Genomic DNA, 60,948 nt, shown 5'->3' with positions numbered 1-60,948 from the left:
ACACACAAATCAGATAGCAATGAAAAGATAAAGTTATTAAAAATTAAAACCCAATATATTACATATCCGTTGAGAGCTAATAATTAGTACACAAGAAAATTTATACAACCATACTAAGTTTAACAAATATTTTCAGGGATATCTAAACTCATTTTAAGGGTGGGATAAGAAATATATAATATTTTATAGATAGACATATTTGAATGGCAATTAGATAAGATATTTAATTCTCTCATTTACAATATATACAAAAAGAAAAAAAAGTTAAACTGTTAATATAATCAAAGCATTATAATAAGTCATATATTAATTTGATAAAAATAAATAATCTCTACATAACTATAACCTTAGATCACAGACAAAAACTTATATTACAAAACCTTAAGTAAAATATGTTTTGTTTACATTACTACTTTATTCTTTACAGTTTGAATACATTTCGATATACTTATACAGCATAAAAAGGGTAGTTCAAATATTACGCACAAATGTCTTAGGAATTTTTAACAGCCTTTCCATGTCTTCAAATCACTCATTCAAGCTTTCTGAGGGAGAAATAATTATGATGAATTTTTTCCTGTCAGCTTAAGTAAGTCAAAGTAACATGATTTGCAGTGGCTTTGAAACTTTAAATTCAATGTCCGTGAAATTTTGCAGAGCTTTTTTATTCTGGTTGACACAGCTTTGTTCTGTATTTCTTGTGCAGAAACAAGTGAGATTCACTAATTAAACAAATGTACAATTTATTTCAATTAATGATGGGTACAACACTAGATGATTCCCTTTGGGTCAATCCTCAATTAAAAAAAAAAAAATCAATCCTCAATACCAAAAATTTGAACTAGTTGTTTAGGAGAATAGTATATTTTACCAATAAAATTTTTCCTTAGTAGACAATTGCTTTATATGCTTTCCGACACACTTGAAGTATCCACAGCTAACAATGTCTGTTTTGTTAAAGTCACCTAACCCTTCTAGAACCTTGGGACATTAAAAGAGGAACGGAAAGTTGGATGCACAAGCAGACAACTGATTAAAGAGAGATAAGGGCAAGATTTTTTTTAAAAATTATTTAACCTGTTTCTTAAGTTCATAAAAAATTTAGTTTTCAAAAGTTGGCTACAGTCAAGTTGTTAAGATAAAGTATTTTTAACATTGAAGGCACAAGAAGTTCGTAGTTCAACTCTTTTTCCTTGTAAAACATATAAAAAAATTCGAAGATTACAGTGAGGTGTAATTCATAAAGGTGAAGTACATATAACAGTATATTTATGGTAAGGTATATAACAGTATATTGATCTATATTTTCGTTCATTAGTCAAACTTGATCAAAGTGTTGTTGATTTAACTTAAATTTGATAGTGTAATAATTCATTTAATAGTGTAATAATTAATTTTAAAAATAAAATGTTAAAAACTTACCCTTTTATTTTTAATTTAAATCATACATAACTATACAACCCCACAAACTTTTCCCCTACGTAATATTTGAACAGCCCACAAAGGAAAATTTTTTAATTCGAATTAAATGACGCAAAGCTTTAACCTTTTGACTTTGTAGTAAAAATAGATTTGTTTTTCAATGATTTTAGAACGCTAAATGCAGAGGTAAAGGAATTTCTAAGTCCTTTTAATTGCAACATTGTGAATTTAAGTTTTTTTTTACAGGGGAAAAAAATTCTGCATTTTAGTATTTTAAATGTTTCTAATTATTTCAGTTTGAAAATCTAGGCCTAGTTCTTCAATGGCAGAAAAAAAGAAAAATGCTTAAAAATAGATTTAAATGGTTTGAGCAGAAATGCACATTTAAAGCATTTCAAAACAATTTTGACAACTAATGATGAATGATCAATGAATAAACATGTTAAATATACACATGAAAAAATATTTTTATTTTTGGTATAATTTTTAAACATGAACTTTGACTATCACGGAAGAAAAATTTGGCTAAATCAAGTTTAAGAATCATTCATCATAATTTTGTACTTTCACAATTTTTAAAAACAAAATATATACAAGGAGCAACCCACACTGGAACCACTAATTCCTGGTAACAAAATAAATTGTGGATCTCAGTATGATTGATCTAATAATATACAATATAATTATTTCTCTGTGGAAGACATTACAGATCATTTCTACGATATTTTTTAACACGCTTCCATTCACCAGTACTATAGTTCATTTGGAAGTGCGTTTCAACGATCATTGTTTGTATGGAACCATCAGGTTGTTGAACTTTTTCTTCATTTTCACTCAACATAATAGTTACAATCTGTCCAAGATGTGGACATGGATTATCTAAAAAAAGAAAAAAAAAATAGTATTAAAAAAGTTTAATTTTGCAATTCCAGTTTTTAATAAGCATTGCAACAAGATTAACAGCTAGATGCACTTGGTACTGAATCTTTTTTGTAAGAGGGCCATAAAAAGTTTTGATTTTCCGGAGGTCATAATGAACAAAATTTTGATTTGATGCACACAATTTATCTAAATCAAAGTTTCTTAAACTGTGGGTCCCGAATGTTGGGGAATCTGCAGCAGGGGCTGCCAAAAATTATAGAAATTTTGATATTTCTATAACTTAGAATTACAATTATACACAATGTATGTGAGTTAAAACAATAGAGACAAAAAAAAAAGTTTATATTTCTTAAAATTAAAACTGCATACAGAACAAGTAAAAAGTATACAGAACAAGTAAAGAAAGTAACAGTTTCACTCATGCCTATGTTGTGTTTGCATAAAGCTTATTTCTTAAGGTTTCATAAAGAAAGCAAAGTTTCACTCATGCCTGTGTTGTATTTGCACAAAGCTTATTACTTGGGGTTTCATAAAACTTTCGTAAATATTATGAGGTATACACTTCAAAAAATTTAAGAAACCATGGTTTAAATTGTAAATTCCAGGGATGTGATTGACAAAAACACAAAAAAGAGGAAGTTTATAACTGTAGCATTAAACGTGCAAAAGAAAAAATTATATGAATTCAATAGCCAATCTGATAATGATTACATTATTATCTATTCAAATAAATATAAATAAATGGTAATTATGTTCTTAAATAAAATCTTGATTAAAATAATTTTTTTTTAATAATTTAGATAACTTTGAGTAATTATGCATAAGCACGATTTTATGTATCACATCATTTTAAAAAAAATTTCTTTAATAGTCAAAGGACCTTTATGGACTTTCTCATCAGTTCTTTGTTTTTTCGATGGTCTTTTATTAACATGACTGATCTGTAGACTGCGTTTTGCAGACTTTTGATCATCAGTGTTGATAGGACAAGAAAGTTCATTTCTCACACAATTTTTGGAGGCCTTAGATTAAGAATCGCGATGTTGGATTTCAAAATCGCGTGAATAAGAATCCCGATGCCGGATTTTAAAATCGCGTGAATAAGGCGATATCGGATTTGAAAATCGCGATGTTGGATTTTAAGATTGCGTGAATAAGAATCGCGATGTTCGATTTTAAAATAGGGTGAATAAGAATCGCGATGATCGATTTTAGGAGTGCGTGAATAAGAATCGCGATGTTGGATTTTAAAATCGCTTGAATAAGAATCGCGATGTTCAATATTAAAATAGCGTGAATAAGAATCACGATATTGAATTTTAAAATCACGTGAATAAGAATCACGATATTGGATTTTAAAAGCACGAAAATACAAATCGCGGTATTAAATTTTTAAATCGCGTAAAAAAGAATCATGATGCATAATTTTTAGAGTCCGTGAATACTTATCGCAACGAGTAATGCTTAAACCGCGGATAAATACGAAAATCGATGTTTGATATTACAACCGCGTGATAACGAATCGCGACATTGGATTTTTAACTAGCGGAAATATGAATCGCGATATTGGGTTTTAAAAACGTTTAAATACAAATCGCGATATTGAATTTTTAAATTGCGTGAATGGGAATTGCGAGTAATGATTTTTAAATCATGTAAAAACGAATCTCAACAAGTAACTTTTAAATCAGTTAAATACGAAAATCGATTATTTACATAAAAATCATCTGAATAAGAATCGCAATTTTAGCAGATTCTGGCCCAGTTCCTAATATTTAAAATTCTGTAAATCAGCCAATCAAAAGAAATCAAATATCAGCGGCCGAAACGATACTGCTTAGGACTTTTTTTCTTTTTTTCCAATCTATAGTGGAAGTCGGAGTTGTCAAGGCAACAGCGTACATGTCGAAATTCTACCCATTTTCTTCTGAAGATCATTTTATCAGGAGGCTACTGCAGGGGGGGGGGGGGGGGGAGTTCGTCGCAAGTCCGACTCCCCAAAAGTTTTTGGAACATAGTCCGAAATTTTAAAAAGTCTTTCATCCCTGAAAAGATAAGAGAGTAGTGGAGTAGGAGACGGCATTGTTTTACCAAGGTCAACCACTTTTACCCCAGCCAGCAGATTGACATGTGAAGAAAGGTTTATTGGGGGCTTCAATACTTTCGCTCTGCGGAAGAAAAAAATTTTCAACAAAATATTATTTACTGCATAAAAATTTTTTCAGAACGGAAATTTATGAAAAATGAGCGGAAGATATGGAAAAATCTGAAAAAAGCGGAAATCAGCAGATCTGCGGAAGAATCACATCCCTGAAATTCCTAAACCCTTTTTTAGCTAAACAACCACTATAAAGGTCAAAATTTTTTCCACACCAACCTATATAAAAGTTTTTTAATAAAAGTCTATTAAACAATTTTTATATTTTTGTTATACTCTTTAATCAATTATTTCATTGAAAATTCCTATTGATCAATGAATTTATATTATAACTTCCCCATAGCGAAATTCTTATTAAGTGTTTTAACTGGTGTTTGAATGGAATTTAATTCCCTTTATCACCTTTGATTTTAAATTAAAATATCAACTAAATATTATAGCTCATAAATTGTATTAACTAAACGTAATTTATAAGCTAACAGTAAAATGTTCGAAGTGTAGGAAAAAATAAAAAAAAAGAATGAAGGAAGTTAAAATACCTTAAATCTCTTTAAAATATATTTTTGAAAAAAAAAAAAAAAAATCTTAGAAAATAACAGCTGTGAGGTAAAAAAAAAAAAAATCTAAGAAAATAACAGCTGTAGGTGAAATTGTACCCATGCTTATATGGAAGTTTAATAGAAATAATTTTAATTACAAATGAATTTTACAAGACCAGGGTTCCTACTCAATTAACAAAGCAAAAATTAAGCACTATTAAGGACTTTAAAAATAAATCCATAAATAAAAAACAATTTTATTATAATGTAAGCACTGATATAATTGTATTAATTAACCGGACTCACCAAGAAAGTACCAGGCAATTTTTGCAAACCCGGATCTGTTTTTTTCAAATTGTTAAAGGTTAATGTTATCAATGAAACTTATCCGTATTCCATTTTTAACAATTTCCAAATTTTTCATTTTTTCAAAAATTAGCAATTTTTTCATGCATATTTAAAAAAAAAAAAAAAAAAAAAAAGAGTAAATAAAAAAAATTTGGCAAAAACAATGAAACAATTATTACAAGTTTTTATATTTCGCTACTGACTTGCAACACACATTCAGTCGTGGGCTGATCTCTCTAAATATTCAGTTAAGCCAAAAAAAATTCTTTCTTTTCTACTAATAAAATGTTTTATTTATAAGGGTATATTTTAAGAATTAATGGTAAAAAGTTGAATTAAAGTTACACATGAGAATAGTTTTCTTAACTGTGCCATGATAAATTAAGTCTTATTTTGAGTAAAGACAGGCCATACTAATATCTAAGCAACTTAAATCATTCCACTTTCTTTCTCATTAGGCTTAATTTTTTAAAAAAAATTTATTGCAATAAATATTTTTATGAAAATTTTTATGGAATAAAAATACAATTATGCTTGAGAAGATTTATAATTTCAATAACCAATGTTTTTTGTTAGTTCTTGGTAAAACATAAACAAAAGGGTTTGAAACGATTTTTCAAAGGTTTAAACACATTTCTATGGCCAGGAAATTGATAAGGTTCCTTAATTAACTAATACTGATAAGTTATTTATTGTTTAATTATTTATAGATATTTACTAGTAATATTAAGTTACCACTTTTATTCTTAACAATTATATACTAACACAGTTTTTGATTTTTTTCAAAAAATACTCAGAGAATAATTTTATAAATTTAGAAGTGTTTATGTAGTGCGATTTCTTATACTTATCAATGAAATTTAAAGCCTTAAGAGGTTTGCGGGATTGACAACAAATTACCTACAGAATTTTTTTTTTTTGATTACCCTATGCCAAAAAATGTAGCAATGTAGCTATGCCAAAAAATATGCAATATTTGCACACATTTTTGTAAGCCTAGCTTAAATATTTATGGAGATATTAATATAAAAAAATATTTTTTTGTCTTACATTTTTGTTTTAACTTTAAAAATATTTAATAAAATTAAACAAAATCATTGATTCAAAATTTGAGTAATTAAAGCAGTTCTTTCATACGACATATGCATAGGAAAGATTTAACTTTTTTCTTAATTTTGTAATGAATAACATTTTGCAACTAATAAAAAAAGTCAGATTTGAAAATCTTAAAGTAATTTTTTAAGTAGTTTTCATACTTTTTAAAAGAAAGCCAAAAATGATGAGGGGTTTGTTGGGGATTATCTCCATTAAAGATATTTTTTCATACGCATATTTTCTTTCCTTATATAATCATATTTCTGTGTATGAACATTTATTGTGAGGTATTATCATTTGTTATTTAATTTTGTTTTATGCAGGGATGAGAGTAGTCAGAAAGTAAAAAAGAGGAAATCCAAGAATGAATATATTTATATATCCAAACATTTGACGAAAAAGTGAGATTTTTAAACTTGTAAACCATGTGATTATAAATCTCGATGTATTTTAAAATTGTATGAATATATGAATATGAAATTCTACATCAAATTTAAAAAATTCTAAAATACAAATCATGACGCGTAATTTTTAGATCACGTTAATACGAATCACGATGCATAAATTTTAAATCGCGCGAATACGAATCCCAATGCCTAATTTTTAAAGCACGTATAAATACAAAAATCAATGTTATAATAACTGCAAAAACGAATAAAAACATTGGATTTTAAGATCGCGTGAATACGAATTGATACATAGGGTTTTAAAAGCGCGTAAATACAAATAATGGATTTTTAAATCTCGTAAATAGGACACGCAATGTATGATATTTAAATCGCCTGAATAAGAATCACAATGTTCAACTTTTAAATCAAGTAAATATGAAAATCGTATTTACTTGAATCGTTTGAAAACAAAATCTCGATTTTAAAAATGTATAAATACAAAACGCGATATTGGATGTTAAATCTCATAAATAAGAATCATAATGTACGATGTTTAAATAGCGTAAATACGAATCACAATACGCAACTTTTAAATTCCTACCCTTTTTTTTCTCCGTTTACTTTCAAGTCAGAAAACAGGAAGCAGTGATGCCTGAATTACGAAAATACAAATTATCCGGCGGAAGGATAAAAATACGGAAAATCTTATTTTCTGTGCTACAAAATAGTAGAAAATAGCTAAAATAAGTAAAAATGCACAAGGATTAGCAGCTAGTAGGACGCAGTTTGAATTTTCTCTTTATCTTTGAAAATCGTAAATAAATATAATTATTTCAGTTCAACAACTAAATTTTAAAAAAAGCGGGATATTTATTTAAAAAAATCAAAACTTTTTAGAGAATCAGAGTTTTTGATAAAAAGGCTGAAATTCGAGAGACAAAAGAGAAAAACTGCTAAAAAGCAGAAAAATCTCATCCCTGTGTAAAGGTCAACCAATTTTATCCCAAGGAAATGATTTTTAGAGAAACTTCAGAGGGAGGAATGAGGACTTCAATACTTTCGCTCCGTGAAAAATTAAATTCCTCATAATTTGTGAAAAAAAAAAATTTCGGCAGAAATTAGTGGGGAAAAAAAGCGGAAATCCGCAAAAGAATCCCTGTTTACGATACAAAATAATATTAAACCCATTAGAAAAATACCAAGAGCTACTAAATTTGTTGTCAAATTCGATTCACTACAAAATTGTGGGAAAAAAAAGCCAAATTTTTTCAGCACATGCCCAGCATAAAAGAACTATTTTAATTGTTTATATATTGCACAGTATAAAAGAACTAATTTAATGGTTTATATATTGCACAGTTTTCAATGATTCCTTTTTCAAATTTTAAAGGTAAAATTTTGTTTATACTTTTAAAATTAGAGCACAAAATTAGCTTTTTCTTTAAAAAAAAATGTTCATATTGCCATAAATATTTAAGCTAGGTTAACAAAGTTTTGTACAATTATTGCATATAATAACCCACGTAATTGTTACAAGTTATAAATTTAATGATACATTTTTTGACATGGGGTGCTCAAAAACACTATTTTTCATTTGTAACTAATTGCAAGTCCTTCAAACCTCTAAAAGTAGCTGTTTAAATTTCATAGTTACATATTGCTCAAAAGACTTAAATTCAGATATCTTTTAAAAATTAAAACTAAGTTGTTAAAGTAAGATTTTAAAATCAACCACATGATTATTAATCAGAGGACTTTTTGCAGTGAAATTTCCTAACATATAAATAATAATCAAAAGTTTAAGAGGTAAGAAGTTTATTTAATGAAAAATTAAGAGGAAAGAATTTTTTTTGTTAGGGTTTTTAAACATAAATTTAGATACCTTCATGTAAAGTAAAAAAATATTATATGCATTTTAAAGTAGATAAAATAGAAATAAGTTTTGATTCCCAAACAATTATATTAATATTTAAAAAAATTTTTTTCAGAGGTATTAAAAATTGTTACTATTTGTTCAAAAGAACAAATTCAAAAACTTATTAGTTTAGTACAAAATCTGATTTCACCTTTTTTGTTTACCCATTCAGACTGTATTTAAATTTAAGTAGAATCATTACATTTATATATCATTTTTCTGATACATACCTCTTGAACCAGCAATGAATCCCAATATTAAAGCCTTTTCAGGCCTTGTAACCTTATTTGATTTATTAAACATGTCTTGGGCTTCTTGCATTTGTTCTTTCTACAAAGACAATGGAAAGAATGAGAAAATTATTTATGTGTTTAATTTAAATGTAAAACATGTTTTATAAACAAACTTTTCAAACATTTAATTTGGCTACACGAAAACAAATTCAATAAAAGAGCTTCCAGTGAAATGATAAATAAAACACTATTTTCCTGAGTATAGTCTAAACTCATCCAATATTTTTAATCTTAAACAAAATGGTAAATTTTGCATTTAATGGGTATATAAGTTGACCACTGTATTTAAAATTGTTGGAAAAAACTTAAAAACTGCTAATCTAAAAATAATGACATAAAAATATTTTTTAATAACAAAACTGCAACGAGTCTGAAACTGAATTAGAACAGGATTTCAGAATTCCCAAATCAATAGTATCAGCTCAAAGGTTATAAAAGATGTTAATATGTATTATAAAGGCTTAAGTGAACTCCCAAATTTTATTGCAATTTAGGAGACTAATGCACCATAAAAAAAGAGAAACTATTACTGCATTTCCATGAAATAAATTAGAACTAGTAGCAAACATTTATATAGATTAATCTGGGTGCTGATGTATCCAGATTAAAATAGGGAATTTTCTCAGCTAAATAAAAAATCCTTAAACTTTATTTTACTAGGGATAATTTCTAGATCTCAAAGCACATTATGATAAGATTATTCAATTATTTGTAAAAATACTCAAAATTCAGAAAACAGAATCAGAGAAATATATTCTAGCAAAATAAAAGCAATTAAACAACAAACCGTAAGAGACAGTCCTTTCTTTGCAGGTGGAGGAGGTTGCACTATAGTGTGCATTTGAACTTGTTGCTGTGGTTGTATTGCAGGCGGTTGTTGTATAACCTGTGTCTGGATCTGTTGTTGTGGTTGCACGGTCATGTGTTGAAGCTGCAATGACGCACTTCCTATTGCAGCAAGATTTCCAATTGTTGCAGTGTGAATAACTTGAGGTTTAGGAGTTTCAGGATTAGTTGCCTGAACATTATTTATGACTTGAGTAGGAGCCTGAACTTGATTCTGAGGCTGCTCAGCAGCTGGAAGAATAGGAGTGAAGTTTTCTCTGGGTTTGATAGTTTGCTGAGCAGGAGTAGTAATGACTGAAATGGGAAAAAAAAGTTAAAAGCTGATTGATATATATATATACATAAAAAGAAAATAAAAAGCAGCAGCTCACTAATCTGCAACTGAAGTTTACGAAATCTGGGAAATTTTAGCTAGTAAATTTTAATTAAATTAAATTTCTGTAATACTTTTTAAATCTATTTTTACATTTTTAGCAAGACGGTCGAAATCCTTATTTTTCTAGATTGCAAAAAGGTGTAAAATCATCTCTCAAGTTAGATAGCTTCTTTAAAATGAAAACTTGAAAATTTCTCAATTTCTTCTAATTGTAAATTAGAAAATGTAAATTATTTGTTTCTATTACCTACTATAATTTTTGAAGCATCTAAAAATTTTTTATGTAAAATATTGGCAGATGGGAAATTGTTAAATGTCTAAAGTCTTTTAACATGTTGACTGCTATGTATGTTTGTAATTAATGTTGCCCACCAGAGATGCTAGAATATTAAAGCGTGAGTTGCTAGCTCATTCCAATATATAAGGCAAACTGTTGTATAGATTATTCAGAACAACTGTTACGAAAAACACAGTACCTAATTTTACCGAAAATAGTCGCAAATGCTTTGATGCTTTATAAACGTGTGATAAAAAATGTAAATACAAAATGATTCAAAGAATAGATAGGGCAAATTTTTAAGACTTCCTTATGTTAGACAAAGTCAGTATAACAATGCTGTTCACATAAATTATTCCGGGAAGAGCATTAGTCAAGCATGGAAACAATGTTATTCAGATTAAAGGTGTGAAATGATCAAACGTATAAGAAAATATCAACCTTTTGTCTAAAGTGTCCTGATCAACCTCAGTTTTGTTCAGAATGTTTTAGACCCTCAATAAATTTTTTTAATAAACCATTTTCATAATGATTAGATAGTTTTATTACATTCTGCTGAACAATTGTTCAACATTTTTTAGGATCATTAGTAAATAGTAACATGACATATTGGCCAATACCAGCAGTTTTCTTAAAACATAGACAAAATTGAAAACTAAAGAAAGTTTTTTTTAAAAAGTAGAGCTTTATAGCTACTGCAAATATTGAATCAGTAAATTGAACTGCCGTAAAGATCTTTAAGCAATTTGATTGAAATAGATATAAACTAGTGAATTGATCTACCCTTTATGAAAAATTTCCTGCAATTCCTTTTCAGCTCCCTAGTTAAATAATTACGTCTAACATAATCAACCTTGAAATTCAGCATTTATTTATTTACTAAAACTTAATTACTATGTTTTAATTATTCTAACAAACATTTTATTGTTTTAATGGATTTGAGCAGCATACTGTTTCAAAGAAATAGCATAAGCATTAATAAAAAATATTAATTAGTAAAAATAAAATGTTTTTTTATTTGCTATTGAGTCAAAAAGGAAAGGACGGGAATTTCTCCTTCTAAAATATAAAATGAAAGTGAGAAAAAAATATAAAAGCTTTACAAAAAATTTAAGATGTGACTTGGCATTCAATTTTGAAAAGTAGTTTTCTTCCGATTCGTTCATGCCTTTGACCAGTCTATTTCACATCTTTAACCTTATCATAGATATTAATAAAATATTTTATAGCTAATAAAAGTTATTAAATAGGTCACTTAGTGGGAAGTAAAATTTATTTTTATTAAAATTTTTTAAATTTTATTTTTAATTAAAATTTTTTAAATTCTATTTTTAATTAAAATTTTTTAAATTCTATTTTTAATTAAAAGAAAAAAAAGAGTATGACTATATTATAATGAGACAAGCTTAATTTAGAGTTCCTAAAATTATAATTTATTTTTACTGCCTACAAATATTTAGTAGGAACTATTTATTCTTAGAAATATAACCAGACAGATTTTCACCAAGAAAATTAGAAATAATGATAACTTGAGCAATAAGCTAAGGCTTACAAAAGATTACTTTAAAATATTTATATGCATATATACAAGAACATTTCTCCAGTAACTAAACAATGGCAGATGGGAGTTAAACTGCTGTGCCTTTTAATTACAAACATACAATTATAGAGAAAGCCAGTTTGGTAATTAATAAATCAAGCAAATACTTTTTTGATTTGCTTAAACCTCAATTCACACATCTAATTACAGAATTTAAATAACTATGTTTTTTAAGCAATTAAAGAAACTTAAAAAACACTGATTTATAATAGCAGTAACATTTATTTGGTTTCTAAATATTGTTTCAAGTTACAAAAGAGCAATTACCTCCATTTATAAAAAAAAATATATACATTTCAATGAGGCATGCAGGCAAATCAAAATAAAACATCCAATATTCTTTATAAAATTTTCCTTACCATTGGAACTTGAAAAAAAGGATGAATTATAACTGTTTATAAGTCTCGCTAATTCTTAATTCTTACATTTTGTGGAAAAAATCTGTTTTAATAGATTAAAAAATCTGGCAATAATGGATTATAATATGTATTGACATGAAAAATAAAAGTTTTTATGATATTAAAATTTTATCTCATTAAATTACATTGATATTAAAATTTTATCTAATATTTGCAAAAGTGAGCTGAGTAAATATTAAAAATTTAAATTGAATTTATATTTGATAAAAAGCTATTCTATGTATATCAAATACACACACAAAAAAAAAAATTATAAGGAAATAGGGTAACACTGTAGGCTTAATAATAGATTCCTATTATCAAAAATGTTTTTTTTTTTTGTTTTTTGAAAAGAGGAATTAAGGAGGCCTATCATTACAGGAAAAATGAACTAGGTATTTCATTTCAAAGATAAATTAAAAAAAAAAAAATGCTTTATTGAATCTGAGAATAATTTACAGATATTAAGAATAAACTTTATACCAAAATCATATTAATCAAAAATGTCAGAAGCCAAAACACAACAAGCGTAAGCAATGTAAATTTAGTGGTTATATGGTTATGGTTAAAGCAAGACAAGTTAATACAGCAAACAAAAAATCTTAAACATAATGCTAGAGAAGTGAATAACAACAGGTAAAGAATTTGTACCTTTCTTACTTCCCGAGTGGGTCAGTAAAGGCGTTAATGATTAGAGTTAAAATAATATTACCCGATGGATTAGCTTTCAGAATTATTTTAGTTACTACTGCTTTACCAGGTAAAGTTGGAGTAGTGTTTGCTGAAGTTGGCAATGCATTTGTGGATGCAGGTGGCACATATGTTGGAGTAGCTGAACCAGGAGCAATAACTGCTATACTCGGCCCAGAAATCTGAAAACAAAATTTTAACTTTTTAGATATTTACTATAGGTAGAGCTTGCTATAAATTTGCTCTTCTTTTCCTCAAAGTAAGTTCATGAAATATGACCAATCCTGTTAACTTGTAGCCATTGTCCCCTCTTATTCAAACTTGGAAAAGTGCATCAGTTTACTTTAGAATTAGGCTTTTAATATATTTTTCTATATCAAATTTTTATGTTTTACAATCACATTCTTAATAGCGATATAGCAATTTAACTATTTATTCAACAAAGGTAACATTTTACATATTAGAGGAATAATTTGTCACAGCAAGCAAAATGCTTTTTTTTTCAGTATCACAATTTAATCGATCTGTAGATATATGAATGGGTCCGCCCTATAAACGGGTGTGTGGAAGACATTTTAACTTTGATTGCATTTCTTTTGTAAACATATTTCACATTGCCATTACATATAACTTTTCAAGCTCAATTTCACAATTTTGCCTGTCTGTTACTCTTTGTGAAAACTTTACTATAGCTGAAATTGTAACACTAGATATTTTTCATACGAATTCTTCAATTCGAGATAACATTAAAAATATCCACGAGCCATGCACAAAGATGTCAGTTTCCTATCTGTTTATTCAGGAACTGACTCATCAAAAACATACAAGCATGTTCGAACCTTTGAGATATTTCAAAATCAATAACGATTCTAAAGTCAAATATTTAAATTTAACTAAGAATAAACAAAACTTACAATACAGCTCAGAATATCACTATCATATCTTATCACAAAATAGCTTAACTAGAATGCTAACAAGGGATTTTAAGTACTGGCAGGTTGTACTGCTGCCATTTAGTTGTTTATGTATAAAAGGAAATAATTTCAAGATGTATCCTTAAAATGAGGGAGAATTTAGCATATTTAGCTTCTTGAGACAAATCTTGCATACATTTAGAATTTTCACTATTGTTGAGTTACCTTGAAAAATTGTTTAAATGTGCTAATATTTTGCATGAACTATTTCTTCATATAAAAGAGCAAAATGAGAAAATAATAACTTCACAATCCTATAAAAAACAACTCTTTTAATCACTTTAAAATGAATCGTAATGTGTGATTTGTAGATCACTTTTATACAAATCATGTCTATTTTATGAATTGGTTTAATATGATTTTACTGTTTTCATTAAGGGCATCAAGAAATTCCTGCTGTTGTATACACGACAAATCGGAACTTCCTTAGGAAAAAGCTAAATTTATAATTCTTTTTAAAAACACTGGAATTTTGGTATTTTAAAGAAATACAACCACCCCTGTATATTGAAAAAGAAAATGCCCCCGAAATGTAAAATGTATAATTTCAGCTTAGATGTATAATTCCAGCGGATTTATACATCTTAGCAGGATGTATACCACACAGAGCGTGTGTCTATATTATAATGTTTTTTCGAATGAAGGGAAATTTTAATATAATTACATTTTTAAATTAATAATTCAGTCACACACAATCATGTATGGTTCAATATAACCATTTCATGCCGATCTAAAATACTGTCGTTTTTCACATTTTCTGGACAAAATATTTTTCGACAGATAAGCTATGTCAATCACAACCTCTATATAAAAATGAACATGATTTGCAACTAATAAAAACTCTATGTTTTTTGTTATTATCAGTAAGCTACCTGAGGTGTTGTGAGAAGTCCAGCAGCATAATCTGGAGTAGAAGGTGAAGATGTAATAGGAGGAGTTGCACCTTCTTTCTCTTTCTTTAAATCAGGAGTTTCAACTTCTGCAATTTAAGGTGGAAATAAGAATGCAGTAAAAAATATACAAAATTGAACATAGGGAATTTGAATTAAATACCTGAAATAAACATGCAACACACAATAAATGTGCAATTACAAAAACCAAGAGGATAAAATTTTTTAGTGTAACACATTGTTACAAAATAGTTCCTTATTTAGTTACAAGAAAATCAGTTATATATAATGAAATAAGTTATATGTAACAAGTTGTATATGTATATTTATTGAAAGAAAAAAGTAGTATATACCTGGCAATTTCTTCCTGCGTTTAGCATCTCTGCCATAACCCATTGGTTGTTCATCTATTTCAAGCAGCTAAAAACACAGTATGTATATTAAAATTTTGCCAACATTTCAATAGAACAGGAGAGATTTTTATGTTTGAAAATAACGTGACAAAAAAAATTATGTAGAAGAAAAGTTTCTTTTAAATGCAAACACTCTTTCAGAGCACACTATAATTACCAAACACTAGAAACATTTAATTAAATGATTAAAATAAATTTTGTCAGTAGAAGAAAATTCTTCGTGCCCAATATTTCCAGAGAGCAGTTTTATGGTTTGAAATTTCCCTCAGATTATAAGTTCTTTTTTTCAAATTTACTGTTTTCAAAAAATATACTTTTCTTTTTTGCAAAAAAAAAAAATATTTAGCTTTTTAAAAATATTTTTAGAAAGTTTCCATATTGTTACAAATTTTTTTTTTTAATGAAATAATAATAATAAAAAAAAAAATTGTGATTTTACACAATTCTTGAAAAAAACAAACAAACTAGAATGTGTTAAAAATATGAATTCAAAATATGTTAAAATAAATATCCATAAAACTGAAATGAAGAAATAATCAACTTGTATCTTATGTCTTAATATATACGAAACAATCTATTGGTATATATTGACAAATATGTTAGTACCAAGAGTATAGAACATGAACAAAAGTATATAACAAGAGTATGGAACAAATTATATATGAAAAATGTAATAGGTATATTACTTTTATACTCACAATTTTGAAAGCAAGTTTAGAACTGTATACATAAAAACCTGAGCTTAAAAAGTACACATGCAAACCAAATTATAGAATATTTCAAACAGAGCACTAACAGTTGGGAAAAATGAAAAAGTACTTAAATAAACTTTTTTTAATAATAATAATATTTTAGAAATGGTCTTAAAAATAGTAAATGAGAAGTTTACTTTTATTCCACCATCTTTTCTGCCAGCTGGTGTTCTGGCAGGTGCTCTACTGGGTGGAGTTGAATTTAGACGGCCCAAGGGGCTGTTATTGGCTTTGAAGCCTCCAGGCATTACTCTACTAGGTATACCACGTAATGGTGCTGTTTCAGGGGATGAGGATAAAAAATACTATTAATAAACAACTATATAATGAAATACAAAAATATAATAAAAACTAGAGAACTGAACACTAATAAATATTTTTTGAAATTGAACAATTATAATCAATGACTAATTTATACTTCTTTATTGAAAGTTATAACGTAATGAAACGACAATTAAATGATGAATAGATTTGATGAAATTAGTGTCCATGTCCAGTATTGTCATAGAAGTTTTGGAAAAAAGGTATTTAAAAAAAAAAATATTAGGCTAAATTATTATAAACTGTTAATTTTTATAATCGGTCTTTAGACACATTAGTTTTAATTGGTATGTTACACTGACATGTTTCATCCTCTTATTAGTATTAAAATAACATTGAATTAAAAACTACAATTATCTTTATGTAATTTGAAAAAAAGCTTTTATGCTACTTTCTATTCCTGCTGCTATTATACAACTTTCTATTCAAGCTGTTTCGAAAAATTGGTCAAGCCATGGATACTAGAAATTTTAAACTTTTGTAAGCCTCTGACATGAGATTATTACATAAACATTAAGTTTCACTTTTTTCTCCTAATTTCACTATTAAAATTCACATTTTCAAAATAAAGTAAAAATAAGCCGCAAAACACTGCCTTTTTATTTGTATTCCATTTAAAATATTAATTCACTGCTTAAATAATAATTACAGACTGGTAAAATTATCTGTGTTTATAGGTTTAGTTCTGATTGTTATTACAAATATTTATAGTATTATATTAAACTAATATTAAACATTACCATTCTCTCTCTCATATATATATGTATAAACATATAAGGTCTTCAGGAACTTTCTGAATTTCAGAAAATTTTCATAAGTGTGTAAAAATCCAGGAGGATTTCATATCAAATCTGGGCAGAATAATACAGTATAATTTTACAGAGATACACTGTAGCATTTATAATTTAAAACCTTAAAAGGATGCTTAGAGTTTCAGAGGATGAGGGGAAAAAATGCTAAATAAAAAACCATATAATGAAATACAATGCAAACTAGAGAGCTGTAGACTCATAAACAGTTTTTTTAATTTACAATCTAAATAAATGACTAATTCAAATTTCTTTATTGAAAGTGATAATGCAATGCAACAAATTAAACATTATGAAATGATGAATACATGTGATACAATTAGCTTCAATGTAATGAATTCTATTGAAAAATGAAAATTTCCATTTATTCTTTAAAAAAGATAATTAGGGTTTTTAGGTGTTTATAATTTGATTTGTACAAATTTTAAAATTGATGATAAGAAAAAGGATCGCTTTTGTTAGCGATTGTTTTGTGTAGTAGTATTTCGCACAAAACAGGATTTATTTTATTCTTCTTCAGCACAACAGCCCCTTACAGGCCTTGGCTGCCTCAACCACACGTAGCCTCCTATCCATGGTGACTTTTTCCCAGTTGTTAATCTTTATTACTTTGAGATCTTTGGCCCAAGATCCAGAAGGATTCTTAAAGGTGGCGATTTGTACTGCATTGTTTTCTGGATCTCTCCAGATAAGGCCAAGTATTAATATTTTGTTTGAATGATTGTATGGATTTTTAACTTTTTAATTATTTGATTCAGGGTTGGCATGTTTTTGACATGTGACAGTTTTTGACAGTTTAAACCATGGTTTAAACCGTCACGTCAAAAACCTCACTGTCAAAAATGTCAAAAACCTATATTCATATGTGAAATTTAATTAATACATAAAATTTATATATTTTTTAAAGGATAGTGTTTCTAAATATGTTCCAGAAAAAATAAATTTAACATTTTGAAGAAACACTTATATTTTGAATAGTAACCAAAATCTTGTACTTTTGAAAACTCACATCTTTTGTAATATTATGTATTCATTTTCATGCGTTATTGAAAATCTGCAGTGATATTATTAAGAAATTTATTTATAACCAAATTTAGTGTATAGTATAGATCAGTGGTGCGCAAATTAGGTCGCGACTCCTGTGGGGGTCGCCAGCAGTTTTTTGGGGGTCGCCAAATTTTTATGAAATGCATTATCCCTGCATGATGCATACAATACAGTGTACATATAAAGAGTGAAGCGCCATCACTCACTGTTTAATTGTAATTGGATTTCCGAAATGTCACGAAATATCGAGTCAGAAGTCATAAAACGCATACAAAATTCATCTGTATTTGCTTTACAACTGGACGAGACTACCAATATTACTAAAATGTCACAACTAATTATTTACGTTAGGTTTATTTTTAATGAAGATATAACAGAAACGTTTTTATGTTGCAAAAATTTGGAAGGAAAAACAACTGGAGAAAAAATATTCGAAGTAATAAATGAATATTTTGAAACAAAGTCCCTTACCTGGGCAAACTGTGTTGTGGTTTGTACAGATGGTGCTGCAGCATTAACAGGTTCAAATAAAGGGCTCAGAGGCTTAATTCAGAAGGTGGCACCTCATATGATATTTAATCACTGTATGATTCATCGGCAAGCTCTTGTTGCAAAAGATATGGATGAAGAGTTGCACAACGTATTACAAGACGCTGTTAGTTCAATTAACTACATTAAATGCAACAGCCGTCTCTTTTCAATACTTTGCAATGAGATGGGCTCAACGTATGAGAAATTACTGTTACACACCGAAGTCAGATGGCTTTCACGTGGGAAAATACTACGACGGATATTTGATTTGAGAAATGAAGTGTACATGTTCTAAATCGAAAAGAAACATAGATTGGCAAGCTGAGCTATTTAGTTGATATTTTCGAAAAACTTAACGACTTAAATTTGAGCTTGCAGAGTGAGAATTAAACTATCATAACTACAGCCAGTAAAATTCAAGCTTTTAAGAATAAGTTTAGTCTCTGGCAAACTGAACTGAATAAAAACACCAACATGTTCCCTTGCTTTAACGATTTTATCAAGGAAAATAATATAGATATATTTAGATTTAAAAACATCATTTCCAATCACATTGAAAAGTTAAAGAAAAAATTTTCGAGAAGATTCGAGGATTTTCCTGAAAACGATCTTGGTTGGATTCGTGATCCATTTTCCTTTGACATATGCAGTTCAACGCTTCAAATTAGTGAGAAAGAGCAATTGATAGATCTGATTAATGATTATACTCTTCGAAATCAATTTAAGACTCAGCCTTGCCAAACATTTTGGCTATACGTGGAAAAACAATATCCCGTTTTATGCAAGAATGCCATCAGAGTGTTAATACAATTTGCATCAACGTATTTATGTGAAACTGGATTTAGCAAACTAGTTTCAATAAAAACTAAATACCACTCGTGTTTAAAACCTGAAGATGATATGCGAATTGCAATTAGCAACATACATCCAAACATCGATGAGACAATTAGAAACTTGCAGCCACATACATCTCATTAAAGGGCAATTTACTGATTTTTGTGTTATACAAAAAGTATTTTCTTAAAATTATAAATAAAATTAATATGAGTCAAATATGATGATGTTTTTATTCGATGAAACGAAAGAAATGCTCGACATATACATTATATTTGTGAACATTTATCTCTAGGGGTCGCCAAAAATTTTCTCTCTACAAAAGGGGTCGCAGTCGAAAAAAGTTTGCGCACCACTGGTATAGATTATACTAAAAATTAGACATTTTTAAAGATAAACATTAGCAGTTTTGTACATTAGACATCTTCTTTTAAAGAAAAATCTTTTTAATATTTTTTTAAATCTTCTTAATAATCTTTTTAACATAAGACAATACAAATTTAAGTGCTTTCTGTTAAATACACAGAGTAGTTAGTGTCGATTTACAGTATATTCAGCCTATTCATTTACTATGCTGAAAATTTAGTTTATCCAAATACTTGTGAATTTCATTTTTCTGAATATGATATAGTTTTGTTGAATATCTAAATATTCAGCTGTTGAATAATTACTTCTTGCCTTCAAGATATGCATTATTTGTATTCTTAATACGAGTGGAGAAAAAAAAATTAAGAGATAAAAATTGTTTTAAAATGATAAGTGTAATAATTATAAATAAATATAATAAACAATATGAATTACATTTATCATTATTCATAAATATAACTACTTTTAAATTAAAATTAACATACTGGATAATAAAGATATTCGGTATAACATTAAAAATTTTTTTTTATACACTTGTATCTTGTATCAAGTTTGTATTTATACAACATAACTTGTAAGTTCCTTATAAATATTAGTTATATGTTCCTTATATGTCAAAAATACATAGTAATAAACTTTTAATTTTCTTAAGTATCAAAAAGAAAAAAAAAATTTTTTTAATATAAATATTTAAACAATTTTTGTGCAAAATTTTTCTGCACATGCATTTGAATATAAATTTCTGAGATTTTAAATCTGTTATTTTACCTTAATTTTAATTAAAAAATATTTTAAAACCTGCTGATTACCTATAGTATAATTAAATTTCAATATAATGCATGGCAACTGTTGGTAGTTTTGAAGTTTATATATTTTCTTGGCAAACTTCAGTTTTTGACATTTTTGACGGTTTAAACCAGTATTATACCCTTGTCATGTCAAAAACCACTTTTTGACGTCAAAAACCCAACCCTGATTTGATTTAATAATATTTAAATATTTCAAATCAGATTGCAATTAAGACATGATGCTATTGCAATTGTTCTATATGGTACAATTTTGGGCTAAGTTTGAATTGCTCTTTTTATTAATTTTTAATAACTTATTTTAATGTCTAATCTCTTGATTTACATAAAATTGCGATATTTTAAATTAGAACCTATTTATTGATGCAATACATCTGAACTTCGTTCAATTGCATGCGGCATAATTTTGAAAAGTTATTGAAAAAATTATTGAAATGTATAATTTCCAAATAAAAGGAAGATCATAACAGATGTGTTAAAACTGTGGTTGTTCACATGGTAAAATTTTGTACTAAGTATCAGATGGTGGGGGGCTTTCTTTTAAAAAACCTTTTCGTTTAACAGAATTTTGCGGGTGCGGTGTATATTCCAGGACAATGCAATTACAGCAGTACGAAATTTATAATTTACTGTAATAATTTTTATTATTATTCAAATTCACAGAAATAGAATAACAAAATTTTCTGTTTTGATAAGTCATTTCTTCAGTCCTTTGGGTGTAGTTACGCTTTGATTAAATTGTAGTATGAAAATCTTAAAAGTTTATATAAATACTTGGAATGAAATACATTCAGCTATATTAAAATAGAAGATAAGACATTTCTTTTAAATTATCAACACTAAAAATGCCTTAGGTTCCAGTTTTTTAAATCAACATTTTTTAAAATTAATTTAAGGCGAAAATCTTCATGTTAGTTTTCATAAATTTTATTTACATCAGTATAAAATAGAACTGAACAGTATGATAAAACGTAAGTTATTATGACAGAATTAACCATTCCATGAATGAATTACAAATTTGTATATTGTTCCATTTATAGTTTTATAATACAAAATTTTAAGATAATTATAATTAGAAAGGGACGACTCAACCCTATATATTCAAATAGAAAACATAACATCTTCAAACTTAAGAAAAAATTTATCTCATCAACATTATTAATAATACAACAAAATTGCAAGATTACATTAATTTTTGAGAAAATAAAAAAATGAATGAATTCTAAAGTTTCAATTACGAAAAACAAAAACATCTTACTAGCATCATTCAGTGGTTTGATAAGGCCTCGACATCGTATTGGGACAGATGGAGCTGTAGAATTCTTCTTTGAATTATTTGCAGCATCAAGAGCTAAAAAAAAAGTATTTCACATAAAAAGGGGACATTTGAATAACATTTTCAAACAAAGAATCTAAAGCTTTTATGTGTAGCATCACTTACATTTCTGCAGTAATTCAGCACGGAGAGTGGCAGATTTAGGTTTTTGTTTTAATGCAAAATGTTTAACAGGTTGAGGTAGTTGACCAACGACAGAAGCTAAAGCAGTTCTATTTAAATACAAACATTCTAGTGGCAGCATTACTTGGTCACTATGCTTACGCACTGAAAAATAGAAATATGGTAAAAGGCAAATACTCAACTAAATACACTACGAATAAAAGATTTACACTGCAGTGTATTCATTGCAGAAAAAAAATGGGAGAAAATTTCTCACCCTTTCTCAAAAACAGGGTGAGATTTCAAAAAGTTAAGTGAGATTTCTAAAAATTAAAAAAACACGAATAGACTTGGAAAAAAATAATTTCTTTAATTATAATACATTTTTCACATCTTTTAATTGAATATTTTTGCTTGCATCATCATATTGAAAATGTTCTATATCTACTTTTTCATCGGCTATTATATTTATTTGGCTGAAAAATATTCGTATTTGTTTCGTTTTGACCGTTTCTATCGACATTTGTTTCATTTTCATTTGTCCGTTACGGAGTAGAAGATGTCGCCTTAACAAGGTATTTGTCCATCTTACATTCATGCACAAAAAATGCAAACGTCTTACATGAAGAAACCTTACCTACGGTGAACATGTGGTTGCAGAGAAATGTGTTCTGAAAGGGATTCTGTGGTTCGGGGGGGGGGGTGTTCTGCCGTTTCCACCGGTTCTGAACAATACTGATAAATAGGGAAGCTAGATAACAAGGTCCGATGTTCAAAATAATGAAAGATCAAGGAAGAAAAGTGAAACGGATTTTATACAAAATGGCAAAAGATGAAATTTTTTCCAAAATTCATGCATTTTGAAATTGATTAATAGAGTGCGCGAACTTCTCGCGTTAATAATTTTTTATTGCGAGAAAAGAAAAAATATGCGAGATTCTCGCGCTGTAGTGAAAACACTGCACTGGAAACAATGTGTTTCTAGACACAATACAATAATCAAAAGTGCAACAGTGCATTCTATATCTAAGACACCTTGATAAAGAATAAAGCTCTTTATAAAAATATATATATCTATAAGCCTAAAAGCAATAAGGGACAACCAATAGCAAGCAGAGGAGCAAGGGAATATCCAATTAACAGCTGTAGAATAATCTCTACTTACATTTACATAGAAAATAACTAAGAATATGGATTTAGATTATTATAATTCTTATGTTAATGATTATCATAAATCTAATTTCTTTCTTTTTAAAAACTCAATAGGATATTTTGTTCTTCCCAATCATTAGACTATACACCTCTGATGATAAAAACATTAAAATATACCAGAAGGATATGAGGTTAAAAAAAAGTCAAAAAATTATAAAGAGCTCATCCATATATGGATATAACTATTCAGATTTTAAACCAGCTCATTGCAGACATTGCTTAAAGTCAAATATTAAATACTACTTTTCTAATCCAGTTCAATGGATGCTAAAAATAAAATATCTTGAAAAAAATCTTGTATTACATAAATAACTTAGAATATTGAACACACAATGCTAACAAAACATCTGCAACTATAGTTAAGTTATTTAAAGCAAGAATCAGTGTTTTCACTATAGCGCGAGAATCTCGCATATTTTTTTCTTTTCTCGCATTAAAAAATGATTACCGAGAGAAATTCTGGCATTCTATAAATTAATTTCAAAATTCGCGAATTTCTCGCATTTTGGAAAAAGCTTCGAATTACGTCATTTAGAATAAAATCCGTTTCACCTTTCTTCCTGGATCTTCATTATTTTCAACACTTGCCCCGTTATCTAGCTTCCCTATTTACTAGCATTGTTCAGAACCTTTTCTAACAACAGAGCACAACCCCTCCGAACCACGGAACCACTTTCAGAACACATTTTTCTGCAACCACGTGTTTACTGTAGGTATGGTTTTTTCATGTAAGACGTTCAAATTTTTTTATGCACTAATGTAAGATGGACAAATACCTAGTAAAGGCAAAATTTTCTATGATGATGCAGCAAAAATATTCAATGCTTTAAAAAATAGAAGGCGTTAAAAATGTATTATAATAAAAGAAATTTTTTTTTTTCAAGTCTATTTGTATTTTTTCAGTTTTTAGAAATCTCACTTAACTTTCTGAAATCTCACCCTGTTTTTGAGAAAGGGTGAGAAATTCTCACCCATTTTTTTTCTATGATGAAAACACTGAGAATGGCAAGTATTTTTAACAGGGGGAAAAATTATTGAAATAAATAAATAAATAAATAAAACCAAGCAGAGAAGAATAGGTTTTTCAAACTCAAATGGAAACTTTTTTTAAATTCATTTTATGATTTTAACCAAGTTAAAATAAGTGAAAACTAATAGGCAATAATTGAAAAAAAAAATTTACTGAGTTTCTTAAGAAAATAAAATAACGAACGTTCTTCATATTTTGTAAAGTTAGTTAAGCAATATATTGTATAAATTATTACCTTATTTTATAAATACGTACATAAAGAGCTGTTAAAATAACTTGATCAAATTTTATTAATTAATACTAAATTAACAAATTAATACTAAACATATATACTACTACAAACCATATATTCAATTTGCAATTTCAAATATATTGATTACTATAATCAAGTACTGTTAAGTATGAGCTCTCTAACAGATTCTTAAACAGTTTGATATATATGTAGATTTTAAAATTCTGTATAAAACTAATTCAAAAATATTTTTCTTTGAGTTCTCAAAGAAAAGTAGGAATTAAAAATGGAACTTTTTACTACATTAAATTCACTTAGTTTAAATTTAAGCTATTCTTATAACATTTATTTTTAAACAATTGTACTGTCCTCTTTTAATTTCTTCCAGACAAAATGCCAATCTTGCTTTAAAGACTATATTCTAATACATAAAAAAATGAAATAAAAAAAAATTTAAACTATCATCTATGACATCTAGTGTATAATCCAGAAAAGATTAAAAAATATTGTGAACAAGCATAAATTTATTACTGTTTTTTTATGAATATCAATATAAATTTATGAATGAAAAACTGCTTTAAAAATAATTAAAATCTCTAAAGTCTTTGGTTCAAACTATGCTGGCCTTTGATAGTCTACGATATTTACGGATATTTTTAAGAAAATTTTAATCCACAGTGCAAATTTAAAAATTAACCCTTAATTAAACAAACAATTTCAATGTATCATGTACCTAATTTCTTCAAGTCATTGACAACATCAGTAAATACAGATGCATTTTCCTCAATCTGGAAATTTAAAAGTCCAGTACTGGGATAAGACTTTAAGAGCTCGGCAAGCATAGACACCCATTGATCACTATCAACAAGAGCAACTTCAAGAATTTCTTCTAGTTCAATTTTCCACTGAAAGTTAAAGATTATAAACAATTTTGATTGATTATAATTTTTTTGATTATTATTTTGACACCATCTTTTCACATAAACAAATGAGCTTTGCATCTTAATATAGCATTCAGAAAACTTAAATACAAATTGGGTGAAAAAAAAAATTTGTTACTATAGCAATGTTAATAATCTAATTAATAAAATAAAAATTATCACTCTCCAAAAGCATAATAACATAACTAATCTGTAATAAAAATTCTGCAAAAAATTTAGATCATTTGAGTTCAATAAATGTTAGTATCTGATGCAATTTTTTTACTGTTCAAGTATAACCATAAACAAGGCATATTTAGTATAAAGAAAAATTTAAGTTTTTTTTTTATCATTAATGATACTTTAAATTAATTTGCAGCAGCATGTTTCAATTGTTCAATGCCAATTTTAGTCGGATCCTAATAGTTGATACATGCAGGATTTCAAGATTTATTTTTTTAAGAAGCATAGCACAGTGATTCTCAACCTTTTATTTGCTGCGGCACACTTTTAACGACTTCGAAATTTGACGGCACACAATGAAAAACATTAGATTAAAAGCTGTTTACTTACCTATTATACACTGTGTCAAATAGTTTGGGATAATAATTTTGAATGTGAAATAAAATAATGTACTACAAAAGCACGTTTATTAAGGGATTAATTATTTCTTTCGACTAATTTTTGATTAGTTAGTAACAGTTATTTATTTTTCTGCTAGTTATTAATTGTTAGCTTGTTTTCTATAGTTATTAACTGTTAGTTTTTTGTGTGATTTCTTGTTAACAATTAATAATTAGCAAAAAAACCTAGTTAGCTTATTTTTTGCTAGTTATCCTTTAATTTGTTTTTTATATATTTGTTTTTTTAGTTACCCATTGTTAATTTGTTTATTAATTTCATAGCTTACTTTTATGATGAGCTTTTATTTCCCTTTGAAAGCATATATATATATAAGTATAAGCATATATATATATATACACTTTTCTTTAATTTAAACTCTACTAATAATAAAAAAAAAGCATTATAATTTTTATTGAATCGTTTCTAATATTTGGTGGCACAGTGGTTGAGAATCACTGGTATAGCACATAGGCTTGTATTAAGCAAGATAATTCTGTCAATAATAATAAATGTTGTAGGTAATTAAAACTTTTATAAATTTACAGACAACTGTCATAGGTTTGTTAACATTCTTTGAAGTAAAAAAATTGTTGCTTGTTATTTTTATTGATTATTAGTATTTTGATACTGTATTGAACTTTTTTATTAGACATATAAGTACAAAAATTTTTTTTTACATGAATATTTACTTGAGACCCATAATGAAAATATTTTTCACTTAATCCTTAGCAAAAATTCAAAAAGCATGTTGAAAGATATTACGGAACACCAGGAAAGTTTGAATAAAAAAAATTGCTTACATTTTACAGAAATTAAAATGAAAAAATAGCTTATGGTGTTTTAAAAATAAAACACCAGAAATGTCAAAATTATTTTAGTTTTGCTCTGAAGTCCCAGAATATGTGATTAGAGTTGAAAACCCCTCAAAGAGTTAATGGAAAAATTTTACTTCCACTGAATCCTTTGCAGAAACATTGAATTTGGCAGTTACATAAACCTATTTATTCTTGCAAACTTACTTTAATTTTATGTAAAAAATTTATTTCTGTATGTGATAACATTTACATTTAAGGAGCATTAAAGTCTTTTTAAGTGCTAAGGGCCTCTGAGGTTTTTAATCCAGCCATGGAGCAAGCTTATATACATTTTACCTTAATTTATTGCAAATTAAACTGAAAAATTTCCTTTGATGCATTGGAAATTCCAGTTGCATAAATAGCATTACAGATAGAAATACTTCTAGGAAAAATAACTAAATTAATCTTCACATTAACTAATTTCCAAATTACAGAAATTATTAGGCAGCAAAATTTAATCGCAATTGAGTTTTAAATGGTTGGAGCAGATGTCAAAATAACACCCTTCTCAATTGCAATTTTTTTCTATAAATTCATTGGAGAAATCTTATATTGCACAGTTACTAGTCTTTAATAATGTTAAATTGATTTTACAGTAATACACTGCTGTTAACTTTATCCATATTTCTTTCACACAAAAGAAAGTTATTTTTTTCGTTACCTGCAATAACATTCTGTAATAGTCCTTTAAGGCTAACTTTTTTTGAGAGCCTAAAACTATTAACATATTGTCACTGTTTAGTACTAAGAGCTGTATTTAAACTAAGAAGAGTTTGTAAAAAAATTTCAAAATTGGGTAACCTAATTTAATGAAGGTTACATAAATAAAAATTTACAAATTGACAAGTTTAATATGATTTTGAACCATTGTATAAATATTTTTTAGAAATCTTAGTTCAGTAGTATAGAAGATTGAAACATTTAAATGAAGGATGTATTTAATATTTGAGTAATACCTAAAAAAAGGATTGAATATTATAGTCATTCATCTCATTGCCAACTGTAACGTTTGACAATTTACAGATTAGAAATCATTAATACTACGCAAGAAAAATTGACATTCTAAGGAGCACATGACGGAAATGAAAAACCTGTACAGACTATAACAGGTTGCCAATCAAATGAAAGTGAGCATGAAGACGGCAAAATGTAAACAAACATTACACAACATTTAGATATTATTTCAAATAATTGCATATTGAAGGTTACAGATAATAAACAAGAACTAGGGTTGGACTTAAAATAATTAGTTACAAAACGCAAGATTGGAAAAAGTAATCAGATTGCATTTAAATTTTATAACATATGTTTGGTCATACTTCTTCGACATTCCTTCGGGGTATGTGCAGAAAAGAAAGTAATAATTTCAGCTTTACTTGGGGTTGTAACTCTATGAAACATTCTCTAATATTTCGCAAAACATCTTGATTTAATTGTGAACAAATTGAGCCACCTGACCATAAGTCGTTACTGGTTCCTAGCTTATTATGAAGCCAGAGAGACGTGTCACTGTCTCTCACATGCGCCATGTTGGAAAACCTCGATGGCGAGCGCCATTTTTCTAGAGCTGGGGCTATCGTTGCCAATAAAGTTTTTAAATAATGTTTTTATTTACAAATGTATGGCTTCAGTATATACGTCAGTAGTGACGTCAAAGAGTCCAAAAGACATAGTGCTGCTCGTTTGAAGCATGTTTTTTTACAGTAAAAATAAATTACCTGAATGAAATACATTATAGTAATAAGAAAACAATTCAGCGAATCTATTGGCGTGATCATTTATTTTTCACTGAACTGGGAGAATATTTGTTTTAAAATGGTTTCTCACTTATGAAAAGTTTAAAATACTCATACTTTGCGTATTAACTTAACTTTTCATTGCTATTTTTATATTTGATTATATTTATTGTTTTCATAACATTATAATAGCAGCAACGAAAATAATAATTATATGAATGCGTACACAAAAGCGTCAGTTATTAGTTTCATAATACTTGTCAGTTATTAGCGCCAATACGTGGACAAATCTGCGAGATTTTTGATACTAGTATTTTATTTCGCGTTGAAGGTATATAAAGTTTTCTAAAATCTATCGTATTAAAATCGATTCTAAAATCGAAAAGTAATATTCAGATATTACTTGCTATTGAGTTTAAATTATGATTAAAATAAAATACTTTTCATGTTTGTTAAAGAAATAAAATATTATTTGTATATGTTTCTGTGATACCTTCATTGATGATATCGTCTAAAGTATTTTCAATTTTTCAATTAGAGTTTTGCTTATATAGTTTCTGAATGATAAAGTTTTAAAAAGTCGAACTTTTCAATTCTTACTTCTTAAAAATTATTTGACCAGTTGTGTTCAAATTTTGTATTTTGTCATTAAAAATACCATAGTTTAAAATAACTTAAAAATTAGCTATTTTTTTTCTGACCAACTTTTATCCAATAAACAACAAATAATTAATTAAAACAATCCTTTGCATGAAATAATCTTTAAGTAATTCTATGATTGTATGATTGTTCGATGATTGTAAGAAAATTGTCTTTGATTCAATATAAAGTTTTATTTCAATATAAGGAATATTTGGAATCGTTTTTTTAAATTTTTTTTTATCATAAGCATTTTTTATTTTGCGTTTTTTAGTTTATAATTGTTTGATAAAAACTGTTGTCACAAAACTTTTTTTTGCAAAATAAAATGGTTTAATATTATATGTTTCTACTGTATACTTTTTGCATATTTTAATGTTTGAAGTAATATGATTCAGAAAAGTATGGAATGTAACGTTTAAATAGACCTTTTAGGTTAAATTATTAAATTTAGAAGAACGATTTCTCATTCACTAGGTTTTAACTCTAATAAGAAGAATTTTTAGCAATATTTTTTGATGTATTTTGGATGTTCCTTTCCTAAAAAAAAGGAGATTCCCTTTTGTTTTCACTTGCATAAAAAAGGATATCAATCATTTTTCTTTTTTTAATTTTTATGAGCCCCAATAAAGAAGGAACGTTACCGTACTACACTGAAGAAATCTCCAGTGCAACTGATGATCATGTTGTTCTGTTAGCAGACAGTCGTCTCAAATAACAACGCCCCTATAGGTCGTTGCTTTTGCGAATATAGTTTTTCCGTTGTGTTAAAAAAAGAGATCAATTGAATGCAATTTATATATAAAATTTATATGAATAACTAGAAGAATAAATACTGAATGATTAGTTTTGTTGCGTGATTAAATTTGTATGAATTGTTTTGCTGGAAAAGTGAAAAATATGTTCGATTCCCTTTTTTCAAACTTGCTTCTACTGATAAGCAAAAGGATCTGAATTGTATTATTATGCATTTATAATAATAACTCATGAAATTAATATTGCAATTAAACTCAAAGTGTAACATAAAGACAGAAATTTTACTGAAGTTTATTTAGAAATAATTTTGTTTTCGTATAAAACGTACATTGCGCTCGTTCTTATCTTTATATTCGCATTTTTTAATAAATTTTTTTCATCATAACATATTATCGATAACTAACCATTTATCAGATTTTTTAAAGAATTTTAAATAAAAATGTATAAAATAAGCTTCATATCTTTAGATTAGTTTTCCCCCCCATTGCCCACCTGACGAATGACATTTTGTCAATACAGGCATCTGAAGGGGATATTTGGTGGCCACTCTTTCAGGGGTACCATATTTGGTGGGCCAAAGTTGTTCCCAGAGTAAGGACAAATAGTACAGGGAATGAAAGAACATCCTTGCCTTGTCCGGGATTTAAACTTAGAATCTTTCCGATCGTTCGGCTTAGATTAGTTTGTAAATGAGTGCTAGAATGAGTTCTAGAACGTGAAGATACCATAATTAAATTAAAAGTTATTCAGGGTGGTCCGTTTCTTTACTTTTTATTTTTATTTTGGTGCGCTGTTCATAAGCCACACCGTAAATTTTATTCATGGCATAAAGTTGCTGATCTTTAAATTTGAACATTTTACAAAGTGGTGCTTTTTTTTTAATACGTTAGAAAACTGTATCAAGCAGAACCCCATCGAAAAGATTGAAGTAAAAAGTATACACCTTTTTCAAGTGCTTTAAAATTCTGTTGATTTCTACTAAGAAACGTATGTTTAGGAAAATGAAAATTATAAATAAATAAAACTTCCTTCAATTAAATTTTTTTAATAATACTTGAAACAATCAAATTAAGCAAATAGTAATATTTATTTTAAACATGTGAAGAATCCAATACTGTTTGTTATTAATAGTCGAACCCCGCTATAGTGAACCGTCTGCGGACTCAGTAATGTGTCCACTATAACCGATGGTTCACTATATCCAAATTTTTTGAAGAATATTTTTTGCTTAAGACAGTTGAATGATTGAAAATTGGATTTGCATTTTTGCATAAGTTATTTAAAAAATTATTAACTAATTAACAGATAATAAAGCAAAAATTGATGGAAAGAGTAATTACGTCGCTAAATATTAGTTTTATTTTCACTTTTTATGAAAAAAATTTGTGATTTTTGATTGAACACAATTTGATTTTAAATTGAGTTCATCAATTTTCTTATCTACAATGTGCAAAGAATGCAAGATTTTTACATTTTGAACAAGATTTCGAACCATCTTAACAAAGCATCTCCTACGTTTTCTCTTTGAGCTCCACGCAGTTTTTTCGATGAAACCATGTTTTTGTCGTATGCCGCAAGAATTGCACTTCGATTTTTCCAAATGTTTGAAACTGTAGATTTTGACAAGCAAAATTCCTTACACAGTGTCGATTGATTGGTTCCATCATCAATACGCTTTACAATTTTAACTTTGTCCTCTATCGAAAACGCTGCTCTCTTTAGAGAATTTGCCATTTTCACTGCTTTTGAAATAAAAATTTTGTCTCAAATAGATAATGTAAGAATATGAAGAGAGCATCTGTAGAATGAGTTAAATTGTTCCCCTTCTTGATTGTCAAGGGGTGATTTGTAAAGAATATGGTTTGAACAGATAAGAAAATGCCAAAAATTCAGCAGGTGGCCAAGTTAACTAGTTGTAGAGCAAGCTTGGGGAAAAGAGATATAGCGAGGCTTGTCAGGGAGGGGGGAGTATAAGATAAATGATCTGTTTGACATTTATTACAGTATAGTTAGAAGTGATAAGCATAAAGGAGAGTAATATGACACATTTTATAGGAATGCATTCATTTTCAGTCCCAACACCTACAAGTTTAAAGATGGAGGACTGAAAAAGATATTTAAAGAAATGAAATTTGAGTCCACTATAACCGAGTTTCCAAGTTCTAAGCTGTTCACTATAAGCGTTAAAAATAACATTATTTAAATAGGAATACGGACGGGACCGCTAAAAAAGTTCACTACATCCGAGTGTTCACTATATCCCAGGTTCACTATAGCGGGGTTCGACTTTAATACTATATTTAGATAAGTAACTGACATAACAAAACATTCATGATTCTTAATATAAATTATCTTATTTTATTATTCCTTTAATTTGTAATTTCGTATGACTATTGTTATCATTCCGAAAAAGATCTAACTTCGGAGTGGTTGAATACAATATGCCCAATAACTTGAGTAGGGAGCCCCATTCAGTGAATGGGATATTTAATTATCCCTGTGATGCTATAATATACATTACATATTGCCTAACTTTAAATTTTTTCAATTTCATAATTTTATTTTTTAATCATTATTAATCTAATTTTAATAATTTAAACCAATTATTTTATTTTAATTGCATTTTATAAAAAAGTAAATATAAATATTTAATTTCCTTTTTAGCAATCAATGTAAAGGCTAACTCTTTAATTCTATACAAATGCAAAACTAATTAATTCCCTTTCGCGACTAAATGTAACATCAAAATCTATTTATACCTATTTATTCTTTATTTTTCTTACCACAAAAATATTACAGTTACAGAGTTATGCTAATCCTCACGGTCTTTTTGGCGATTTAGCCATGGCCAAATTATTTCGAAATTTAATATTAATTACGGAAGGTTGGTTTTGTTTTTGGCTATTTTCTCTTTCGATAAGTCACCAACCACGCATCTCTTCGCATGCTCCAAACTGTCCGTTGGGAGCAATTCCCTTTAAATTTAATTTTGATTGTTTCTGTTGTTAATTTACGCCGCACTAGAGCTGCACAATGGGCTATTGGCGACGGTCTGGGAAACATCCCGGAGGATGATCCGAAGGCATGCCATCACAATTTTGATCCTCTGCGGAGGGGATGACACCCCCGCTTCGGTAGCCCGACGATCTGCTCGCGAAGTCGAGCACTTTACGGTAGCACAGTTTAACGAGGACCAATACCGCACACCCTTGGTCCCTACGCAGACTGATCCAAGTGGTCACCCACCCGCACACTGACAGCAGCCAGTGATGCTTGACTTCGGGGATCTGCTGGGAAACGTGCGCTGCGGGACAAATTTAATTTTGAATTCTTGGCGTTAGTACTGGGAGTTTCGCCTCTGCTTCAATCGTTAATTAATTTTAAATTTTGAAATAATTTTGGCTATGGCTTAATCGCCGAAAATATCGAGAGAATTAACATAACCCTGAAACTGAAACATTTTTAGTGGTAAGAGAAATAAAGAATAAAGAGTAATAAATAGATTTTGATGTTAGATTTAATCGTGACAGTGAATTTATTAGTTTTACATTTATATTGAATTAAAAAGTCAGCCATTACATTGATTGTGAAAAAGAAAATAAAAAGTTTTTTTTTAAAGTTTTTTTTAATTTCTTTTTTTTTTTTTTTTTTTACAAAATGTAATAAAAATGAAATAATCGGTTTAAATTAATTAAAATTAGACTAAGAATTATTATAAAAATAAATTCATAAAATTAATGAAATTTTAAGAGTTAGGAAATGCGAAATGTGTATTTATTTAAAATTTGTAAAATAATGTTGAAAATCAATATACGAAGCATCTATGAATGTGATATGAAGTTTTTCGATTGTAAGTAACCAAAATCCAGGTTTAGAATCTTCTGATTTCTCCAACAAGTAGTGAGTCTTATAGTAGCACAAACTGACCCAGGGAAAATTCTCTTAAGCTTTCATCTCAATAAGCGCGCCCAATTAACGAGACGTCAGGTGGTTGTGCATCAGTGATCTTCTTTTTGAATTGAAAGTATTTTCAAGAAATCAGATTTTAAATATGCGACTTTTTTGAAATTTGATAATTTAGAAATTATTCGATCTATTGCTCTAAAATTTTATATTTGTCTTTTAAAGCTGCATTCTTTAAAATAATGTAAAAGAAATGCATCCATTATAATTCAATATTTTTCCTTTTAAATAAAAGAGTAAATAGGTATTAAAAATTATTGTTTTTTGCAAGAAATTCTCTTTGGTTAAACAAATTTTATAATTGTATGAAAAAAGTTTTTGATTCGTTCAAAAAATTCTCGAGATATGTGGAAATACGTAAAAAGTGAAGTTAATATGAAAGGATCTAAACTTCTGACTCATGAAGTTAACATGATTTTTCGAAGCTCTGTCGCCAAGGAAAATAAAAACGCCATACACCTGAAGCAAAGGGATGACTTTTTACTATACATATATCATCTTGCTGTGAAGAATTATATGGGCTTCACAACATAGAAATAACTTAAATATTTAAATTTTTTTTATACTTTTTTAAAAATCACCAATTTGGTGACGTTTTCCACCTACATGAAAATTGACAAAATAATTGAACACAAATCTTTTCAATTTTTGCTAATTTTTATGGGCTCAGATAGTGCAGTACTGGAATAAGTTATTAAATATTAAAACATTAGTCCACAAATGCTTTTCATTCTCACAAAACTATGGCTTTTCTCCATATTGATGTTTTGCGCCATTTTCATAATAAGCATAGACAGCGCTGGCTTGAAGTAGGCTAAACTTGAACTAACAGTCATGCGTAACTGTTGCAAACTCACAGCAGTTATGATATTAGCATATTAATTGCAGAAACCATCATTTTATATGACTACGGAGCCTTAAAAAAACAGCCTTAAATTTTAAAGTTAATTTGAAGTAAATCATAGTTTTTTTTCTTCATTCATTTGGAAACAGAATAATATAATTATATATGTTCCACGTTTGATTAGCTATTGGAGAAATTTTTATAATTGTTCTATAATTCATGACTTAATTTATAAGGTACTGTATAAAAATTGATATTTTTTAATTTGTTCCAGTATAACTTTATTATATTTCAATTGTTAGTCGCGAAAATATTTTCTTCATGTAACTGGTACAAGAATTGTAAAATTGAAATATGGAAATACTCCAAGCAAAGATTTCTATAAGTCAGATTACTAAAAAAAGGTCTTTTATTTTCAGTAATTAAGACTTAGAAAACTTATTTTCTAAAGAAAAATATATAGCTATTTTCTTAAACCTGTTAGTCTAAATATTGATTGATATTCTCAGCAGCAAAAACAGCCCAATCTATTTTCTTTCTCCTTCCAATTACGAAAAGAACTTTAGAGAGAAGTTAGAAAAATCTTCGTTTCTTAAATTACCAATTCCTTTACAAGTCAGACACTTTCCAATTAATGTCTTTGGCATTCATCGACGCGCACTAACTGTTTGTGGGATGCCTTTTAATCAGTCAAGTATCCTTTTCGTCGTTAGCTAAAGAAGCACATTCGAAAAGAAGTGGGGGAAAAATTTAAGTGCAAAAAGTTAATAAATGCTGGCCAACGTACTGAGATTTTAGTTTCTTTACGAACGAAATTTTTTTCATTCGTTCCAAACCAAGTATTATTAAGTAAAATGAGAATCAGATTTTTTTTCTCTCTCTTTAAGTTTCTTATTACTTCATTCCTTCTAATTGGAGTGTGGGATTTTTTGGATACACTAAAGAGCGGAAACTTAGTTTAAGTGGTTTTCTTAAAAAATTGTAAAAAAAAGTGGCTAACTGTCTAGAATTATAATGAAAAGTTAGGTAATTATTTTTTAAAAACAACCCGCATTTAGCTTAGTGAATTATTGAGTATTCTTATTTAGTGAAGTGAATCAAGTATCCAGAAGAAAATAACCGCATTGTTAGTTGAATGACATTATATTTTATTGTGAAAACTTTAGTTTTTTCACCATTTTCGAAGATTGAGTTGGCATATTTGCAGAAAATGAATGCATTGTTTGCTGTCATACAAAAAATAAATATGTTTTTAAGAAATGTAAAAAAAAATTATGCATTTTAAAAGGTGAAACTATTACAATATGATCCCTATGTTTTATGATTATGTTTGAAATTGAATTAATATTCGTGAATAAGTTAATTGATATTACAGACCTTTTAAGGTTTGTCTTTTTAACGTTGAATGGTATATTAACCTAATATTGAATAAAATCCATTTGAAGTTTGAATTTTGTTAAATATCATAGTGGTGATGAATGAAGTAATATTGCTGAAAACTGATTTGAAGATTAAGTAACAAAAATAAACATTAGAAAATGAAAATAATCTTATTTACTCACAAAAAAATGGTGAAGGTAATTTAATGAATGTGTTTCCTCATAATAAAACGATATTAAGCAACCGTTTCAGTCACTATCTAGTGTTAGTGATATTTTTAGTTATATTTCGGGCCTAATTTTCAAGTTTCATAAATTGAAAGATAAACTAAATTTATAATTGAAAAATTTCATGAGAAATTGCTGAAGAATACTGCATAAAATTTTCCTGTTGCATAAAATACATTGAAAATTAAAAAAAAAAATGGTTACCTTTTTTCTTAAAAAAATTATTTATTTAATTTTTACTTTAAAATAAAAATTAAAAGAATTCAACAAGTCAATGACTGCAATAAAAATTAAAATAATCTGGTGTCATTTCCAGCGATAAAATTCTCTTTCCCCTAAAATTTACAAAACAGTTAAAGCAAATTATCTTTTTTTTTTATGACATCAAGCAATTTATGGACGGTGATTGTTTTAAAAAAAGGAGGTTTTTTAGCTTAACTTTTTTTTTCATCGCTTTTATTTTCTTAAATGAGAGCCATTTAATGAAGTCATTAAATGGTTCTCATTAAAAAAAATAAAAGCGATTACTTGCGGATAGCACGGAAGGAAGTAACACGCGATTGTAACAATTTTGTAAATTAATCCACTAGTTTCTTAAATGTCTATCCTCCAAGTTTCGCTTTTGAGTTTTACAATATTACCATTAAAAGTTTTGAAAATGAAAAAAAAAGTAGTGTATGGCAAAACTTGTAAAGAACAGACTCAAGGGGAAACAATGAGTGATAGTTTGACTTTTAAAATTTAAAATTATATTCCTAAGATTTACTCAGCTCGACCCTCTGTAATTAAAATTTTTTAATGAGGATATTTTACATATGAATTCAGAAGAACTTAACCATTTTGCCGTAGATACATTTGAATGACATATTGGAATTCCAAATTTTGGTAAATAACAGTATAAAAAGAGTAATGCTAAAAAAAGCAGCTAATCCCGAGTTAGCAGGTACACTTGAAAAAACGAAACAATTGGTCACAAAAGGCCTCTTGTTATGAACTAAAAGAAAATTTTTTTTTACGGGCATTGCACTGTAAAAAATTATGAAATATCTTTTTCTGTGTAGAGCTAGGATGATTCAGGGGATAGAGCTTTAGTCTCTCGGTGAGGTGACCCAGCCCCGGCGATAGCTGTTCAATTCAAATAGTAATCTCGGTTCGTACTGCTTGAGATTGTGGGATTTTATAATGATTTAAAAATGTAATTGCATAGAGATTTCATAAACCAAATGAAGTGTCAAGAACGCACGTGCACTGCGTTTAAATGAAAAATTTTTTTTTATTTCATCCTCTGGAATCAAATGAATTTCATGTTAAAAAGTATAACATTAAATTATAAAACAATACTCGATAAACACATAAACTTTTGCAGGGCCGAAAAATTTGATCCAAATTTTAGTGAAGAGTCATAAGAATTGTGGTATCGTAAGATTATCCTAAGATGAAGCAACAACTTTATTTATACGCGCAGCAACCTTACAGCAACAACTTTATAAAGAACGCACGTGCACTGCGTTTAAATGAATTATTACTCATTTATTATTAAACACGCTTATAACTTATTTATACACGCAACAACTTTATAACAACAACTTTATATAGAACGCATAACTTTAGATTCTAGCAACAACTTTATATTCTAGCAACAACTTTATATTTTAGCAACAACTTTATATTGAATGCACGTGCACTGCATTTAATTGAAAAAAAAATGCCATTTCATCTTCTTGAATCAAATAAACTCTATGTTAAAAAGTAAATTATGAAGCAATACTCGATAAACACGTAAACTTTTGCAGGGCCGAAAAATTTAATCCAAATTATCCAAAATTTTAGTGAAGAGTCATAAGAATTGTGGTATCGTACGATTATCCTAAGATGAAGCAACAACTTTATTTATGCATTTTTCAAAATTTAAAGGGGTTAATTAAAAACCATGTACTGTTCGGCTATGAGGAGAACTCTTCCAGACTAAAAATCTGGGACTGTCTAAGAAAAGTGACTTACCCTCGTTACCATGGTACCCACCACAGCGCGACTCTGATGTCTTCTCTTGATAGCCGCACCGTAATTAAGAATTATTAGAGCTTTAAAATAAAAATTATAATTATCAGAGCTTTAAGGGTTTAGATTATTATCATAATATTTTCATATTTTCTATTCTACTGCCTCTAAAAAAGCTAAAAGAAATATAGACATAATTCAAGTTTATTCCTTATCTTGATTATAGTATTTATTAAGTACAGAAGAATGTTATATTTTTGTTAAATGGAATTAATGCTTTTATTCATTTAAACTATCATGTTAATATAATGCAAAAGTATTAAATAATATATAATATTGAAATGCTTGATTATAAAAAGTAGCATATTATTCACTAAAAAAAATATTATTTTGTATGACGACTGAACAATCTTAAAAGGATGAAGAAAATATTATTTTACTTTTTTTAGATCAAATAAAAAAATTTTTTTTTTTGCGAAGAAACATTCTTAATAATTTTAAGATTTGTTACTGGTAATTTAACACATTAGAGTAAGATGGCTTTGAAATTGTATTATAAAAATTCTTACAGAAAAATAATTTCAGTCCACACATCAATTCATCTATTGAAAATATCGTGACATATATAAAAAAAGAAAACTTTTCCACTAATTTGTTGCTATCCTATGTTTTTTTTATGACAAGATATGAGAACAATTTTTTCAGCAAATGTAACCAGAAAATATTTGATAGAATTCTTAGAAACTAATTTTATTCTGAGCTAATGAAATTACGTTTTTTTCTTCGCAGAATTTATATAGTACATGGGAAGTCATCTTTTTACCATTACTTTTTTTTCTCTTTTTACAAGAGCTCCCCTATTGAATGTAAATCTTTCCACTTTTTGCTATATTCCTTTGTTTTTCCTGTATAGTTTTTGAAAACGATGCTAGAAAAATGTTTTACAAGTTCTTTCAGTTTTTTGAGTTTTTCTTTTGTGAATCCTTAAGAATATTTGCCAATTTAATCATGCTGGAAGAATGCGCAGCCATTGAGTATTAAAGATAGCAGAGAGGAAAAAAAAAAATGAAATGAAGCTACTTCATAATTTTTCGTTTTTTTAATAATTCAATAGTTAGACATCATTTTAATTAACGTGTGTGGTTCGAAATTTTAATGGATAGAAGGGCTCTCCATTTGCGGTTTTTTGAAGCATTCAAAAAATTTATTTTGATATCGTATTAGAAAAAGAAAATGTAAAAATTTGGAACATAAAACATTACCCACAAAAATTCTTTCAAGCTATTAAAGAAAGTTGGACGGAAAATATTTTTATTTAAAGCAGCAGGATTAATCTAATTAATATGATTTTTTGCGTATTAAACAATTTTTATGAAGGATTACTGCAGTCGATTAAGAATGATAAGAGTTGTAATGGGAATTCATACGAATGGATGAATGAAAAAACACCAAGCTTAGGCTTCATTTTTAAATAATATTTTTAGCTTGAAATTGCACAAAAAATATCTATGTAGGGTGTTTCTTAATAACTTCCCTTAATATAAGTTATTATTATTCTCAAAAAAGAGTCAAAAGAGTGTTCATATCAGGGGCTGCAAATTAATTTTTAAGTGAGGAAAAGCAAAAATGGTTCTAAACTATGACTAATCATTATTAAAACTGAAAGTGTAAAGTAGAGATTAAAATAATCAAAAATCGGTTCTCTGTAAAGAAGGACTTGAATGCATTTGGTTTCCGTTAGTGATATCTTTTAAGCTTACTCCACAAAAAAGTAATTTCAGATTATTTTAATCCGTCCCTTGCTCTTATGAAATTGAATGGGTCGAACTTCTGTTATTCCGCTATCACCCCAAATGAGTATAGATTTTTATTTTAATTTTTAAAAGAATTCTATAACTATACGTTAAAGGAGGTCATTAGGAAGCACCTAGCATATGTAAATGAACCAAGGGGCTCTCTTCAAAAGCCAAAGCTAATAAATTTTTTTAAACTTTTCATTTCTTTGATCACTGTCAATGAGCAGTCTATAACTATTTTTAACTAGATTAAAAAAATGCATCATCGGATGAATTATTATTATTATTATTTTTTTTAAATAGGTGATATTGAAATTTTTTTTAAAATAGCTATATTTTCAGCATTTATTATTGTTCTAAGTTTCTAAATTAATTTTTTTGTATTGTACTTAAAAGTTTTGGCTTTTTAAGTAAACTACTTTATTAATTTGAATAAAAAAAGATAGTTCGTATTGATGAACTATATTTTTAATTGACTAATACGACTTTTCACTTTTCATCATTTCTTAGATTTATAAAACATCTTCTTACATTTAAGTACTATTTAGTAACCCTTATTTTAGTAAAAAAAAAAAGATTAAAAACAAAATCAACTCTTGTGTTTAGACAGTTGAAAACTTAGAAAATTAAATTGTTTTTGCTGAGAAATATATTCAGGCTTTTAAGTTCTTAGTTGACATAAAGATGGCGCTAAAGGTAAAATATTCACTTTTGATAGTTTTGAATCGCGGAAAACAATGAAATAATTTTAGTAGTAAAATACTGAAAAGTGAATTTAAATATATCAATTAGTAACATAAAGTTTGATATAATGATTACGGATGAAAAAAAAAGAAATATCAATGGTTAAATTTCATTGAGGATGAGATTACAGTAATTGAAGTAATAATGAAATTTTTTTTCCATACAATTTTGTTTAATTTGATTTGAATTGTTTAATTTGATTTTACCTCGTTTAATTTGATTTGACCTTGTTTACTTTGATTAAAATTCATAATATATTTTGCCAGAATTAAAAATATTAATTAAATGTTTGTGCTATTTTAAAATAATACATATTTTTCACATATTTGTCGTCGCCTTCCTTTCCTGAAGCAAAGAAACTTGTAATAAATTATTTCGAAACTGCACTTTTAAAACATACCTTAGGCAAAACAAAATCTGACCACTCTTAAATTGCTGCGATTATTGAATTTTATTGTTTAGAAGTTATCTACAATTAGCTTCCTGTGGTGTCAACATAAATCGTTTGTCTTAATGATGGTATTGAAAATTATTCTAAGAATTATTTCCTTTTACTTCTTTAACCTGTTCTGAAATGAAATAAGAATTTTTTTCTTGTTGAGATAAATACAATATATCGTTTGCAAATAAAAAAAAAAAAGTTTTTCAATTGATCAATCTATTATTTCATTGATTGATAGATAAAGCTAGTTCTACTATAATGTTTTTGATGTAAGCATAAATTGATTCTAACTTAGAAATACAATATAAAAAGGCACTTAAATCTATTAGGTTAAAAAAAAGAAATAAATGACAACTTAATTAAAAGTTGTCATTTATTTTTTTTCGCTATTATTAAATTTATTTTTTCTAAGTTTTATTATTATTGGGGCTACTGATGTTACTTTTGGTGCAAACATTAATTGTTAGAAAATAATTAATTTTTTGTTCTTTATTTTTAACATAATTTCATTAACTGGTCTCGTTAAACCTGTATTGAAATAGAATAATCCGCTTCAACTCAATAAGGTAAATGCAATTTTAGTTTCAAAAAAAAAAAAAAAAAAAGAAAAAAGGTTTTATCTATAAGTTTTAATCATAAAAGGTTTCCTAAATTATTATCTAACAGCTTTCTGATTTTTTTCTCATTATGTTTACTAAATGCATACATTTACTAAATAATTAATTATTTTTCTTTAAAAAATGATGTTTTCAATTCGTAAAAATAGTAATTTTCAAAAAAAGAAAAAAAAAAAAGAAAAAAGGAAAGAATAAACAACTTATTTGCATAATGCTAAATTTTAAATTTCAGCAATTATATTTTATTTTAAATTCTGATGGTTCAAAAAATGTCTTTATATTGCTAATATTGAAGTTACCAATGGTAACCATAAAAATGAATGTTTGATTAAAGACTGAAGACTATTTATGTATTAATTTTTTTCAATAGCAATTTAGAAAGTGATTCTTTTAAATAGAAACTTAAAAATAGATTTTTTTTCAATAGCAACTTAAAAATTGATTTTGTTTTCATTAGAGTTTTAAAAATGGATTTCTTAAAATGGATTCCTTATTTAAAGTTATTTTTTCTATCATGATCATTTTGTTCATGGAATGTGATAATTTCAAACAAAATTATAGTTCATTATCATCATTATTTAAGATTTTAAATGTGTAAAAAAATTATAAAATATCATAATTTAGAGATTTTTAGAATTTAATTAAATGATTTTATTCCTAAAACTTATTTATTTATTTATTTTCAAATTCCAAACTATAAATTTATGTTTTTAAAAAACTAAATAACTTAAAAATATAAATTAATTTTAAATTCAAAAATAATTTAGAAATAGAAACTATAACTTATCATTTTATTATTAAATATTAAGTCGTTATATTATAAGTAAATATTACATTATTTTAAAATTTTTGGTAAGAAGGGAAATTAATCGAATTAAATACTAATCTCCTTAACTTAACAGATGTTTCGTTTTTATTTTCGTTTAATTCATGCACTAGAAATAATTACATTAGTTTGAATTTAAAAAAAAGGTATTTTTATTTTCCAAAATTACATAAATGGGAATAACGATATGATGACATAATAATTACCACTAAGCTTTTTTGTTAGTTCCAAGTGATTTAATAACATTCATTTTGTTAATTTAAAAGAAGAATTTTAGAGTAAGATTAATCCAAGATAATTCTAAAAAAAGTACATTCTCCAAAAAGTTAACACAATTTTTTTCTTCACAGTAATGTTCTTTTTCAGTAATCCCGTTGTTTAGTTTTCACCGATTAATTTTTATATTTTCATCCGTTAATTCCATTATTCTTTAATCCATTTTTTCTTCTTATATTAGAATATTTGAACTTTTTGTTATGCTATGCATATGAGAATAAGGCCAAATTGAATTTTGCTAATGATTATGAGCTTTAAAGAAGGCTTATAAAGATTTTAGATAAAATGCACGGAATTCATTGATTTCTTCTATAAATATTTAAATGTTGATAAATTTAATCAGATTAAACAATCGAAATGTCTCTATAAGGAGATTGGGGCATAGTTAACAATATTTTAAAAATATGAAAATAAAAAAAAATCAAAAAAATCAATGAACTTGTCTAAAATATTACGTACATTATTTCGAACTGAATATATATATTTTTTAATTATGTACCAAGCAGAATTAGACATTATTTTAGACTGTAGACTGTATATAGACTGTATTTATATTTCTGAAGATCTATAAATACAGAGAATAGGAGCACATTATGGGGAAAAGGAGAATGATGTGTGGGGAGGATGGACCTCCATGTAAGTACTCAAATAAATAACAATTTAAGTATTAATTAAGTAGCCTTAGTCTTCAGTAAACAATTCATGGAACCAATAAAAACCACAGATTTGACCAACAATCCCGCTTTCTTCCTTCTGCATTTGCATAAAAGTAAATCTTTTCTCTTCTCTTGGTCTAGATTGATGAAAAGCCTTGGTTTCATTTGTTATGGAGATCAAAGAATGCTTACAACAGCTGTCCGTCTTTGCCCTGTGCTCGAGGTCTAGGTTAGAGCTCTTTTTTTTGTGGCAAAGTCAAGGATGTCAGTAAAGAATGAGCTAGCACAATTGTAACTTCCCAATTTTTATATTGTTGATTTCGACAAAATTTAGTCTATATCTTGTCTAAATTAAAACACATACGTGCTTACTTTATGAACGACTTCGTAGCGTAGTTTGAAACCTTAAACGTTGCTGAAGGTCAAACATTGCAATAATATCTGAAAAACAAGCAATTATTTTTCTTATTTTCATTCATTGTGCTAAAAAGTTATTTTAATTATTAATTAAAATTAAAATAAAATCTATCAAATCTGAAACTAAGCTGATTCTAAGCAAAATATATTTATCCGCAATTTGAAGAAATAATTGAAAGTTTAATTTAATAACTTTATTTATAAACTTTACATTTCAGGAACTTTAAACATTCATTTATTATGTTTAATAGATTGAGAGTTGGAGGCCCAAGAAGAAGATTTACTGCATTTCAAGTAACGTTTAAATTATAAGTAGATTAAAAATTTAAGATTTGATACGCTTTGAATTAGTTATTACAATATAGTATGAAACTTGCGCATTTATAAAATAAACACAATAAAATCTAGAATAACTTTCTAGCGTGATTAGAATATAAAGAATAATTGAGCTGATTATTATTTTTTACGTGCCAAAAATCTGATCACGATAAACTAATTTATTATTTTTACATTTAACGCTAACTTCTTAAGGCTTCTGGAATTTAAAATTCCATTTGTTATGTAAAACGTTATATCAACATGAATATCTGAACTTTAAAATGAATAAAAGCATTAGTTTCATTAAACAAGAATTCCGAATACCTTCGTAGTCAGTGCATTTATTAAGTATAATAAGGAATAAACTGAAATTATGTTTATTTTTCCTTTAGCAATAATCACGTATTGTTTTGTTTCAGAGTTTAATGGAATACTTTTAAACGCGAAGTTAAATATTTGACCCAAGAATGTGAAATTACATAATTCTTTTGGTTAAATTACATTGCTTGTGTGCTCTTAGTATTACATTTAATTTATAAAATGAGAATTGTTTGACTTACTGAGATAGAATTTACGGTTTTAAATATTTTAAATGCAGTTTTATTGGAATATTTTGAATTAAAATCTATCAAGTTTTAAGATAAATTCATTTTTAAGCGTTGAAGCTTTTGTAAATAATATAAATTTATGTTACTGGAATATCTTTGGTGACCATATTTTAAAATTTTTAGTTTAGAGTTTTTTTGCTTTATTTTTTCGCACAATGAGTAAAAAAAAATTCACCCAGAATAACTTTTGTTCGAATGAACAGATTTTCACGAAAAGTACACTCAATGGTACTAAGAGTACTTTGCAAGCATCTAAGTTAATTAATACTGATCGTTAATTAAGTTTTGAAATAAGACGTAGAAACGTACTTTCTCTTTATAAATGCTCTACTTTTTTGAAAGATTTGATTTTTGTTTATTACTACATTGGGGAGAGGAATGTTAATGGCAAACTGGAAGATAATGTGTCAGTAGTTTAGTCAGGAGAGCGGTCAAAAGCTTGAGCCCCTGAATTCATTAATTCGTAGTCTTACTGGAATCCTGGTTATACTTACTGGAATAGTTCTAAAAGAATGTAGTAACGTACATGGTACTATATGTAAATTCCATTTACCTTTCATAATAAACCCGTTGTCTCAAAGTTTAAATTTCAATTTCTAATCACGATTCCAATTCATAAAATTGTTAAGAGCTCTTCAGACAAACTAATAATTGTTGAGCCTTAACCTACAAGTATGGACTTGCGGTGTTAAGGCTTAACAATTTCGAGACCAATGGCATTATGGTTATGGGAAAAGGTTCATATTGAGATGAAACACCGTGATTAAAAACAACATTTATTGAGAAATATTAATATCTAATTTTATTTACCATCCGCTAAAATTATAATATAACGGATGCAAAAGCAGCGAGATGTGTATCAAATCGAACATAATTGGGGAAATTATTTTCGACACTTGAAAAATTATAATTGGATGTTGCTTGAAATAAATCTTGAAAATTGGCTTGTTCTAATGATGTATAATGACAATAAGTGGTTTGGTTTGGCAGATTAATTCTGAATTTTAAAGAGAATTATTCGACAAAAATAAAAAACTCAAATTATAACGGGTCGGAAATGATTTTTGGAAGTACTCGGTAAAATAATTTAATAAAATTTGAAAGGAACTGGCCATGGTCTTATTCAAATTAAATGCAGAAGCATGTTACTGATCTGTTAAAAATAGAATAACGTTTAGGTGAAAGCAAATTTAATAAATATGTCGGAATATTATTTTAATACCGCAATGGGGAAGTGCTGGTTAGTATTGAGCACAGACTGCTTTTACTTCCTAGAAAAACTAGTGTACTCATCGATATGAAGAAGGATGTGCTTCAAGCTGTCATAGGGGATAAAATCCTGGTTCATCACTGTGTCATTGAGGCTATGACTACAATTCAGACTGTTAGAAATTTTGGAGCATGTTGAATTATAATATCTTCCAAATTTGTTGCACCCTAAATATGGTGTAACGGTGACCCAAATCATTATACTTCTTAAAATTGATTACGTGGTATTATGAATTAACTTGAATGGAAATATAATTCAATTTAACATAATAGGATAATTTTCCTCCGTATTAGGGTTTGCAGCTTAGCTACCACTACAGTTATTCAATCCCCTTTCATTAGTATATAAGACATGTTAACTCGATTATATCTTGAAGTACCCTCTGATAGATGACGGTTGAAATTGTCGGCAGAATGCACCTACAATGGTGACACGGTCGTGATCTGAAAGCACCTACCTAGACTGAAACGCCATTGAACAACCCTTGTTCGATGAATTGTCCACAGTGAACAGTTAACATGCTATTTGTGACTGCGACATTGTCTACCTCACGCTGTTGCTAATCAGTATCGATCGAACTAAACGAGGGTCTGTACACAATCTACTGGTAATTGCAATACGGGAGCGACAACACCCATAATCTTAATACAGCTCTCACGCCCAGCACTCAAACCCCGATGATCTTAATACAGCTCTCCCGGCTTCTCATAAAACTATAAGAAATCAACGAGTGGCATCCATTCATTGAATTTTATCACACATAAAATTCTGGTGGGAGAGTAAGGAAGCGTAGCTACCACTACAGTCATTCAATTTCCATAAAAGACATGTTAACTCTATTTTATCTAGAGGTACCTTTTGATAGAGGACGGTTGACATTGTTGGTGGCCTAACCCCACTGTTTCAATGTACCGATATTATTGTGAAACGTAGAACCGATGTTTTTGAAAGTAAGGAATTTTGCAAGATGCACATTTATAAAAGCTTTTAAATGTCCATCTCTGAAAAATTCAATGTTTATCATTACAACTATTATAAAATAAATTTTATTTACTCCTTCTACCTTACGTCATACTTCGAAAAGAGTGCAGTGTTGAGTTACAGTGAACGAGTTACTTCCAACTTAAGTTTCTTTATTCTTTTTTCCGAATATTATTATCTCCTAAAATATTTCCATTTCTTTATTTTAAGTGATAAAAAAGAAAATTTTTATGATCCCCGAGTTTTTATACGGCCGAAATAATTAAAAGTTTAATAGCTAGTGTTCTTAAACACTGCAGCGCTTATTTTCCCAAAATGAACATGTAATTGTCACTCTTGCTTCCTATTTGAAAAAGACTTCGCACCTGGCGGTGGCACAAAGTGTGAACAACAAGCAATCTTCCACCCACTTAGTCTTCTCCCGAATACCCCCTACCTTCGAAAATTTCACTGTTTACAAAGCTTTTATACTGCTAATTAAAATGTTCTCTCTTTACTTTCAGTAATAGAGTGCTTATAAATAATTTTACGTCACGCGAAAACTTTATTTCTCTTTTTATTTCAGATAGTAGAAATTATCCCATGCTAATTTTTTCTCTTCCTCAAAGGGTAGAAAAAAATAAATAAAATGTATTCTACTAACTTTGTTTTCTGTTAAAATATAATGCAATTGAAATGGGAAATGATTTGATTTCGAAACTCTTTTACATATTACTAGTTCTAAATATTTAATGTACAACCCTTTTGTTACGCGAAAACCATCCAATCTGATAATTAAGTTCACCCCTCCCCACATTTAAATGAAAAAAAAAACGTATTTATGCATTATTGATAGTAGGAATTTACCAAATATTTGATACTAACTTAATTACATATTAAACTTTTTTTATAACCGTTGTTAAACAGCCGAACCAAATTTTTTGGGCTTACGACTACTAATAACAAGCTTAGGCCCGTCCCGCCCCCGTAAGGGGGCATCCGGGGGTACTCCGAAAGTTCGAAGTGAGCGTAACAGTTCAATTACATGAGCAAACATATTCAAAATTTCAGATTAGACTTTTAACAAATAGGTAGAATATTAAATATGAAATCCAAAAAACAGTGCTACTTAGAAATAAACTAAATGCGAACAAACATTACAAAGAAAATAAACAGTAACAATCAGAAGAGATATTGATGCCGCATCTTCAGTAGGGGTGCAAAGCTAATAAAAGGAAACAATTTCGCATGGAAAATATAGGATGTTTGTTACTCAGAATATAATTACGGCTGGCACAACAGTACTAAAGGTATCAAATTCCAGGAAATTAAAAAAAAAAAAAAAGACATATATATATATATATATATATATATATATATATACACAAATTAACATGAAAAACATGAATAAAATAAAAATAAAAAACTAAATGGTAGAGAAACAAGAATGGTATAAGCAAATAGTCGTTGTCAAGACACATCTAATTGCCATAAATAATGCGATATTTCTGAATAAAGAATAATTATCCTAAGATAAAAATTATTCTTTATATGTGTCGATATCGCAAAAAACCTTATTTTGAAAAAAAATCATGAAATAAAAGAAAAATGTAATAGGAAATCAAACTTACCGGCGTGAATTAAAACGCGGTTTAGGTTTAAAAGTACAATAATAAAACAGTTAACAAAAATCGCGAAGATGTAAAATATTGCTTATAGCTTGAATCGAATATAATAAAATTAAAAAAAACATTTGATCGAAGAAGAAGAAAAAATGTTTAGGTAAAATATTAGTGCTGCCATCTATGAGAAACAATTAGTAAAAAGGTAATAAAATTGAAATAATAATAAAAATGTTTAACGGATTGAATAAATTAGCAGTCTTAAAAAAATAAAAAATAAATAAATAAAAAAAAAAAAAATAAATAAATAAAAAAGTATAAAAATAAAAATAAAAAAAAATTAAAAAAATCATTAATAGGGAAATTAAAAGTCAGTCTGTCAGGATAGAAAGCCGTTTATAGACTCATCCATCATTCATAATTTTACAGAATACACATATCCATCTTTCATAGGGTGACTTATTTAAAAATCAGAGCCTGCATACAGGAATAGAAAACCGTTTATAGGTTTTATTCTTCATTCATACAACCTTACATAATTTTAAAGAATACACGTATCACCTGCATTTATTTGGGGTGGTTCTTTATGAACCAGAGCCCATTCCACTTATACAAAAATAAAAAATAATTAAATAAATAAATAAATAAATAAACTGTTTATTATACTGGACAATTAAAATTAAATTAATTTTAAGAGGCTACAAATATTAAAAAGTAACTAAAAAATATTTAACTAATCCAGTATAAAAGGTCATACATCCAAACTATTCCGTCCAGTGGCTTTAGGAATAGTTTATCATAGTTAGTTCCTACCTTGAAAAAATCAGAGCTTATTCTTAAAACAGAAAAATTAAATAAAAATTAAAAATTAATGTACCAAGTTATTTAAGATTTTTTTAAAATAGAAATTAAGAAATGAACTAGGAAAATGGCTATTAATTAAATCGTTTTTATATATATCAGTATCTAATAAAAACTCGTTATAGTTAGAATTATTCCTGTAAAATCTATGAATTTGATTGGCAATAATATTAGAAAAAACCTTATTGGCTAAGTTAGAGTTGAAATCTATGCATTTTTTAACTGGAAATTTAAATCCATTTCTTTTGTCAAAAAGTTTAAATGTAATATTTTTATCTGCATTAATATTAAGAGTCAAATCTAAAAAATTTGCTGAAGAATTACTATTATTTGTTTTATTAAGAATTAATTCATTTGGATAAATATGTTTTGCTAGAATATCGAAATCATTAAAATTAATAACTAATAGATCATCAATGAATCTGAGAAAGAGAGAATCAATTGGAAGATTAACATGTGATTTTAGAAATCTATATTCTTGTAGAAAAAGAAAAATATTGCAGATGTTAGTACTAAAATTATTTCCCATGGGAATACCATTAATTTGTTGAAAAAGGTGGTCATTGAAAAGAATATAATTGTTGTTAAGGTTAATATGTACTAGAAAGTTCCAGTTCATATATATATATATATATATATATATATATATATATATATATATATATATATATATATATATATATATATATATATATATATATATATATATATATATATATATATATATAAACTCTAGAAACACAAGTGATTAAAATTTTCAAAATGAGGAATCACATAGGGGCAGAGTTTGACAAAAGCATGAAAGTAAAGCACAGAAAAAAAAAACATTTTAAGAGAAAATTCAAGAAAAAATCAAACCATAACAGTTAAATTAATAAGCCGTGATTTAAAGTGTATCTTTCTTAACAAGAGGCAGCAAAAGACCATCAGGATTCATGGAGGTGCCTTGTTACTAAACAATTTTCTTATTATTTCCTCAATTCCCTTTTTTATTTTAGGGTTTGACCGATGTTGCTTTATAAACTCATAGGTGGTTTTTGAATGAAAAAATTTCTCTCTAATGTGTTTAAAATTTGTACACTGGATTAAAATATGTTCCCAATCCTCAACAAGATGACAGGTACTGCACAGCTGACCTCCCCCAAAAAACCTGGCCTGATGTTGTCCATGACAGCCGTGATTAGTTAGGAATTGATTTAAAAAGAAATTCCCCATGATTTTCCTCGTTTGAACTTTCGGGAGGAGCTCGAATGTGTGCCTTCCCTTTGTAAAGCTGTCACTCCATCTCTCCTGCCATTCAATCAATTTTTCACATTCCAATGTTTTTCTTGCAGTCCACCTGCTAGGATCTTCAAACAGGTCGACCGTGGATCTCTCACAGGCTAATTTGGCTAACCTATCAGCTTCTTCGTTGCCCATATGGCCTGCACGTGCTTTTATCCAATGTAAAACGATATTGTTTGTGAATTCTTGTTTAATTAAGTGGACTAAATACTCTTTAGAGTTGCTGTTTTCCAAAGCTTGCAGGCTAGACAGGGAATCCGTATAAATTGAGATATTGTCTGTAATTCTTTGTTCCTTAATCCAACGAATCGACTGGAGAATGGCCCATAATTCAGCCTTAAACACGGAAACGTGATCAGAGATGCGAAAGGTTTTTCTTTCAACAGGTTCTCTCTCCAGATAGGCCACGAAAGCGCGTCCTGTCTTAAATTCATTGTTAATTAAAATTTTCGATCCATCTGTGAATAATTCTAGTCCTTTATAAGTAGGTAAATGTAGTTGATATTTAAGTAAAACTTCTTCAGCCGGATGATAAATATAAGGTGTAGGTATTGGTTTATAGATTATATGTTCTTCTTCATGCTGAAAAATATTATTAAGTTGAGCTTCTACGTTTACTGCCATATCTAGGGGTATTGTCCCAGCAAGTACTTGGAGAGCGTCAGTAGTTGCAGTCTTGTATGCCTTAGTGATAGATAGTAAAGAAGTTCTTTCCATTTTTTTCAATCTATTAATGATTCTTACCTGTTGGGAAAACCAAATTTCTGCTCCATAGAAGATAAGTTTCTGAGTGCTGTTTAGGTAGATGAATTTCCGAACATCAGGGCCAATCCCCCAGTCGACCCCAGAGATTCTATTTAGTTTGGCTTGAAATTTAGTAACTTTGCTATAGATAAAGTCAAGGTGAGGCAACCAGGAAAGCTGATAATGCAATCTAAATCCCAGATAATCTATGGTTTCCCTCGTTGCAATGTTAGCCCCACAGAGTTTTATCTTACGACTACTAATGTTCAACTCCGTAACCTTGTAATTTTGAACCCAAAACAGAAGACAAAGGAACTCTTGGATTAAGTAGTGGGAGAAATTTGCATTTGCGGATAATTTTTTTATGAAACAACCCGCATTTGCGTTACATGGAAAGGAAAACCACGAAAACATCCCACGGTTAGTCTGACTTTAAGAGGAGTCTAATCCATCATCCGTCTACCACTGAGGATATTTTGCGTCAACACTGTGGTCGGTGCAAGCCGAGTGCGTAATTCGTATTTACCAGCCGTCGCTGGGATTCAAACCCGGTTTACCTCATTGGAAGATTGGCCACCACGGCTCTCACGTTACCTTTTACAGGAAATGCTGTTATCAATTAGACTTTTTTAATATTATAATCTGGTCTTAAATAATTATACGCTGATCTTTTATTTATAGTAATCCTGTATTAAATTCACCCAGTTATAAGAGTTACTGATTTAAAAAAAATTAGAGTAAATATACATAAGAAAATACAGTGAAACCTCCAGAAAAGACCTCCTCTATATAACGAACTCTTCTATTTACGACCACTTTTGGGAGGAACGGAATTTTTTCCATTGATTTTTTTTAGAAGAAAACTTTTAGGAGATATCATCCAAATCTCTCCCAGCGACCTGACAAACCTCTCTACCAAAAGTGGAAAGGGTCAAATAAGGAAAAACGAAAAAATATCAAAACAAAAAATATTAACAAAATAAATAAGTAGATTAAAATGTACTCAAAATATTTGTGTGAGGTTCTTATTTAGAGAGCTCTATTTGACGATCTCTGAAAGGGACCTACAATCTAATGTTGCAGTTAGAGTTGCAGTTAGTTGGAGAGAAAAACCGTGAAAGCTTTCCGCGGTTAGCCTGATGGCAAGGGGATTCGAACCCGGTTCACCTCATTGGAAGGCGAATGCTCTATTCTGAGCTACCACGGCCTTTACTACTTGATTAAAAGCTTCATTCGTTTCAACATTGGATGTGACAGTCAACATTGGAAATATACACATTAGAAATAACAGTCAACACCCCTTTACATAAGCTTATCTTCATGCCCTGGCATTTTGTTTTGTTCGTATGAAAGCTGATTCCATTGTTAACGACATAAGTACCCCATTATCTCTTTACAACGCCACTGTACATTTTTTCCCCCCCTCTCTCTAGGCAACTGTGGTTTTCCTAGTTTTGTTTCTCACTTTTTTTTAAAATCCATTTCTCGTTGGCTACTTTATGTTTTATGTTTCAACTCACTTTTGTTTCTTCTCATTCAAATTTGGGAAATATTGAAAATGGGCGTCTATTTTTGAGTGCACTTCGATTGCTATTTCGAATTTCCATATTTTTGAAGCAAATCAAGTTTTTGATCAAGTAATCCACTTCTGTTTTGCTTGGGATTATTTATTTAAACACTAACAAACTGGCAGGATAAAACTAATTAGAAGTTAAATTTAAGCTTTCTGAATTCTTATGAGCATCAAAACTCCATATTTTGAAAGAAAATACACAGGGAAATCTGTGATCAAAATGTGTCAAATACCAACTAATTTTATTTAGAAAAAATACAAAACAGAATACAATGTATAGAATTAAATAATAGAACATTTTTTCACGAAACAAAGTTATATTTTAAGAACTATTTTATGAACTATCATGGAGGTACAATCCAAATATGTTAAAAAAATATGTTTATTCAGAGAATGTACGGTTTTGTGTCTGATTTTGCAACTTAATTAATAGTTAGAACTAATTAATTAGCATATTTGAGGTCACCCCCAGGAACCATTAAGATTGACACTTAGTTCGTGAAAATCCGATCATTAGAACGAAAGTTATTCAGGGTGAACGTTTTTTTTTTTTGAAGACTGTACATTTCATAACAGAAGTTTTTGACCTATCTTATTTGATTTAAAATCTCTTCAATGTACTGTAAGAATAATTTTTTTAAAGCAACATTTAAAGCTTAATTTAATATGATAACTTAACTTTTCAAATGCTTAAGAATATTAAAACATTCGGATAAATATTATAAAATTCTCCACAATTTGGGGAAAGTATTTGATCGGAATGTATCAAAGAATTCTATCTAGAAAAGGTAATCAACATAACGGAAATGAATAATAGAAATGAATTTTCTCCGTGAAGAAATGATTAGCACAGATAATTTTTGTAATTATGTTTTCACCATATTTAAGATCGTTGAAAATTACTTGAGATGAAATAAAATATTTAGGCATCAAGAATTTAAATTTGTGCTTTCTCATTGCTTATACACAATGAAACTTTTGAATCAATAAGTAATAGTTTTTATGTCTAGAGTAAGATATAAAGCAATCATTTATTTTATACAAAACTATTAGTAATATTTACCATACCTTTATCTCTCAATTATGAAGGCGAACAAACCGTATTAAAAGTCAAGCAGAGCAAGATAATTGTACCTATCCCGTTTCATTAACTAAGTTCTGGTATAATGATTAATATTTTGAACGATCGAAGGCAGCAACTGGGGAAGCTAATCCAATCATCGATGAAATTAAAATATCGGAAAATTTATCGATAGTGCACTGCTGCAGAATCCAGAAAGTTCTGTTTACTGTTACGGCATTATTCAATGATTGCATTTCAACTGAATGGATTTACCAAGCTATTTTTGGAACTTGTTTTTAAGCTTAGAAAATATATATATATGGAAGTTTTGTCGTCATTTAATAGGCTCGGGTAATAACTATGATGCTTAATTAAAAATTTCACACGAATTATATAGTTAACATTAGTTTTAAGGTAAAATATGTATGTTTATTTATGATTTTAAGCTATAAAGTAATAATATATACTGAACTATAATACTTTTAGAGCTCAGAGATAAGTAATCAATAGGCATTTCTTAATTAGGAAATAAGGATTGGATTTTTTTTTGACTTGGTTAGCTGCCGTAAAAGCGATTTCAAATTTTATCACTAATTGTAGCTGTAAATTTAGTTTCAAAATAAAATGAATTTGGAATTTTAAGGTCAAATGTTATTTTTTGTATTGTACATGTCAACTTAAAATTTTTCAGCTTATAGATAAAATAGTAAAAAATAAACTTTTCAAAGTTGGGAAAAAGTTGTTCAATTTTTTTAGACTTGGTTAACTGGAACAAATGCGATTTCAAAATATAAGTGATCGTTTGTATTGTTTTACTTAGAACAAAGTAACAATGGAAAAGTCTTTGGATAAGTGATAATTAAATTGTTGATTTTAAACTTATTGAACGCACAAAATAAGATAAATCAATCATAAAATTGAAACATAAAATACTAATAAGCTTAGCATTCTTCTATTACCTGAGTAAAACGCACTGAACTAAACTATGATAACAAGAAACATAATAAAAAAGAAGTTACTCACAAATATGACCCTCAGAAACGTTAAATTTTATACAAATAGCTCATTAAAATGTTTGGAAGAAAGGAACCATGAAGAAAAGCTTAAAAGAAATTACTATGTTTATATGGAAATGTAACTTATCATTTGCTTACACGGGGAAATGAAAAGTTATCAAGAGAAGTTACCGCTATTTACACGGAGAAAATAATTCTGGTAAAACGACGGTACTGTATGGTAATAGCATTTCGGGTAAATAAAAAATTATTATTCTTTCTAACAAAATTAAAATATACGGTATTTAAACCATTCATCTGATAATTTTTTCATTGATACGGTAACAGTATACCGGAAATTTAGGTTTTTAAAATTAACGTTTTTATTCCAACATATTTATTTAGAAAATACAAAATTGAAAAGTAAATTTAACCAAATAAATGGTTTTTATGCCATACTAAGGTATAATAATAAAATTACGTAATTTCTACTATGGATGATATGGTAAGGTGATGTTGGATTTTGTTGAGAGCAAATCAGACTGAAAGTCACGTAGAACAAAACTGAAAACTTAACTTTTATTTACATCAAAAAGAATATAAAAACAATAAGATGTTGCCAGCACAGGAAACTCAAACTATCTAACTAATCTCGAACTCAAACCTCAACATCCTCCCCACCCTGGTCGACCTCGAGGGGGATGACCAGAGCTACCGGACGGGTTATATTGTGACCATTAACTCTCAGCTCACAGGATCTTATTTTTCCATCTCGTCCTTCATGCAAGTTCACCACTCTAGCTTTCTTTCACATGTGACGTGGTCGGACATCTTCTTGTAGAAGTACAATATCGCCAGTTCGAACGTTAATGATATTGTCCTGATTGCGCTTGACAACTCCTATTAGGCGTTCCCACCAGCCTCCCCACCAAGCCGCTCGTGGGGCGATAAATTTCCTAGTTATGCCATTTTGGGCATAATATTGCTGAGTTTTAGCTGATGACAGAACTTGCCATAACAGAATCAAGTCCTTATTTGCTGCATGAAAAGTGGTAGCATTGTCGGTATAGATTGTGTGTGGGAGTCCTCTGCGGCCAACAAAACGTTGTAGTGCCAAAAGAAATTTGTCTGTGGTAAGATCCGACACAAGTTCGATGTGTAATGCACGTGTTGTTGCACAAGTAAATAGTGTTATGTAGGCTGTGTCTCTTGATTTCAAACATCGAATATTCACGGGTCCAGCAAAATCAATTCCTGTGGTAGTAAATGGAGCCGAAGGTACAACTCTTTCAGGAGGTAAAGGAGCTTCGATTTGTTTTCCGCATTTCGCTTTGAACAGCTTGCAAGGTAGGCATTTGTGAATAACTTGCTTTATAGCTTGACGTCCTCTTAAAATCCAGAAGGTTGAACGTAACTCGGACAGGATTATACGCACGCCTAAATGATGAAGTCGTATGTGGGTATGCTGGATCAAAAGGTGGACAAAATAGTGTTTACCATCGAGCAATAAAGGGTGTCGAGTGTCAGAAGAAATGTTTGAAAATTGCAGCCTTCCCCCAAGGCGTAAATAATTATCTTCGAGAAAGGGATTGAAACAGGAAATTTTGGATTTTTTCGGCAGGGGACGTTCCGCTTTTAAGGCATTTATTTCAGCTGAGAAACATTGATTCTGTACAGTCTGTATCCAATAGTTCTTAGCTTTCTCTATTTCATTACAATTCAGTTCATGAGTTATCCGTTGCTGAGTCTTACAGTTGTATACAAAACGTAGTATCCAGGCAGTCACACGAAGAAGTTTCGTATAAGAACTATAACGAGATATATCTATGATGGGTTCTGTAGTTGCAACGTAGGAGGATTGAAATTTGGTTTTTCGTGATTCAGCTTCAACTAAAGGTTGTGTACGTGTAGATAAAACTTTGATAGGCCAAGTTTCTGGATCATGTTTTAGCCATTTCGGACCGTGCCACCAAGATTCTAAAATCGATAACTGTGATGGAAAGGTACCACGAGTAAGATAATCCGCTGGGTTATCTGTACCGGGACAGTGGCACCATTGCACTGAAGTAGTATTTTGAAGAATTTCTGTTGTTCTGTTGCAGACAAATGTTTTCCAAAGGTTGGGATTTCCCTTTATCCAACTTAAAGCTACAGTAGAATCGCTCCATAGTATGGCAGTGTGGGAATTCATGTTCGTTTCCTTGCAAAAATATCGGAGTAGGCGAGCTCCTAGTAGTGCAGCTAACAATTCAAGTCTCGGAAGGGTGACCCTTTTGATTGGGGCTAGTTTATTTCGACTGCAAATGAGATGGATCTCTGTAGAAATATCATCTGCGTGACGCGCGTACAAGCAAGCACCATATGCACGTTCCGAAGCGTCGCAAAACACATGTATGGTAACGTCGGAATTTTCGGAAAAGCCAATCCATCTTGGGATGCATATTTCATTCAGATAGTGTAATTCATTTATCCACTTGTGCCACTGCTGTGCTACAGATGGAGGTAATAGTTCATCCCACTGAGTACCACTAAGCCATGTATCTTGAAACAATATCTTTACAACTACTGTAACTGGAGCAAACAAGCCTAGAGGATCGTAAAACTTTGACATCAACTTCAGTAGTAAGCGTTTTGTTACTGGTTCTTTACATGCTTGAACAATTTTTGTCTGCACATCAATTTGAAAAACATCACTGTTAGTATCCCATTTAACACCCAAGACTTGCGTGATATCCTTAAACGAGACGTTTTCTTGTTTCCACATATCTTTCAAAATCTTAGAATTTGTAGTCCATTTGTCTAATGGTAGGCTAATAAGTGATGTAAGTTGCTGCAGTTCTTGGTAAAGAATCAGAGCTTCAGTATCCGTAGACGTTCCGGTTACAAAATCATCCATATAGGTGTTATTCTCAATGTGTCTAGTTGCTGTAGGATATGATTGTTTGTGTTTTGAAGCCAATTCACGAAGAGAAGCTGCTAATAAAAATGGACTAGAGACGAGTCCAAATGGAAGACGTGTGAATCGATAGGTTACAATTTTATCTTCAGTGCAGAGTTTCCCATCAGGAGTATATGTAGTATTGTACCAAATAAATCGTGTTGCATCTCTGTCTTCTTCTGTTAGAATCAGCTGCAGAAATGCTTGTCGCCCATCACTAGTGATTGCTATTTTAGAAAGTCGAAATCTCAACAATGTGGCTAAGATATCAGGAAGAAGATTTGGTCCTACTTCAAGAGCGTCGTTCAAAGATGGGTGACCTGGAGAATGTGAAGATACATCAAAAACTATACGCCACTTAGTTTCTCCATTTGTGATTTTCTTTACTGCGTGATGGGGCAAGTAATATAAACGTTCTTCATTATGTGTTTCTGAGACAACTTCAACGTGTTTTTTATCAATGTAATCTTGCATGTGCTCAATATATTTTACTTTGAATTCTGATTTTGCATGCATTTTCCTTGTTAAAGATTTAAATCGTTGAATTGCGACTTCATAATTGTTCGACGAAAGTTGAACTTCTGGTTTCCAAGGCAATTTTACAACTCTTCTACCATCGATGATTTCAAAAGATTGATGAAAGTTCGTTAAGAGTTCAGAGTTGTGAGGACTTATTTTTTGTTGTGTTGGTTGTATGCCAATGCTCTCTAGGTTCCAGAAATTTCGTACCACATTGTCTAATTCCTGAGTTGAAGTATCCACATCAACATTATGAACCGTTGAAATGAAGGAAACTGTTGCGTGTGATCGAGTTCCACTAAGTACCCAACCAAAACTTGATGGGACCAAGGCCAGAGAATCCGACAACCTGACTGGAGCTTCAGAATTCATAACAATCCAGTAGTAATCTGCACCGATTAAAATCTCAATTGGTAAGTTCGACAATGAATCATCTGGATCAGCAAGTTTCATTCGCCTGTTTTTAGCAAAAAGTGAAAGATCCGTTGATGAAGGTAGGTGTGATGCATATTTGTTGGAGCTTTCAAATGCAGTAACATTAACTTTAGATTTGTCCCAGATACTTGATAACTGAAATTTGACTTGTCTTCGCATGTAGCCAACATTAGCTGGGGATTCGAAAGCTTGAATGTCCAAATGTCTGGTTGAAATCACTGGAAGTTTTAAAGTATCCACAAGATTAGAAGAAACGAAACTAGATTGACTTCCACCATCCAATAGACAACGCGTCAGTTTTGTAATGCCAGTGGGCCCAGTTATGAAAACTCGTGCAGTTTGCAAATGAACGAAACTGGAAGGCGATACATCAATTTTGTTTGTAGATGTAGCCACAGGCTGCTCATTGGTTAGAGGTTTGCATATTGATGTATGGTGTTTTCTCTTGCATTTGGAACAGCCAAATTTTTCTCTACGGGGGCAATTTTTTTTGTTATGTCCTCGGTTAGTGCACAAAAAACATCTATTACTAGTCTTCAATTTCTGTATGCGCGTCTATGTCCGTTACAACATTGCACTGTTGAGGCCAATGTCCGACAGTTTCACAGAAAGGACAAAAGGGTGACATTATTTTACTTTTGGTAACTGATTTAGAATTCACGTTAAAATTTTCTAAGTAGGATTTAATAGGATAGTCTGGAGCAAGTGAACCTTTAATATTACTTGCAGTAATTGATCCCTCGACCTCTTCTGATAAAAATTTCATTATTTTTGAAATATCGCTTTCACCAAAATTTTCACGTTTGGCATGCACAATCCAGTTACGACAGATTTCATGAGGAAAAGCACGAAGTATTTTAGGAGCCAAAATTCTTCCGTATGATTGAGTTTTTTCTCCTAAAGCATCTAAAGCCTGCATTCTTCGATTACAATCAATATATAACTCATTTATTGCTGCTGGAGAGTGATTTTTGACAGGTTTTAGGTTTTCTAAATAATCGAGATGAGCCTGTATTATTTTATCTTTATCGCCATATTTCGATTTCAAAATATTCTTTGTTGTTGCATATGTTTCTGCAGTTATATTAATTCCATCAACTATTCGTTTTGCTTCTCCATCTAAATATCCCCGCAAAAAAACATGCTTGTCAATCAGC

General features: G+C 28.8%; 3 protein-coding genes across 7 annotated transcripts in view; all 3 read right to left on the bottom strand.

Annotated features, from left to right (window-relative positions):
• Window positions 1–1,871: 1,871 nt before the first annotated feature.
• Nelf-A (Negative elongation factor A) lies at window positions 1,872–28,863 on the bottom strand. Of its 5 annotated transcripts, none has more exons than XM_016054869.4 (11): window positions 28,604–28,863; window positions 25,617–25,788; window positions 22,413–22,574; window positions 22,230–22,322; window positions 16,395–16,534; window positions 15,446–15,512; window positions 15,075–15,181; window positions 13,296–13,410; window positions 9,829–10,181; window positions 8,979–9,078; window positions 1,872–2,301 (listed from the first exon to the last, which is right to left on the bottom strand). In XM_016054869.4, exons 1-11 carry the CDS (start codon window positions 28,811–28,813, stop codon window positions 2,126–2,128), a joined length of 1,695 nt encoding a protein of 564 aa, XP_015910355.1. In that variant the 5' UTR covers window positions 28,814–28,863; the 3' UTR covers window positions 1,872–2,125. The 5 variants fall into 5 exon arrangements, with proteins under 5 accessions (XP_015910355.1, XP_071034808.1, XP_042897654.1 ...); XM_071178707.2 differs by having other exon boundaries at window positions 13,251–13,410; window positions 28,604–28,854; XM_043041720.3 differs by lacking the exon at window positions 28,604–28,863 and adding an exon at window positions 28,241–28,403 and having other exon boundaries at window positions 13,251–13,410.
• Window positions 28,864–47,784: 18,921 nt separating this feature from the next.
• Window positions 47,785–52,241, bottom strand: LOC147813772 (uncharacterized). The gene is made up of 2 exons (XM_087160094.1): window positions 51,377–52,241; window positions 47,785–47,798 (listed from the first exon to the last, which is right to left on the bottom strand). Exons 1-2 carry the CDS (start codon window positions 52,239–52,241, stop codon window positions 47,785–47,787), a joined length of 879 nt encoding a protein of 292 aa, XP_087016220.1.
• Window positions 52,242–56,707: 4,466 nt separating this feature from the next.
• LOC147813771 (uncharacterized) overlaps window positions 56,708–60,948 on the bottom strand; it is a 5,076-nt gene continuing 835 nt past the window's right edge. Inside the window, exons 2-3 of the mRNA XM_087160093.1 lie at window positions 59,452–60,190; window positions 56,708–59,157 (exon numbers count right to left, since the gene is read on the bottom strand). Coding sequence (XP_087016219.1) covers window positions 56,708–59,157; window positions 59,452–60,190 — 3,189 coding nt within the window. The remainder of the gene's footprint in view (window positions 59,158–59,451; window positions 60,191–60,948) is intronic.

The sequence above is a fragment of the Parasteatoda tepidariorum genome, chromosome 3, assembly GCF_982258835.1.
Source record: "Parasteatoda tepidariorum strain Cologne lab strain chromosome 3, Ptep-v5.0, whole genome shotgun sequence".
Taxonomy (NCBI): Eukaryota; Metazoa; Arthropoda; class Arachnida; order Araneae; family Theridiidae; genus Parasteatoda; species Parasteatoda tepidariorum.
This window is presented reverse-complemented; position numbering and strand designations above follow the sequence as displayed.

Bases quoted from the DNA above. Each gene is read 5' to 3' on its own strand.
- LOC147813772 (XM_087160094.1), bottom strand. From the start codon at position 52,241: ATGGAAAGAACTTCTTTACTATCTATCACTAAGGCATACAAGACTGCA.
- Nelf-A (XM_071178707.2), bottom strand. From the start codon at position 28,813: ATGGCGCATGTGAGAGACAGTGACACGTCTCTCTGGCTTCATAATAAG. The intron at 25,789-28,603 runs GTATGACCAAAC...TTTAACTTTCAG, and splicing joins CCCGAAGGAATGTCGAAGAA to TGGAAAATTGAACTAGAAGA. The intron at 13,411-15,074 runs GTAGCTTACTGA...TTTTGTTTTCAG, and splicing joins GACTTCTCACAACACCTCAG to ATTTCTGGGCCGAGTATAGC.